At 32.9% G+C, this 72,089-nt stretch overlaps 3 protein-coding genes and 1 long non-coding RNA gene across 5 annotated transcripts; all 4 read left to right on the top strand.

Moving 5' to 3' along the window:
• Nucleotides 1–15,570: 15,570 nt before the first annotated feature.
• On the top strand, nucleotides 15,571–17,105 carry LOC108458467 (NADPH:quinone oxidoreductase-like). Its single transcript, XM_017757882.2, has 3 exons — nucleotides 15,571–15,917; nucleotides 15,998–16,189; nucleotides 16,524–17,105. The coding sequence occupies exons 1-3, from the start codon at nucleotides 15,821–15,823 to the stop codon at nucleotides 16,826–16,828; spliced, it is 594 nt and encodes a 197-aa protein (XP_017613371.1). The 5' UTR covers nucleotides 15,571–15,820; the 3' UTR covers nucleotides 16,829–17,105.
• A 15,985-nt stretch (nucleotides 17,106–33,090) lies between these two features.
• On the top strand, nucleotides 33,091–36,893 carry LOC128291736 (uncharacterized). The gene is made up of 3 exons (XR_008281557.1): nucleotides 33,091–33,204; nucleotides 34,525–34,616; nucleotides 36,656–36,893. It is a non-coding gene; the product is annotated as an uncharacterized LOC128291736 (long non-coding RNA).
• An 8,448-nt stretch (nucleotides 36,894–45,341) lies between these two features.
• LOC108458556 (phosphatidylinositol 4-phosphate 5-kinase 6-like) lies at nucleotides 45,342–50,706 on the top strand. 2 transcript variants are annotated; one of them, XM_053026905.1, is made up of 9 exons: nucleotides 45,342–46,114; nucleotides 46,184–47,421; nucleotides 47,734–47,901; nucleotides 48,161–48,326; nucleotides 48,660–48,776; nucleotides 48,884–49,077; nucleotides 49,345–49,466; nucleotides 49,563–49,641; nucleotides 49,911–50,706. In XM_053026905.1, the coding sequence occupies exons 2-9, from the start codon at nucleotides 46,301–46,303 to the stop codon at nucleotides 50,197–50,199; spliced, it is 2,256 nt and encodes a 751-aa protein (XP_052882865.1). In that variant the 5' UTR covers nucleotides 45,342–46,114; nucleotides 46,184–46,300; the 3' UTR covers nucleotides 50,200–50,706. The 2 variants fall into 2 exon arrangements, with proteins under 2 accessions (XP_052882865.1, XP_052882864.1); XM_053026904.1 differs by having other exon boundaries at nucleotides 45,342–47,421.
• Nucleotides 50,707–51,432: 726 nt separating this feature from the next.
• Nucleotides 51,433–56,297, top strand: LOC108460472 (formate--tetrahydrofolate ligase). Its single transcript, XM_017759974.2, has 5 exons — nucleotides 51,433–51,838; nucleotides 52,334–52,483; nucleotides 53,163–54,338; nucleotides 55,150–55,296; nucleotides 55,791–56,297. The coding sequence occupies exons 1-5, from the start codon at nucleotides 51,677–51,679 to the stop codon at nucleotides 56,064–56,066; spliced, it is 1,911 nt and encodes a 636-aa protein (XP_017615463.1). The 5' UTR covers nucleotides 51,433–51,676; the 3' UTR covers nucleotides 56,067–56,297.
• Nucleotides 56,298–72,089: the final 15,792 nt, after the last annotated feature.

Raw genomic sequence — 72,089 nt, 5'->3', positions numbered from 1 at the left:
TCAATTTTGAATGATGCTATGATAGTAATTAAGTTAAAATTTTGTTAATGATATAAATATTAGTTATATGAATGTGAAATATTGGTATTGGTTGTTTTGGTTTGAATTTGCAGGAGGGTTAAGTAAAAATAAGCGATACTTATTTGCGAAATTTTTCTAAAAATAAAAAAATATATATTTGGAATACGCGAACAAGTTCCGTTCTTCTTTTAATACGTGTTGAACTTCGAGAGTCCAAGATAGTGATTTAATTATTATATTATACTATGAAAGTTATATTAATTGTAAATTATTCGTAAGTTGTCTGATATGTCCGGTAATGCCTCATAACCTCGTTCCGGTGACGGTTTGAGGTTAAGGGGTGTTACAGGTTCGAAAGTATTAACTAAATTTACAACTCATTTTATACTAGAAATAAAAATTTAAATCAGTGATTCCTACGATCGGTTACTAATTTTGGACAGAAGCTCAAAAATACTTGTAAGTGACTTGAACGTTGAGGTAAAGCCTCTACAAGTGCCCCCTTTATACACATGCATAGTTGCCAAGTTCGCCTAGCACTTAGTAGAGTCTAGCTTGGTCCCTTTCGTTTACTAATTCTTTTTAATTAACCTACATTCTAAGAAAAATCTTATAAGTTCAAGGGAACTTAGTGAATTCCACATATAAAATTTTATAAAAGGGGTGAGATGTTCAGTACGAAATTTATCTCTTTGATAACCATATTCGATATTAATGGCGGTTGACACTTGTCAACTGCCCAAGTGATTTCTATATTTGTGGCCTTTCTTAGAGTTCAATGTCCTTACTACCTTGGAGTACTGGGGCTTACTGGAAATGTTGAGACCCTTGCTCTGTCAAAATATCCCCAAATAAGGTTTCTTAACACATGCAGTTCCTACTTTAGAAGCTCAACGAAATCCTTGCCTTTCTGCTTGGCTAGATCTGACCTCCGCTTCCCTTATGTTTTGGTGGACTTTATAAGCCACCCGGCCTTAGACATATACTTCCTCTCAAGAGGACCCGATTTAGCCCATTCAACTCTTCGGCTTACCTTTTTCCATAATCTTAACATATGTTCACGACAATGTACTAGTGCATACTCAACCATGCCTGTTGACTTTGCATGAAACCCGTAGTTTCTTGAGCAGGCTATCATAAGCGTATTGTAAGACCCAAATTTTGCCCGGGACCCAATAAAACCAAACCCGAATTAAACCTAGCCTATTATCCAGTTACAAGCCCAAACCCAATTTTGGCCCAACCTAATCCCAACCCAAACACAAAAAAAAAAATAATAATAAATAAAAACCTTGGCCACCTACTCCACCACCTTTGTTGGCCACCCACCTTGGCCACCAACTCCACCACCCTTGGCCACCTAAACCACCCCAACCACTCCACTTGTAAAATTTGGCTATAAAAGCCATTCAAGTCTTTGTTTTAGGGAGGTGGATTTTTGGTTTTTGGAGGAGGATTGTTCTTTGTTTTGGAGGAGGTTTTTTTTTTTTTTGGAGGTGTTTTTTGTTTTTGGAAAGAAGGTTGTTTTGTTTCTTGGAAAGGCTATTTTGGAGATTAATCAAAGATCAAAGCAAAAGAGGTTTCTTTTGTCTATTCTTATCTTTAGTTCTTTGTTTGTTTATTGTTTTCCTTTCAATTTTATTTTGTTTTTTATACGAAAGTAAAAATAAAAGTAAGAAGCTTACCCATATTTTCATTACGAAAAGGTTTTTTTTAGGTCCCATTGCAGTACTCTGGGTGGCGCCGATGGCGACCGTGGGGTCCATGACTGAAACAAAGCCGGACCAACGGCGGATTTAGAAAAGAGGAGAAAGAGAGTTGAGAGCTTCGTTTTATTATTTTATTATTTTACTATTATTTATATTATTATTATTATTTCTCATGTATATATTATTATTTATATTATTATATTAGATATGCCCTCTCCATATTTATTTATATTATTACTATCATTATTGTTACTTCTATTATTTTTATTTCTAACTACTATTATTATATATATATGTATTATTGTTTGTATTATTATTATTATTATCACCCTATTGTTATTACTTTACTTTTGTATTCTAATATATTATTAATATTACTCATATTTTCATTATTTTTGCTATTACTATTATTATTATATATTAGTGTATATTTTTATGTATATACATATATATATATTTATATATAGTATTGTTTTTATTACTTTAATTTAATATTTTTATTATATTTGCTTTTGTATTTCTATATTTATTATTATTATTATATAGTAGTGTGTATTTCTATTATATACATATATATATATATTTATATATAGTATTATTGTTTACTTTACTTTAATATTATTCTTATTATCATTATATCCAACCCAATAATAATTCTTTCATAAAGTAATATTCCGTATTTGGTAATTCGAGACAATCGTGCCCTAACTTATTGGGTTTCGATTTTTCTCCTTTAACCTAAATAACGGAATACTCTTTTAAATCGCGACATGAATTTTGAAAAATGCTTATTCTCGGAGATACGAGGTGTTGTGCCCTAACTTACTGGGTATGGCATTTTGTTACCTCGAAATAAGATTTTTGCAAGTAAAGGCAATATTCGGTGTTTGGGAATTCGAGGAAACGTGCCCTAACTTACTGGGTTTCGATTTTCCTCGTTCACCTTAACTAACGAATAACCTTTTGAAATACACGGATTTTTATATAAAAGGCAAGCTCGCTCTCGAAAATTCAAGATGTCGTGTCCTAACTTACTGGATGTGACCTTTTATATTGTGAGACGAGAAGGTCCTTAACATTTGAGCATTTTCTTTACAAAGAGGGATCGTATTTTAAATTCTTTCAAGTTTTCAAATTTTCGACACTAAGACACTAATTAATCAACTAGGTACCAATTTTGGGCGTATCGAGGGTGCTAATCCTTCCTCATGCGTAACCGACTCCCGAACTCATTTTCTGATTTTCGTAGACCAAAAATTATCGTTTTAGTAAATCTTAACTTTTATTAAAATGATTAACTTAAGGTGATCCGATCACACCTAAAAAGATTGGTGGCGACTCCTGTTTTCATTTTTTTCTTCTCCGAGTCGATACCCGTTTTTTTCAAAAAAATGGTTACGACAGCTTGGCGACTCCACTGGGGACTTTTATAAGAGAGTCAAGCCACAAGTTGATTAACTTTTGTCTTTTTTCGAAAATTGAGAATTTGGTTTTGATATACGATCACTTCATTGCGTTTCACCCGTTTTTCGTACTGTTTTCATCATTTTATTCCTATTTTCTTTAATCGTTTCAAGTTTTTATGCATATATCTTCTCGCATTGCATTGCATGACCGTTATGGTCACACCATTAAGTGGGAGTGAAAAACTACGCCTTCGTGAGGTTTTCACCTCCGTGCAGGATAGTGGATCACTTTCGGAATACATCCGTACCTATGGTTTCGTGAGATTTTCATCTCCGTGTAGCCATAGGGAAATGTATTCTCCTGAATTGAACTCGATTCAAATGAGCCTATAATGGGTGAGGATCGAGGAATCTGTTGGTTCAGGTACCCTTACTCTAGAACCAAACCACATATAGAGAGACCTAGAGCCCACCCTAGGTAGAGCCACTCCGAACCCCTAGTGGTCACCAATTGCTTTATTTGTTATTTATTTATCCCGCACTAACGTGTTTTATTTTTGTTTTGTTTATAATTGCATTACATTACATCATCTTAGGAAGGAGGTGTTGATTCATATTTGATTGCTAAATAGAACAGTTTGTCATAAGAAAACGAATTTTTTGATAAAGTGGATTATAATACGGTTGTCTAAATATGATCCAAGTGAATACATGAAAGAAGGCTGATAGTCCGTGAAGAAATACAAGAATTTGCTTCATTGCCTGAAGACAGAAACTGACAAAGATTATTCGAGAGCTGTCACGTCTTGACTTTCTTAAAGGAGCTGATAAGTATCATACAAATAAGTGAGCAACGAGTCGCAGCCTGGATCAAGCAAAAAGGAGTTAATATAGACATCTCTTGGAGAATTTGTCAGACTCGACTATAAGATCCAGATATGAAGAGGAAGAAAGGTGTCTTCACTTGGAATATGAGAGAAAGGCCGTATATGTAGTCCGTTTTATGTAAAGGAATTTGTTTTCTAGAAAAGTTGTTCTAATGAAATTAAATTCAGAATCAATGCCTTCCTTTATTTTTGGATTCATGCATTTGCATTACATTACATCAAAGGAAAGAATGTGTTGATTCGAAATTCGATTCCTAAATAGAATAGTTTGTCATAAGAAAACGAATTTCTTGATAAAGTAGATTATAGTGCGGTCGCCTTAATATAGTCCAAGTAAACACGATGAGAGGAAGCTGGTAGTTCATGAAGGAATACATGATGTAATTTCCAGAGATTCAAGCCAACAAAGGCATGACGAGAGAAAGCCGGAAGTCCACGAAGGAATACATGACTTGATTTAATTGCCAACAAAGATTATCCAAGAGTCGGCACTTTTTGATGAGTATCATGGAGATAAGTGAGCAAGAGATCGAGGGTCAGATTAAGCAGTAAGGAGCTAGCAAAGGCATCTTTTGGAGAATTTACAGGGTTCAACCATAAAGAAAAGATCAGCGTTTACTTGGACTATGAAGGGCAATACCACATATGTAATCTATTTTCATGTAAAGAAATCTGTCTTCTAGAAAAATTGTTCTAATAGAATTGAATTTAGAATCAACGCCTTCCTTTCTTTTGCATTCATTTCATCCATTTGCATTACATTGCAACATTTGCATTAAACTTTCACTAAAGAACCCTGATTAAACAAAATTATTTCAGTTAATCTGGAAACCAACGAGAATCAAGCAACCGAACACAGCCACTATATCCGCCGTAAAATCAAAGCAATGGACCAGAGATTAGAAAGTATAGAACAAATGCAAAGGGAGATGCAAGAACAATTACAAGAGCAGATGCAAGAGCAACTGGCTAAGATACAACAAGATATGAGGGACCATATGTTAGAGTCCCAGAAAAGCATGATGGATCAATTAACTCGTCTATTGGCTGGCGGATTAGAAAAGGGGAAAATCCCTTTGATCAATGCGGGAGAAGATAATGAAGATCCTACCTACCCTCCGGGTTTTACCCCACCTCATGTGCCCCTGCAAACCGAGGCACCTCCTAGAAGGCCATCTGTCACAGTGAGGCCTCAACATGGGCCAGTGGATGCTGGAATCCCCATAAATTTCCCATCTGGGTTGGGAAATAATTTGGGTGATAGCTCGGTCAACCCTATTACTCCTGATCTGGATTTAATAGAGAAGGAAAGAATGGCCACTGAATCCTCGAAACAATTGGAAGATCGTTGCAGGTGGTTAGAGGAGAAGTTTAGGTTTTAGAAGCGCCGCAATCATCGGGGATCGATGCCAAAGACTTAAGTTTGGTTCCAGATTTGGTGCTTCCTCATAAATTTAAGATGCCAGAGTTTGAAAAGTACAACGGGACTACTTGCCCAGAGGCGCACATAACAATGTTTTGTAGAAGGATGACTGGCTATGTGAACAACGATCAACTATTGATCCATTGTTTTCAGGACAGCCTAATGGGAGCAGCGGCTAGGTGGTACAATCAGTTGAGCCGTGCAAAGATCGGTTCATGGAGAGATCTTGCACAGGCTTTCATGCAACAGTATAACCATGTGACTGATATGACGCCAGATAGGATCACACTACAAAACATGGAAAAGAAGCCGAGTGAGAGTTTCAGGCAGTATGCACAACGGTGGAGGGAAATAGCGATGCAAGTCCAGCCACCTCTTTTGGAGAAGGAAACGACCATGCTCTTCATTAATACTTTGAAGGCCCCATTCATCACCCATATGATTGGGAATACTACCAAAAGTTTTTCTGATATGGTAATGGCAGGCGAGATGATTGAGAATGCCATAAGAGGTGGCAAGATTGAAGTTGGAGAAACTACCAAGAGGTCAGTTCCAAAGAAAAAGGAGAATGAAGTGAACAGTATGAGCTCATACAATAGAGATCACTCAAGGTCAATAACTGTCAATCAACCAAAGGTGACTACGAGGGGGCAACAAGGTTCGACAAAGCAGGAATCAAGTGTAAGGCAAAATTTTGAAAAGCTCCAATTTACGCCAATCCCAATGTCATATAAGGAGTTATATCAAAGTTTATTTGATTCACACGTGGTGTCCCCATATTATATAAAGCCGTTGCAACCCCCATACCCCAAATGGTATGATTCAAACGCTCAATGTGATTATCATGCGGGAGTATCGGGGCATTCAATAGAAAAGCATCGCCTTCAAGAAGGCGGTTGAAAGACTCCTCGAGATGGGGATTGTGAAGTTTGATGACACCTGGTACAAAGAGTCCGTTACCAAATCACGATGATAAGAGCAAATGATTAACGGACTCACAAAGATGGAAAAATAAGAAGAGGATTAGTAGCATCGGATCCCGAGTAGAGAAACTTGTGAGGCATTCGTCCTTACAAACCCGGAAATGTTTTGAATGATTAGTCGTAGAGGAACCTCTTGTAGTTTTAGAGCTAATCTAGAGTAATATTCAAAACACGCTTGTTGCTTTAAGCACTGGAAGCAATTAAACCCCTTTTGTGAAATAGGCTTGTATCCTAAGTCTTTATTTCAATAAAATGCATCTTTTTGAGCAAATATTCTTTGATTTCATCTCATACGGTACAAATAATTGTTCTTAGATTCTTTTGTTCTTTGGAATTTATTTCAAATATTCATTTATTCTTCATTCATGATCATACCATACAAATAATCATCCTTAAAATCATTTATTTCTTTGGAATCTGCCTTCAGCGGGTCCCCAGATATCAATGATGTGAGTAACGCTGTCATTGACTCCGAGTCTCCTTTTGAGCGAAATATGGGCCTAAAGGGATCTCAACACTCTGAAGATGATAGAGATGTAGACTACTCTCTAATTTGTTAAGGATGGTAGAGTAAGATGAAAACAAATCCTCTCTTACAAAAAGGCAGTAGACAGTAGGCCTATGACAAGAGAAAGATACAAACATCGGAGTCTGCATTACCACAAAGGCAAAGCGAGACGTCATTGAGTCACTTCCTAGAATTTAAAGATTTTTTGCATGATCATATCAAGATACGCCTGGCTACTAAGACAGGAGAATGTTGCAGGGTTTTGAATAACATATGCTAATGGTTTTACGATAGCCAGGCTAATCATGAGTTTGGGTTCTACTGGCCCACCATAGAAAGGGATTGCATCAGTATGCTGTAAATGCCAAATTTATAGAGAGAAAATTCATGTGCCCCTTCATGTGGGGCATGGAGGTTATGGGTCGATCTCTTTGAAAGTTTCTAACCAATACCGATTCGTCTTTGGGGTCATCGTTTACCCCAAGAAAAGGATAAAAGTTGTTTCATATGCCAATGTCACTAGGTCGACAGTCATCAAATTTTAAAAAAAGGGGTGCCAATAAAGAGTGCCAGAAAATCATGACTAATACAGCTGTACAATGTCAAAAGGTCACTGTCTGTTTAAAGATTAGGAGTTATATGGCAATGGCAAAGGCAAAGGCAAAGGCAAAGGCAAAGGTAAAAAAAAAAAAAACAAAAAAACAAAAAAACAAAAACACGAAAACACAAAAAAAAAATTCTAAAAAAAAAAGAAGCGGAAAAAAAGAGAGGCCAGGGCGAAACCCCGCAAATGGAGCCTTGAGACTAAAAGGGATTCAAGTTGAAAACCCGAAAAGGGCAGCTCAAATTTGGATCAAAGTGGGGCATACATTAGTCTTGCTATGCCTGAATTAACAATGAAGAAGTATGCTACGTCTTGGGGCATCGAAAAAGTACTCCGGATCCCCTAAACACATATTAAACTCAGAAAGGTCCTCAAGAAGTTGGTACAGAAAAGCTCAGGCTGCGATATCTGGGGCATCTAGCTTCCATTTTGCCCATTTTGAATTTGTTATCTTTGATTCTTCTCAAGATATGTCCAAATAAATTTTCTTCTTATTGCATTGCTATCTTTGATTAAATCATTCGTTTTGAGTTGATTTCATTTTTATTGCATTTGCAATCTTTGATTAATTTATCCATTTTGAGCTATGCTCATAATCAATTTCCTTCTTATTCATTGTTTTGATCTTTTTCAAGCATTTTGCATTTAAATAATGATTAATGGACTAATAACACTTTCACAAAAGAAGTTTTGCATATTACTCTGGAAGTTTCTAAATAATACAAAAACCTGAAACAGGACTATTGTTTAGAACTCACCAAGCTTAAGGGTTGGAAATATTATCTCTTTGGACTCTTTATTGGTTAAACCAAAAGACAAGACATTTCATCAGTGATACAACCTCGACAAATGACGAGTGATGTCAACCTAAGTGTAAAAGAGGGTCATTCTCGAGAAAAGAAATGATACTTTGCATTCATGTACATCTGGTCATTACACCTGTGGAATAGTGTAACAGATCAAACCGATTGAAGATGATACAAATACTATGCCTTTGAGTTGCAAATGGAATGGATGGAAGAAACCAAATGTTATTCCTCCGAAATTGCGGTAGGAGGCACAAACTTTATGTCCTAAAAGGTGCAGAGAAGGGACTCTAAAATTACAGTGGGGCAAGCTTTCCGAGCAAAATGTGATTGTTTCTTTGACTTTTCATCAAGAATACCAATGAACAAGATGCCAACGTAATCGTCGTGATAATATCCTAATGAACAACGCGATGATACTTTAAGCCTTTTTAAAAGGGCTCATGACATTTCTACATTCATATAATAACACATCTAGTTAGGAGCATTTGATTCATTTCAATCATAGCATCCTAATTATTTGACACATTCATAACACATCTAGTTAGGAGCATTTGATTCATTTCGATCATAGCATCCTAATCATTTGACATAAGCATAGATATATAGAACTGATTCTACGGTGATGTCCCTAGAATCGGTGAATTCACAAGCCTTAAGCCCCTAGCGGTAGGGTAACAGTGAAGATTTACTGATCTTAACCCCTAAGCGGTAGGGAAGCAGATCGAAGACGAAGGGTCTTAAACCCCTAATTGGTAGGGTAACAGACCGAATTGCAGATCTTATCTCCCTAAGCAGCAGGAAAACAGATCGAAGATGAAGATCTTAACCCCCTAAGCAGTAGGGAAACAGATCGAAGATGATGGGCTTTAACCCCTAGCGATGAGGGTAACAAGCCAAATTTACAAGCCTTAACTCCCTAGCGGTTGGGTAACAGTGAAGATTTACTGATCTTAACCCCTAGCGGTAGGGAAACAGATCGAAGACGAAGGGTCTTAAACCCCTAATCGGTAGGGTAACAGATCAATTGCAGATCTTATCTCCTAAGCGGTGGGGAAACAGATCGAAGATGAAGATCTTAACCCCTAGCGGTAGGGAAACAGATCGAAGATGATGGGCTTTAACCCCTAGCGGAGGGTAACAAGCCAAATTTACAAGCCTTAACCCTCTAGCGGTAGGGTAACAGTTTGAAGATTTACTGATCTTAACCCCTAGCGGTGGGAAGCAGATCAAAGATGATAGGCTTTAACCCCCTAAGCAGTAGGGTAACAAGCCGAATTTACAAGCCTTAAGCCCCTAAGCAGTAGGGTAACAGGCTAAAGATTTACAAATCTTAACCCCCTAAGCAGTAGGGAAACAGATAAAAAATGATGGGCTTTAACCCCTAAGCAGTAGGGTAACAAGCCGAATTTACAAACCTTAAACCCCTAAGCAGTAGGGTAACAGGTTGAAGATTTACAAATCTTAACCCCCTAACTAGTAGGGTAACAGGTTGAATTTACAGATCTTAACCCCTTAAGCAGTTGGGAAATATATCGAAGATGATGGGCCTTAAACCCCTAAGTAGTAGGGTAACAGGCTGGAAATTACAAATTTCTTTTTCCCTGAAATGGCATTGGAGCGGCTAAAAGCCACAGCAGATCTCCTTGAAGTTTCAGAGGATCTTTTCTTCCTGAAATGGCGTTGGAGCGGCTAAAAGCCACAACAGATCTCCTTGAAGTTTCAGCAAACCTCTTCTTCCAGAAATGGCATTGGAGAGGCTAAAAGCCACAACAGATCTCCTTGAAGTTTCAGTGAAAGAAGATCAAAACAAGTCTTATCTCCCGAAGTTGCGGTGGAGCGGATCAAGATAGCAAATCGACATTCTGTGCTTACGGTGAAGCGGATCCAAGATTTCAACATGGCATCCACGTGCTTATAGGAACAAGTTGAAAACATCGATTTGGCATCCTGCGCTTACGAGGAACAAATCGAAGATAGCAGATCGACATTCCCGTGCTTACGGTGAAGCGGATCAAAAATTTCAGCATGGCATCCTGCGCTTATAGGGAACAAGTTGAAAACATCGATTTGGCATCCACGTGCTTATAGGAACAAATCGAAGATAGTAGATCGACATTCACATGCTTACAAAGTGAAGCGGATCAAAGATTTCAACATGGCATCCACTGCTTATAGGGAACAAGTTGAAAACATCGATTTGGCATCCACTGCTTATAGGGAACAAGTTGAAAACATCGATTTGGCATCCACTGTGCTTATAGGGAGCGGATCGAAGATAGCGGATCGACATTCCTGTGCTTACGAGTGAAGCGGATCAAAGATTTCAGATGGCATCCACATGCTTATAGGGAACAAGTTGAAAACATCGATTGGCATCCTGTGCTTATAGGGAACAAGTTGAAAACAACAGATTTGGCATCCACGTGCTTATAGGAACGGATCGAAGATAGCGATCCGACATTCACGTGCTTACGGTGAAGTAGATCGAAGATTTCAGCATGACATCCACGTGCTTATAGGAACAAGTTGAAAACAATGATTTGGCATCCACATGCTTATAGGAGCGGATCGAAGATAGCAAATCGACATTCTGTGCTTACGATGAAGCGATCAAAGATAGCGGATATCGCCTTCCCGAGTTGCGATGAAGCGATTGAAGCCGTCAAGAGGCCATTTTAAAGAAGATCAAGAACTCAAGACTCGGCGAGCCTGGAAAAATTGGTCTTTTGTAGTCTTTGCTCCATTCTCGTTACGATAATGAGCAAAGAGGCGATTGTAAGACCCAAATTTTGCCGGGACCCAATAAAACCAAACCCGAATTAAACCTAGCCTATTATCCAGTTACAAGCCCAAACCCAATTTTGGCCCAACCTAATCCCAACCCAAACACAAAAAAAAAAATAATAATAAATAAAAACCTTGGCCACCTACTCCACCACCTTTGTTGGCCACCCACCTTGGCCACCAACTCCACCACCCTTGGCCACCTAAACCACCCCAACCACTCCACTTGTAAAATTTGGCTATAAAAGCCATTCAAGTCTTTGTTTTAGGGAGGGTGGATTTTTTGGTTTTTTGGAGGAGGATTGTTCTTTGTTTTGGAGGAGGTTTTTTTTTTTGTTTTTTTGGAGGTGTTTTTTTGTTTTTTTGGAAAGAAGGTTGTTTTTGTTTCTTGGAAAGGCTAGTTTTGGAGATTAATCAAAGATCAAAGCAAAAGAGGTTTCTTTTGTCTATTCTTATCTTTAGTTCTTTGTTTGTTTATTGTTTTCCTTTCAATTTTATTTTGTTTTTTATACAAAGTAAAATAAAAGTAAGAAGCTTACCCATATTTTCATTACGAAAAAGGTTTTTTTAGGTCCCATTGTGTCACGGTGGCGCTGATGTGACCGTGGGGTCCATGACCGAAACAAAGCCGGACCAACGGCCGGATTTAGAAAAGAGGGAGAAAGAGAGTTGAGAGCTTCGTTTTATTATTTTATTATTTTTACTATTATTTATATTATTATTATTATTTCTCATGTATATATTATTATTTATATTATTATATTAGATATGCCTCTCCATATTTATTTATATTATTACTATCATTATTGTTACTTCTATTATTTTTATTTCTAACTACTATTATTATATATATATGTATTATTGTTTGTATTATTATTATTATTATCACCCTATTGTTATTACTTTACTTTTGTATTCTAATATATTATTAATATTACTCATATTTTCATTATTTTTGCTATTACTATTATTATTATATATTAGTGTATATTTTATGTATATACATATATATATTTATATATAGTATTGTTTTTATTACTTTAATTTAATATTTTATTATATTTGCTTTTTGTATTTCTATATTTATTATTATTATTATATAGTAGTGTGTATTTCTATTATATACATATATATATATATATATTTATATATAGTATTATTGTTTACTTTACTTTAATATTATTCTTATTATCATTATATCCAACCCAATAATAATTCTTTCATAAAGTAATATTCCGTATTTGGTAATTCGAGACAATCGTGCCCTAACTTATTGGGTTTGATTTTCTCCTTTAACCTAAATAACGGAATACTCTTTTAAATCATGACATGAATTTTGAAAATGCTTATTCTCGGAGATACGAGGTGTTGTGCCCTAACTTCTGGGTATGGCATTTTGTTACCTCGAAATAAGATTTTTGCAAGTAAAGGCAATATTCGGTGTTTGGGAATTGAGGAAGCGTGCCTAACTTACTGGGTTTCGATTTTCCTCGTTCACCTTAACTAACGAATAACCTTTTGAAATACACGGATTTTTATATAAAAGGCAAGCTCGCTCTCGAAAATTCAAGATGTCGTGTCCTAACTTCTTGGATGTGACCTTTTATATTGTGAGACGAAGGTCCTTAACATTTGAGCATTTTCTTTACAAAGAGGGATCGTATTTTAAATTCTTTCAAGTTTTCAAATTTTCGACACTAAGACACTAATTAATCAACTAGGTACCAATTTTGGGCGATCGAGGTGCTAATCCTTCCTCATGCGTAACCGACTCTCGAACTCATTTTCGATTTTCGTAGACCAAAAATTATCGTTTTAGTAAATCTTAACTTTTATTAAAATGATTAACTTAAGGTGATCCGATCACACCTAAAAAGATTGGTGGCGACTCCTGTTTTCATTTTTTTTCTTCTCCGAGTCGATACCCGTTTTTTTCAAAAAAATGGTTACGACACGTATATTATGAGTACCTCTTTACTTAAAGAGCCTCTCTCCCTTTTACCTTAACTGGGGTTGATACATAACCTTAGCATTTCTTACTATTTTAGTTGTCCACCTCTCTTAACACGCTGACTCATTTCTTAATGTGACTTATGAATCCAATCACCTGCAAACTCCACTTTCACCCTTGACTTTCTTCATGATTTGCGGACTTTCCAATTACAATCCTCATGTCCTTACACCTTGGCAGACTTCCCATGTTACAGTCTCAATTGACTACCTTGTGTTTGATGTCCTGATGGACTACCCCGTGTTTAGTATCCAAATAGACTACCTTGTGTTTAGTGTCTCGGTGGAATACACAAGGGATGCCATAGCGTCTTTCAGCTATGGTCTTATTCATTTTTATCATGATGCCATAACATCTTTCAACTACGGTCTTACTAATTTCTGGCGTATAACCTCCGATCAGACCTATTTCCCAACCATGGTCTTTCATATTAACTTTTCCCATTGCATTCCTTCAATTCCTCTATTTCACTATTCCTAACCTTGGTGCGCGAACACCACAGTGTCCCCTTCACAAGGCTTAAAGCTTCGCTTATCATGGGTGCACATAAAATCACTGTATGATGATATCTAACATAATCACCTATTTTTCCTTCCTTAATTTGTCTAATCCCGACAATGTTTCCCTTACATGCATTACATGCATTTTATAAATAAAACATCGTGGATCATGCCTACCAAACTAAAATGGCTGATACTTATAGACCCATGTTGACTTTCAACATAATTAGCATTTCAGGGTTGTAGTGTAAAAACTCACATTATTTTCTTGCCTCCTTAGCTTAGCTTCTTTTAATGCTAGAGCCTCCTTTATCCTAGTAGTTAAGCATGGTAACCATGTATCGATTAAACTAAATGTGTTCAACCCTTAAGACCTAGATTCGTTACCCAGAAACCTTGAGTTTTCTTACTCTACTTTTTTTTCTTCAATCTAGAAATTCAGAGGGATAAGGAAACTTACTAGTTCTCAATCGTAAGTGTTGGAGGAGGCTCTGGTGGTGCACGATCACACTATCATCTTCGCCAAGTGGGGGCTTCTTTGATCTTCATTTCATCAATAAGCCCGAGTTTTACTTCAATGCGTTTCAGACTCCGGCAAAGTTCGATAGCGATGGCAACCTTATTGATGGGACATCCAAGGAGAAAATGAAACAAGTTCTTGTTGCCTTGCAAGCATTTACCCTACGACTCCAACTTAAAACCTGATTAAACAAATCACTCTTTCTTTTCTCAATTCTTCTATTGTTACTGTGATGAATTGCAATTTCCTGTAATTTTGGGAGTTTGTTTTTCTTTGAAATACTGCAATTTGAAACTTGTAATCTTATGTACTAATAATAACAAATGCTATTTTGACAGATGAAAAAACTATATATTCCATTTAATGAGGTCTTTGAGTACTTAGAAGATTTTGACGATTTTCTATTTTCCATAAGGCTAAATTTGGCGACCTCGTCGGTGGTTTGATGTGATCGATAGTGGTATAACAACATTTAAATTTCGGCATTTAATTCAAGTAATAACTGAAAGTATTTATATTCGATATTTTGTACTACTTTTTATTATAAACTATTATTTATGCTTGCATTTGATACATATTTGAATATATATATTATTCAATATAATATTTGAATATATTTAAAAGTACATATCCTAAAAATATATTGGTCGCTTATATGTATTGGTTTGTTGGTTAATCAAAATACATAATACACCAATTTCTTTTAAAAATTATGTTAGTAATAAATGCAATGAATTATATTTTATTTAGATTTCTTTTCAGAAAAATATAATCATTTAGTTATATAAAATACTTTATTAAATTGGATAATTTAGTTTGTTCGATTACATAAACTGATAAAAGATCAAATTAACCTATTTTAATCGACTTGGGTAAATAAATTTTCTTTTCATCATTTTTCATCATTTAATTAAATAAAACTATAATTTCATCATTGGATTATTTAAAATTTTCATTTAAGTCATTAGACTTTTAAACTTGATGCTATATGATTTTCTCAACTTACATCAATCTATGAACCAAAATTTAAATTGCAACTTTTTCTTTTCTATATTTGTCATTGACTTTTAGAGTGACTTGGATTGAATGTATGTTCTTCTATTTTTAAACTTGAGCTCGATTAAGCTTGTTTATCAAGTTTGTACTCGAGTTCAACTCAAAAATAAACTTAAGGTTAAGAATATATATATTGAAGGCAATAATGTAATTTAAAAATATGTAAAATTCGATAAAACTCACAAGTTGTTCAAGTCAAGTATTACTAAATTTAAATTTGGCTCGATCGATAGCTTGAGTTGCTCGAATTCAACTTGATAGTTACCAAATAGAATTCAAATTTTTTAAATTAAACTCGAGTAGTTGTGAACACTTATATCTGGTGTACAAATTAATGCCCATTGCGGTTGGCAGGCTGAAAGCTACTTGACTTCCTCACTTCTAGAACAAAAACCACTTTATTGATTATTCTAATCCAGCAGTCCAAATCTGACCATTCTTGTTCAAATATTGAAATCACACGTTTCACTAACCCTATCCTAGTGAATGCATCGCATCCCAAACCATTTCATCAATTTCCTCACCTAAGTCTCACTCTTCCACTCTCATAATTACTTTACCCAGAGGGAGACGAGAGGACTGTAAGATATTAAAGAGCAATGGAAGCTGTTGTAGCATCCAAACCAATGACTAAAGTTGCTGCCATTTGTGGGTCTTTAAGGAAAGCCTCTAACAACAGAGGCTTAATTCGAACTGGTATATATTTTGTCAGTTTGGGTTTTGGATTTTGATTTTCTGGGAAATATTGATTTGTTTAATTTGTTTTTTTTTTCCAGCTTTGGAGCTTACCAAAGAGTCCATAGATGGCATTGAGATGGAATACGTAGACATTTCACCACTTCCAATGCTCAACACAGATTTGGTAGTTGATGGCAAGTTACCCCCTGCGGTTGAGGCTTTCAGGCAGAAGATTTTACTGTCTGATAGCATCCTTTTTGCTTCCCCTGAATACAACTATTCCCTTACTGGTATCGTCATTCCCTTCCCCCAATGCTTTTCTCCTTTTAATTTTACTCTATTTCTATGGAACACTTTCTTTGATGTTCACGTGATTATGAATTTGGAGAAAGGATATTTTTACAATAGTTTAATCCATCAACATTTACATATTGAATTTCAACATTTTCATCCTGTAGCATTGAACTATTAGAAAGAGATAATATCTCTGTTTCATACAATCTTTTCCTGTGAATTTTGTACTTTGGAAACTGTAGACAGTTTATTAGGATGTCTCATTTTTGGATTCCTTTTAAATATCAAAACAGTGCATTTCATGTTACCTCATTATATGCACCATTCCAGGACCTCTGAAGAATGCACTTGACTGGGGTTCACTATCACCCAATGTATGGGCAGATAAAGCGGCTGCCATCGTAAGCGCCGGAGGTGGCTTTGGTGGTGCACGATCACACTATCATCTTCGTCAAGTGGGGGTTTTCCTTGATCTTCATTTCATCAATAAGCCCGAGTTTCACTTGAACGCGTTTGAGCCTCCTGCAAAGTTCGATAGCGATGGCAACCTTATTGATGAGGCATCCAAGGAGAAAATGAAACAAGTTCTTGTTGCCTTGCAAGCATTTACCCTGCGACTCCAACCAAAAAACTGAGTAAACAAATCACTCTTTCTTTTCTCAATTCTTCCATTGCTGCTGTGATGAATTACAATTTGCGGTAATTTGGGGATTTTTTTTTTTTTTTTGCTTTGTTTGAAATGCTGCAATTTGAAACTTGTAATTTTATGTACTAATAATAACAAATGCTACTTCGACAGAGGAAAAAAAAACTATACGCATTTCACTGTCAACTGCCTTGTAAGCGGGCATACCCTAAATTTATGATACTTCAATTTTTTTTTTCAAATATTAGTGTTTGATATATGAGAAATTATTTTATGGATCTTTTTCCACTACATTATCCATAGTCTCTTTTCAATTATTTAATAATATTTCAGCTTTTTTTTATATAATTGTTACATAATTTTGATAATTTTTTTACCTTGAACTTTTAACCTAGTACCCTGAACCCCGTACCTTGAACCCCGAATTTGAATTCGATTCGAGTTTAGGGTTCAAGGATCATTATTCGAGTTTAGGTTTAGGGTTCAATATTTAAGGATTGAGGTTTATGTTTAGGGTTTAGGGTTTGAGTTTGATGCTTAAAATTTAAGGTTTTGAGTTTAAGGTTTGGTGTTTGGGTTCGAGTCCAAGTTTGGGGTGTAAGTTTTATGATTTGGGTTTGAGTTTAGGGTTTGAGATTTTTGGTTTTGGGTTCTGGCGTGTTCATAAGGAACCTTTCCAATTATTTAATGACATTTCAATAATTCTTTCCATGTTATTGATACATAATATTTTGTTTAATATTTATTTCAATTGAGAAAGAGATTATGAGTAACATGAGTAGCTAAAGGAGGGAGATTAAGAAGTGGATGGGGACGTGATTAACAAAGGATTAAGGGTTTCCCGATAAGATTAGTTCGTTTAAATTACGCGTTTTTAAACCTTAGGCTTTACAACCTTAAGAAGTAATCATAGGTTAAACAAGGTTGGGAGATGAGTTTTTTCGAGTAAATCGTAATTTATCTTGGTTGAGAAAGTGAGATCGGGAGATAAATCGGTATCAACAAAATAATTAATTAGTTAGAGGTCGGGAGGTAATAATTGGTTAGTTAATAGCTAATTCACCCTAAAGCTTTAATTCGAAGTTAATTAACACCCCTGAAACGAGTTAATCTTCCTAATTGGTTTTATTAGTTTAGTCGTTTGTTTATTTTATTGCTTATTTATTTTAGTTATTTAATTTGTAATATTCAACTATTTTATGATTTATCGTAATATAAAATTCAATTACTTTTAGACTTATTATTGTAAAGAGATTTTCTATAGATTTTAATTTATCCTCCCTTGGATACAATCTTAAAAATAATTCCATGTGTTCCATTGTAATACAAATAATATATTACAATTTGATCCGTACACTTGCGGGTACCGTTGCTTAATTTCATATATATTTGGTGTAGTAATTTCTAGTCAAACGTTCACACGTTTGGTGGCGGTCAAAGGGTTAATTGCTCTTCTAGGTCTTCCATTGTATATTCATACTCAGTTGTAGCTACAAATGCAACTTGTGGTTCTTTGTTCTTCTCTATTGTTCCTTTGCTCTTCCTTGTCTCTTAAAGATTCATCTTAAATGTTTGCAACGAACCAATGAATTCATCAATTCCCATTGAATCTATGTCTTTTTCCTCCTCTATAGAAGTTACTTTGATTTATGAATCATTCAAGTAGATACTTAAGAACTATTTTGATTAGTTTAGCATTTGGATATTTTTCACTAAGGGCAAATGCTTGATTTGTCATATCACATGATTCTACATAGAACCTAGATAAAGATTCATCCTCCAAGATTCAAGGTCTGAAACTTTTTTGTCAACATCTAAAGCTTGGACCACTTGATAGTATTGGTTCCTTTATAAGCAGTTTTAAAGATTATCCAATATATTTTGGTAATAGCACACTTTAAGATATGTTTGAACTCTCAGGATCAACACCATTGAAGATCACATTGAGGGCCTTAGAGTTTGAATTGGCCAGCTTGTCATTATCACAAATCCTAGTGAGTTTAGGCTTTGAAGTCTTCCCACCACTCATATTAGTTATTAATGACTCCCAACTAGTCAAATAAATCACCGAGCTTTCTCATCAATGAACTAAATGAAAGCCCTTATCTTTTCCTACCAATAGGCATAATTTGTGCCATCCAACATAAAGGGTCTCGAGATTGATGTACCTTTCATGACTCCAGCAAATCAATAACAAGATCTTCAGTTAGTTCATTGAATTTGCCTTCCAGTTGTACGTCCAATTGCAACTAGCCTTATTAGCTAATAGAGCAAAAATATAAGATTGACATAAGAATTGGTTATGTAATTTGAAAACTTCTTATATCTGTAAGGCCTAACTCTGAGAGTAATCTACTAGACCACTATCAACTTGCAATGTATGAGGTGATTTAAGTTCAACTCACTCACCAAGTTGCAAGCTCACTCCTATACATTAATTAAATCATTCTTAGCTCTAAAACTTTCCTCTTGAAAGCTTAGTATAAACTGAACAAAGAGAACATTTTGCTTACAACAATTGTGCACTAAAATACGTTCCTAACAATGAACAAAATAAATTCTCTCAATCTTTTAAAATAAGTTCCAAACAATGAACAAGATAAATCACTCCTACGTGGATTGCCGCTTGTACACTACACCAACAAGTAATTAATTTTTTAAATTTAAAAAAAAAATGTTAATGGGACATACACGTTAGCAAAGTTAACAAGCATTTTTCATCCATCCATTTTGAGATAATTTTACAAAAATACAAGTTTAAAGATTAAAAGAGACGAAAAAATAAATAAAAACTAAAATAATCTTTTATAAAATTAAAAGACTAAATATATCATTATTCCATTTCAAAAATAATTTAACTAAGCCTCCACTTCTAAAAATCTACTATTCTCCTTTATAATATTTTTTCCTTTTATTTTTCTCTTTCTTGCATAAATCAAGCAACAATATAAAGAGAAAAAAAAGAATTAATAAAGTACAGTTTCTATTATTAACATATTTTGTTGACCTAACTACTTATCACTTGTAAGCTACTCAAATCTAAATAGGGATTATTCCACGAAGAAGTGGCATAGCATTTATTCAATTTTTCTAGCAAAGTCTAACCCTACATGATTGACAATATCAACTAAAAAGACATGCTTTGGATGCACATTTACACCATCTTAATAGGTAATATATATATATATATATATATATATCAAATCTTGAAGAATTGATGCCTTGGACAAATTTGTCAAAGAGTGCTGCCATTGAATTTGTAAATTTAATGCCCTCAAACTCTTAGCAACCAGTGAAGCATATGCTTCCTCCAACATCTTAGTGGGTATAAATTTATAAACCATAGCCTATCTAATCAAATATAAAGCATAGGCTAATTAAAAACCTAGACTTAAAATCATTTTTTAAAAAAAATTAAGGGCAGGGATGTTGTGTTTTAAAATTTCTATTAATACAAATATCAATTTTATTTAAGTTAGATTTATTTAAAAGGTTAATATATAAAAAGTATCTAAATTTGGTAATTTATATCTACTTAGTAATTAATTTTTTATCTAACTTGTACCTAAATTTGAAAACTATAAGCTAAGTAGGTACTTTTTATTGACGCTTAACTAACATTGATAGAATCGGAATGATAACCAATCGAATATAGACAAGCGTCATAAAAATAATAAAAAAGAAAATTTATTTTTATTTTGCATGCCTAATCAACTTGGATTTTATATTTTTAATTAAAATAATAATTTATCCAGGTTCATTTTATTTTTTTCATTTTATTTTTTAGTAATTTTATATTTTTTATAATTTAAAAAGAACAATAGTTTTTTCAAAAATAAAATCTTGTATTTAATATTTTTTCTATTTTTATATTTTTCCTAAATTTTAGGATTTTATTTTTTATTTCAAGTGCACAATGAATATGGATAACTATTTGTCTAGATACAAACGAATCCGGTAGTCATTTTCTGGCTAGGTTCATTCTGAACTTGTATTTTTCTAGTAATTATATATATTATAAATTTAAAAAATAATATCAAAATATTTAAAAAAATTAAATTTCATGTTATAAAATAAATTCTAATTTATTACTTAAATTATTTATAAAAATTTAAAATCTAAAATTTATTTAAAATTTTTTACTTAAATAATAAAATTGTATTTTAAAATGATTTATAATAATTATTTTATTTAGAATTTGGAATACAAAATATATTTTAAAATGATTTATTACTTAAGTAATAAAATTAAATTTATTTTAAATATGAAATTTATTTTAAAAATATTTCATATTATTATTTTTAAAATTATTAAAAATATAAAATTACTAGAGAAATACACATTCAGAATGAACATAGACAAATGATTGTTCGAATCATTTAAATTTGGATAACTATTTGTCCAGTTCATTTTGTACGTAAAATCAATAAAAATAAAAATCATAAAATTCAATAAAAATTATGAAAACTTAAAATTAAAAAAACTAAAATTTTTATAAAATACAAGAGTTTATTTTTAAATAATTATTTCTATTTTTGAAATTATAAAAATATAAAATTTCTTAAAAAATTCATAATGAACCTAGACAATATGTTTTCCGGTTCAAATGAAATTGGGCAATCGTTTGTCCAGGTTTATCTTGTATGCAAAATAAATTTTTTAAATTTTTTATTTTCCAGAAAATATTATTTTTATGACATGTGCCAACATTCTATTGACTGTCAACTCAAAATCTAAAATGTTAGTTAAGTACCAAGAAAAAGTATCAACTTGGCTTACTATTTTCAAGTTTAGATACCAATTATGTAACCTCTCCAACTTGGCCTAGATGTTAGGCCCGAATCTGGTTGATTACATTGGCCATCAGAATGACCTAGTAGCAATCGAGATTTATAAAACAAATAATTTAAAACATTTATTTATTTTGAAATAAAATTTAGTCTATTCTAGAAAAACTCACAAGTTATCAAAAACGATTTAATTTAACTTTCCTAAGTAATGTTAACTACTTTTAAGAAAACTTAGTTAAATTTTCATTTATATGTTAATCAAAATTTATCTACAATCTAGCATCGAAAAGTGATATTCATTTTAGGTTTAATCGATTATATGCATAAATAATTAAAAACCATATTTTAGTATCCTAAAATTAAATCAAAAGTCATGCATGATTTTTAAACCCAATTCCTAAGTTCCATGCCACAAATTGAAATTAAAACATTATAGTCTCTGAATAACAAAAGTCTCAAATGATAAATCTAAAATACTTAATAAAAACAAAATCAAGTCGAATCCTTTCGAGTTTCGTGTCCGCGTCTTAACCTAGTGGGTTATCTGTAGATATAGATGTAGACACTCAATTTTGCCCGGCCCATTTCAGTATTTAAAATAATAAACTCAAAAAAAAAAACGAAGTCCAAGTTCAATCTAGAATTACAAATATAATTTGGCCCGATCGAAATGGCCCATTACTTGAAAAGATTTAAGGTCCATCTAGAAGCTTGACTCATATGGAAATATAATCTTCAATGATATGCAATCTTAGATATGATACAATCTTAGATATGATTGCAATCTTAGATATGATACAATCTTAGATATGATTGCAATCTTAGATATGATATACAATCTTAGAAGATATGATTTTGTAATCTTGGAGATTTAATTTGTAGATATCCTTTAATCTTAACCGTTGATGTAATTGATCTGTACCGTTGGATTTGGGGAGGCTCAACTATAAATAGAGGCCTCTCCCTTCATTGTAAAGGACTTGAGCTTTGGGAAGCAATAAGAATTCTTGAAGAGCATTCACTCAAATTTCTTTCCCTCTTACGTTCTTACTCTCTGTGGTTTGTTTTTATTTTATTCTTCGTCTATCTTAGTTTTTCAACTCTTTTTATTTTAATTTCTTCATTTTTCAAATATGTATATTTTTCCTATCTTTTATACATTTGATTATGTATTTTATATATCATAATATTTAACCTTTTATATAGTTTATTTTCAAATATATATTTTCTATGCATGTATATATTATATAATCATTTCATTATAAATATAAATTATTTTACATATTTGATATTTTATACATTATTTTTCTAAACCAATATATTTTATATTTTTATATAATTATTATTCTTATAAATATATTTTATTATATATTATATTTTAAATTTATTATTAAATATCACATTTTTTTATATGCTCATTCTATTTATCAATTGCTTATATTATACATATATTTTTAAAACTTATGTTTTATTATTATTATACAATATTTGTTTTACTTTAGCATTAATGTATTATTGTTATGTTATGTATTTCATATGTTATGTAATATCTTAGACTTTTATAATTTACTTTCAAATGCATATTTTTATATATGTACATTGATATATTGTATTATATGCATCATTTTATTTATTAATCCATTCATGTGTACATTAAATTATTGGATTTTATATTTTATGTAGATTCTATTTATCCATTTGCTATGCATGTCATCTATTTTTACTCATACATATTTTACACATTAATATTTACCATGTTTTTATATTATTTAATGTTTTATTTATGATATATTGTATATAATTAGTGCATTTATTATGCTTTCTTTTGGTATATTCCTATTTGCTTAGCATGATTATTTTATTATTCTATTTTACCTCTATATAGTGATTGCATTTATATAAAGTGTTATAATACTTTATCATATCGCTATTTGAATATCTATGTTTCGTAATATAGAATTGTCACTCTAAAAGGTCATTTAAAACAATATTTAAAAGTTTTATAAAAATAAAAAAGGCAATGCTTAGTATTTGAAAGCTTCGAGAAAAGTAGTGCGTAAGACTTATGTTTCGCCAGTTCGCCCTCTAAAATATCAAGCGAGATACGCTTAGCAACGAGAATTTATCCAGTTTTGAAAGCAACAAAAAGGCAGACCGAAAAAAGGGTTCCTATTAAAAAATAAGAAGCGCAAAAGTTGGTTTCCATGATAATAAAGAAAGCTTTCTTGTAGTTCTGCTTCTTGCTCTAAAAATGAAGAAAGACTTGTCGGAAATCTCCGGTTGGGTTGGTCCAACCAAAAAAGGCATGGGAGTCTTTGGGCATTGCTTGGACCGAGTTAAGTAAAGAACTGGTTACCTACTATACGATACGATATTTTTTTTTGATGAAAAGAACGCAGGCTCAAGCCAAAGTTAACCATTGCATTGAGACCAGTTCGCTAAGTATAAGTAGAGTTGACCCTTCGCCCGCCCGAATTCGTAGAGATGGGAAGTAGCTAGAGCAGGGGTTTCGACCGCTTCTACCTACTATTGGATTCAATCTATTGACTCTTGCCACTCAGAATGGTAAGGAGGCTGTCCAAGTCCGAGCAAGATTTGATCCCTTCCGAAGTCTCAGTTACCAGCTTTGATGGTGGCGTGTCTCAAACAAAAGGGCTCATTTCGGTGGATCTGACAATGGGTAAGACCACTAAAGTCAGCGCCTTCCTTGTGGTAGATGGAACAGCGGGGCCTGTCTTTTGACCAAATGCAGTGGTGGTCCTTATGAGCACTTCCCTCCCGTACTAACACGAGAGGAATGGAAGTTTTTTGTAAGCGAGAGAGAGCAGCTTACGGGAGATGATGTCTCAAATAAGGGTTCGCTAGCACTGGACTTTCTTCGGGGTCAAGTTGTTAGCGTACAAGTGCCGCGCTAAAGAAGTTGCCATCAGGAGCGGCGTGGGGTTAAAATACCTCGCATCGGAAATGGCGGCAGCAGAGAAGCTGATATACTTGAAGAAGAAAGACTCCGCCAAGTACAAGGCTAACAAGAATGCCCAAGGAAAAGGGGGGCGAGAGAAGGAAAAGTAAGACAGTGGTGACAAGGATGGCTCAGGTCAGTCTTCCACCCATAAGCACCATCAGGAAAAAAAGAAAGGAAGGTAGGGACAAAAGCCACGTGAGCTTCATTCTTTCCTATGCAATGGACCTCACTGGGAAAGGGAATAAAAAAGGCCATCCACTCTCTCACAGAAAAGCTAAGTGAGGAGGAGCCAGATGAGATTAACTTCGTTAACTACCTTTCTTATGAGGAGTCACATTGGGAGATCTAGACAGTTGATCAATGCCATGGCCAAACAAATCTAAACCCAAGTCGGTGAGAAAGGGGCTCATCCACGTTAAAGTGGGAATCAATGGGAAGAAGACTCGGCCATCGTAAACAGGGGTCCTACCCACAACTTTCTCTCAGTAGAGGAGGCAAAGACACTATAGCACCCCAATAATCACAAAGCGAAGTGGGAGCCGCGAGGTGAGAAGTGAACGACATCATTGACCAAGAACCCCGGAGCCATCATCGCTTAGGCCTGGGGGGCCATTCGTAAACTGATAAACAGAGGCTGAGAGTACTCTGCTCAAGGGGATCCAAGGTTTCTGGTCGAAGAAGATTCCTGTTAGCCCTCCGTCCACGCACACCATCGCGTAAGCAGGACTGGGTTCCCTGTGCCAGAACAGAAATTCGTGTCTTCTTCTTATTTGTGACCTTTGCTGACCTCGCCCGCAGCTTCTAACTGCTTTAGTGTGGAGCTTGCTATTTGACTTTCCGAAGTAACCCAACGATCCGAAGAAAGACATCTTATGAATACTCAAAAACCAAGTTATAAGCAAAAGGTCCTGACCTCAGAGACTGAACAAAGTAAGTGTCAGCTACATCGGGGGATATGGAGGCATGGTAATTCGAATCCGCCGAATCAAAGGCTTCATCATTTGCCGAAACAAGGATTTTTCTGAATCCTAGGCACGAATAATAAGAGTCGTCCCTTTAATCAGACTCGACTCAAAGGCCATCCCGAAATCACCTACCTTTGGCTTTTGGTCAGCTACCTAAGCAGTGATCCTTTCTTACAAGTGGGCATAGACCGACATTACCATTAGATTCATTCCTAAGCTTTCTTGCAGCAAGATGATCATGATCAGTCATATATCACTACCCCGCTCTATCTCCTCGGAATAAGAAGGGATGAGGCGAATAAAGGGGTCGAGAGGTTCCATCTCTTCGAAAGCCAGGAAGTGAAGAAAAAGCAAAAGAATTGTTATAGTTTAATTTATTAGTCTTGAGCCTTAGAACGGAAACTAAAAAATAGATTCTTCTCGGCCTTACGAAACGTAGCCTTACTACTTAGAGCTTATAGCCTTTTATAAGTATAAGGAAAGACTACATCTTTATTCTCGGCATCAACTGACTTCGGTTCCAAAGACTTTCTCTTTAGCCCTAACAAATCATTATCTCCTCAAACGAAATGGAGGGTCTTTCTTCATCGAGATTGGTAAGCCATAATTATACCCTTTATCTGGGCACATAAAGAAATCGAACCTAGTTCTCGGGGCTTTGCTCTAGGAGCACCAAAAGGAGGATAAAACTCTTACTCTTACTAATAACTACGACGGAGATACCTGATCTTCGCTTCGAATTTTTTTTTGAACAATTGTCGCTAACAACCTTGGCTAGCTTTCTACAAAATAGGATAGGAGTAGACTTATTAAGGAGTTGATATTTCATTCCCAATTCTTCTTAAGCCTGCGCCTTCAGCCAGTGAACGAGGTTAGGAAAATGTTAATCCGGGATCGTACTATCAAAACAGTATAGGGGTCAGGGCATGCACAAGTACTGGAAGAATAAAAGATAGATTACTTTCTTGGAATTGGTGTGCTCCCTGCCCTTCGTCGATAGCTTCTTTGCGCTTAAGCTACTACCTATACTATAAATAAGATAAGCTTCAACCTGCTCTTACTTAGATGGAAAAGATAGTAAGCAAGAAAAGGGAATCAAAACCTTTCCCTTATATACGATAGCACCAGACGCGCCCCTGACGCCTTTCTTTCTCCTATTGCAACTGCTATTGATACTTCTACAGCTTCCTTTTCTGTCACAAGCCATTCTAACACTTGCTTCTTGCTTTGAAAGCTGTCCTCTTAGTTTTGAACTAGTCTGAGAAGGGCGATTTGAAATAAATCCATTAGAGGAAAACAACTTCTTTTTGAAAACAGACTGACTTAGTTCAACAAAAGGTCTTTACCAACGCAACGAAAAGAGCTTTTTCCACCAGTCTTTTAGGCCGGGCATCCTCTTTCTATCCATTTCATTTCAGGAAGAGGAAGAAAGGCGAAGTTCTTCCATCCAGCAAGGAAGACTAGCCAAGTCGTACACCCCATTCTTCAACCCCCCCCTTTTTTTGCCATTGTCACTACTGGTACCTGACCCCGTCGGCTCAACATTTTTGCAAACACCGACCCTTACTCAATAGGGCAATGAAAAGAGGAGAACGAGGACAGCTGACTACCACTAAAAGTCAGACTACGAGTACACATTGTATGATTGAAAACTGCCGCTGCGTACTATCCGGTGCTTGCAGGTCTGACTGGAGCCTTCTCTCCAACAGTTGCTTCAATCAATGTTAAGTTAAGTATGACTAAAAGGCTTCTTATCCCGCAGCTGACTACTTTTTGAAAGACCGAACAGGAAATGAAAAGTCGTACTACAACAACTGTAAACATTCCCCCCCCCCGCTCTGACTCTGATCGACTTGCCCACACAGCGCCTTCTTTGAGAGAAGAGGTCAAGGGGCTATGAGACTCGTACATCCAAAGACGATTCGAGAGAAGACGATTCAATCTGTTGACTTCACTCCGTGAAGAGGAGGATCACCTCCAAAGGAGAACGAAATTTTTGATAACAAGCATGAGTTAGAATAGTCAAGTACCCTTCTAAGTTTTTAAGATTTTCAAAATACGAGCAACTGTCTTGGAATTTCAAAGCGTTGTGTCCTAACTTATTGGATGTGGTGATTTGTCGTTTCGAGATAGGGATTTCCAAAAGGTTAACTTAGTGTCAATGTTTTGATACGAGTGAACCCAAATTTTCAAAATCAAAGTATTTTAAAGAGGATTATATCTTAAAATTTTTTAAATTTCCGACATTAAAGACATTTGATAATCAATTAGGTAGCAATTTTTGGGCGTTACGAGGGTGCTAATCCTTCCTCGTGATGCGTGTCGACTCGAACCCATTCTTTTATTTCGTGGACCAAAACTAATGATTTTAAAACAAAATGTTTTAAAGGTGATCCAATCACACCTAAAAAGATTGGTGGCGACTCCCGTTTTCGTTTTTTAAAATCGATTCCCATTTTCCAAAACTCGATTTGAAAATGGTTTCGACAATAGAAATAAAAAAAGGATGATGATAAAGCTTAGTGTGAGTTCGATCATAAGAAAATCGGAACAAAACATAAGACAAAACACATGAATTAACAATTCTGAGAATAATCACCATCGTAAAGCACTTTAGATTAACAGTTTTTCATATCACTTCACTGCACTATTTTAGAAATCACAGTTTTATATGCACATGCTTATGAATGGTAATGCATTTCGATATAATAAAATAAGGTCCTACCCAGCTCTGCTACACGCCTCACTTATGAGTTTTCCAAAACTCATCTACCATATCACTCTGGGTTGTGGATAAACCACTGCTGATTTGCAGTTATAGCCACTTGTTGTCGGTGCACAACATATTTGCAGATTAAACAAACTGCCACTTGGTTCGTGATTGAACCACATTGTTTGCAGTTACTGCCACTTTTTGTGAGTGCACAACATATTTGCAGATTAAACAAACTACCACTTGGTTCGTGATACCACATATTTGCAGTTACTGCCACTTGTTGTGAGTGCACAACATATTTACAGATTAAACAAACTACCACTTGGTTTGTGATTGAACCACACTGTTTGCAAATTAAACTGCCACTCTTCCTCCGTACATATCATTTCACCCCCATGCAATCCAATATGACAAGCTCAAAATGGATCAATACGATAACATTTAATTATGCTTTTAATAAAACAATACGGTAGCATTCAATATGATTATAGCAATTCAATTTAGTAGAAAATAATATGCTTATAATAAATCAACTCAGTAGCAAAAGTCATGCTTAATAAGTGTCCGGTTTAATGGTAGCATAAGGCACACTGTACATACAATGAATGACAAATATAGATACAATAGACATATTATTATTCACAATTCATGCAACTATATATAATATTAATTTAGTCAAATAGATCATGAATTCTAGCATTAATCATATTATCAGGGGCTTAATTGAATAAAATAAAACACTAAAAATAATTCGAGAATCATTCAAGGGCCAAATTGAACAAATCATAAAATTTTAGGTAAAATTGTAAAATTTGTAATGTAGGGGACACACAGCCGTGTGGAAAGGTTACACAGTCGTGTGACAGGCTGTGGCCATGTGAAATTTGCAAAATCAACTTACAGGGGAGATATGGCCGTGTGGTAGGCCGTGTGGAAGGGTCCAAGTCGTGTGGTTCATGAACTACACTAGGGTTTCTAGGGCATATGGATTTGTGGTCCACACGCTTGTGTGGCTGGCTGTGTGGCCCTATTTCGAGGCACGATTTGCCCCAATTTGCTTGTAAAATAACACACACCTATCACTGAGATCTCGAACGACGTTCCTCGCGCTCAGATCTGGTCCGATGTACCTAAAGCGAGTCTTTCAAACGATAATTTCACTCGTGTTAACGTTTGTTTTCTAAGATTTATCAAGATTTTTCAAAAGATTCGACAGTAATCATAAAAGACTGATTAGATTGAATGAAGAATTAGCTTCGGATATGAGTATCACGTAAATTCAATATCTATTCTTTGAAACAAAATGTACTTACCATTTCTTTGCAAGGATTAAGGATGCTATTTGATGATAATTACAAAATCGATAGAGAGAACGATTGTATGAAGGCGTATTTGATTCGAGAAAGTAAAATAATTATCAACAATTAGGATGAAATATGGTGTAAAGAAAAGAGAAAGAAAATAAAAAGAGAATAAATAGAAGAATGAAGGGCAAATTTTATTAAGATTTGAAAATGGACAAATTGAAATTCTAATTAGGAAAAGAAGATAAAAAGATAGTAGAATTCAAATTCTATTGAAATTTTGAGGGAAGACAAGATATGAATTCTAGTTAGGAAAGAATTGAGTCAATTCCTAGGGCTTATGAAGCCTAGGGGCTAAGCTTGGAATTTTCCCAATATTTTACCGAAATTTGAAATTAAAATTAAAGGGAGGAAGAAACTCAAACCTTGGTCACTTAAGAGAGCTAATGCCTTGGGCTATTGCCCATTTCTTGTTTATGTTAGACATTCAATTATATATATTTATTTTGAGCTCAACTTATATATTTTTATTAACTTACACATTTACTCAATTTTTTTCTTATTAACTTATTTAAGTTTATAGTTTTAACACATTCTTATTTTAGCTTATATATAATAATTAATACTCATAGTGAAGTCTCATTATTAATATTTTATTCATTTTACCCTTTTTCCAATTAGATCTTAACCAATTAAAACACATTATTTTTAAATTAAATCTAGTAATCAAGTTTCTTTTAAATTAATTAATATAATAATACATGATTATATTATTTTAATACTTTAATTAATTATTTATAATACTAATTTCGGTATTCATTTCAAACTCTCGATTTATAAATGCTCAAAGATAACCTTATCAATCGGGTTGTGACCACTTTCGGTTTTCACAAACCCGATTATTCTAACTCGATTTTTTGGATATGACAAATTAAGTCCAAAAAAAGTTTAGGTATCAACTTTTTGATCTAATATTACATGATAACACCAATGTCAAAATCAAGAAGAATAGGTAGAATGACTTATTTGATCCTCTAACTTTATAAAAAAGCCATTTTTGCCTTTAATTTAAATTTTCGCCTTTTTTAGCCCTTGAAATTACATTATTTGTCAAATCACCCAAAAATGGATGAAAAAAGTTAATGTTTATTAACTGTGCCGATGTGTCATCCACATGGCAGTCCATGTGTATGCCACGTTAGCAATTAATTAATTTTTAAAAAATAAAAAATTATAATTATAATTTTTAAATCATTTTTTATTTTTAAAATAATCTTCATAATTTTTAAAATTTTAAATTTTAAAAAATTAATTAATTGCTAACGTGACAATCTACATGTATGCCACGTTATCAAAGTTAACAAACATTAAATTTTTTTCATTCATTTTGGGGTGATTTGATAAATATCGTAAGTTTAAAGGCTAAAAATGAAAAATTAAATGATTAGCTAAAATATTTCTTAATAAAGTTGAAGGGTGAAATAAGTGATTATTTGTAAAAAAAAAAAAACAACAATAACAAAGAATTGATGATGAAATTCAAGATTTGTGTTAAACTATCTAATATTTGTAAGTTTGGTAAACCAAAGAACTTTTAAGTTCATGCTTACCGTATCGTGTTTAGACTACATATACTCAAAGCTAAAAAGAGACTTTTTTTTTTTATGTCAAATATTTTATTAAAGAACCAAAAGAGACCACAAATTCTATTAGAGTTGGAGATGAACCACCCAAAAGGGAGACCAAGAAATCACAGTGCACCATCAAACATGTTCTCATAGCATAAAAAATGGATGCAAAGGTGGAGATACCATGCTCTTTTGCATTTGCAATTGCCTAAGCTTATGTTGACAACACATATTTCCTATCAAAATCCTTTTGTCTCCCCCTTTCCATTTGGGTATATGTGACATACAAACAATAATATTCGTGTCAATTTTTTATCTTAATTATATATTTGATTAAATGATTATAACATATATTTTCTTTTCAAAATGAGCAGATTCAAACTTTTTTTTCAAATCTATGTATTTAGTGAAATTAATCAACATGATATTTAAATATATTAACATAAGGAAAAAGTTTAATTAGTACATAAGTATCATAACAGTTTGTCATACTATAAAGAATAATTAGTATAAATTAAAAAATTAATAAAACTCTAGTGAAAAAATGACCAATCAAAATTTAAAGAAAGTTTTCCTTCTCTTTATTGAAAACAAGTAATGTAAGTGACTACAAATTACCAAGTAAAATTATGTGTTCAGAAGTGAAAAAATACTAGTCCTACCAAATGAAGTATTAATGCATTACTTTTTTTTCTTAAATTGAATTAAAATAAAGTATTACGTGGAAATCCTTTCGGGAAAAAATCAAGGGTAGAAGAGAAGAAAATTCCCTATGCCAAATTCGAATCATACAAGAGGAGAGATGATTACGTTTATTTATAAGTTTAAAAACCTTATTCTAATCAAAGTCAAATATAAGTAACGTAGAAAGATTAAAACACTTTATTCTAATCAACATCAAATAGATGAAGTAAACTTCTATACAGATTTTACTTCTATAGCCTGTGTCGTACCACAAGGGCTCGGCCCCAGTCCAATATTTATTTTAACAAGAATTTGGGTATTACCAATAAGGGAAAACAATTGATTAGTTCAGTTAAAATTCTTTTAAATAGTCAACTTAACCAATTGGCCTCCAAATTTGGAAAAAGATTCAGTTTGCAATCGTTTAAAATAATTTCGCTCAACCTTTTGTTGGAAAAGAAGTTGGGACAAAAAATATTTTTAACAAGGTAGAATAAGAAGCAAAGTAACGAGAGAAATAACATACAATATTTATTAACGCAGTTCAGATCAACAAACTTATGTTTGCAAAGTCTGTCTTAAAGAATGATTTTATTCAACAATTCGTCTGGTACAACTATTAACTAAAGCCCAAAATACATTTCAGACACACGGATATTTGCAACCTCAATATTGATCCCAAATCATTACAAATCACTCTCGCAAACACCTCACTTACAATCAATGTTGACTCTTCAAAGAGTACCTAAAAAGAGTGTTGAACTACACAACCAAGAATATTCAACAAAGCAACTGAAAAAGACATTCCAAAACTAAACACTAATTGTGACACCCCTAATTTGACCCTAGTCGGAAAGTGGTTTCGGGACCACAAAATCGAGTCACAAAAATAATTAATTGTTATATTCTATGCTTATTATTTGTGAATAAGTATGTGTAAAAATTTCATGTTTTAATTTTGTCATTTGGATGTGAAATTAGCTAAAAAGGACATATTTGAGAAACTTTAAAAATATGATAGGCAAATGTCCAAGTGATTAAAATGTTAAATTACTAAAGTTGTGGACTTGCATGTCAAATGGCCCACTTTTAACATTAGTGGATGATAATGATGTTATGATTTTGGCATTATGTGTATATTATATTTAGTAAATAATATTTAATAGTTTATAATTTGAAAACATGAATTAAATAAAAAAAGAATGGTGATAAAAACAAAGTAACTTTTCTCTTTGTTTTCTCTTATTGCCGTAACTAAGCAAGAAAGAAAGGAAAGAACACCAAAGGCACTCGGTCACTTGGTGTTGGGAATTAAGGTGAGATTTCATATATTTTATTTTTAATTTTTGTGAAATGTTGTTAGTTTTGAAGCTCACAACATGACCCATATGTTAATTTTTGTGAATTTATTTCATAAAGCATTCGGTCATGGCTTTAAGGATTAGATTGTGGATGTTTTGATAATAAGTGTTTATGGATGAGGATAGACTAATTAAATTTACTATGAGGGGCAAGTTTAAGTAAAATTTCATTCGGTTATTAAAGTGCAAAGTAAGGTTGTGCCAAGTTCTTGGAAATTATATTTTAAATGTTAGATTGTAATTATACGGATGCCGAATGAGGAATTGAATGGGGAGTTGAACTAAATTATTGTTTATTAAAATATTGATGCATTTGGCCGTGAATTTGCAATATGTTATAAATTGAGTGTTAATTGCCTTGATGAATAAAAATGTGGTTAAATGAGTGCATGTGGTTTTAGGAATTTTGTTAAGTGAGGTTATAGGTGATTAAAATGAGCAAATTGTATGCAGCAATTAAAGTGAAGTATGAAACTTGTGCTTAATTGTGGAATGCTATAATTAAATTGCTAATATATGTTTATATACTTGCCGAATTTGAATTAAGGTGAAAGACGAGGTAAAGAATGAGTTTAAGTTGAAAATTTATAATTGTAATTAAATTGATAGCATATATTTATATATTAGCCGAATATGTGCCAAAATGAGAAATGAAATGAATGGTTGTTTAAATAATATTCGGTTTATTAGTATATGTATAATTAGTTAAAGTGTAAACTTTGCATGTGTATTAAAGGTTTTTATGTGATATTCGGCCTTCGGAAATCTAAGCTTAAAAAGGTTTGAATGTTAATTGGGTTGTCTCTTTAATGGCCGAATGTGCTAAAAGCTAATGCATGATTTAGTTTAATCGATGTAATGATACAAATTATTATATTTACTTGTGGTTTTGAAGTATAGCAAATTTGTTAAGTTGATTAAGTGGTTGCCGAATGTGAAATTTAGGTAGGGAAATGTGTACAAATAATATTTGTATGGATAATTGGTTTAAAGGGGTCGGCATTATACATTGTTGATATGGTGTTATTAATGTAAAGCACTTTAGTATAGACGTATATACATATGGTCACTTAGAACGTATTGAGATGGCCGAATAAGACTAACGATGAGTATGCTTTGATTTTCTATAATACTTAGTAATTTGTTTAAGGTGATTAAAGATGTGTACGATTATTTTATATTGAGCTAAAAGTAGTTATATGGCCTATTAAATTTCTTGTGGTATTCGGCCATAAGCAAGCACAATGGGATTTTAATAAGTTAAATTTGTTTTAGATTAAGCTCAAGAGCTTAAGAAGCCTAATTCGGATAGGGGAAAAGCTAAACTAACCAAATAGCCGATCCGTAGTCGTTCGACGACATTCGAGGTAAGTCTCTAAGTAATTAAACCTATTTTGAGTTTTGATTTATGGATACTATTATAGAAATGGTTAAATTGAAAAATATGATGTGGCCATGATATGTTCTAAGGCCGAATGGAAAATTTTACGTATTTGAATCAATTTACTAATGTGATTTTGTACCTAAGACGAAATAAAATAACAAGGCGTAATATCTAGCTTAAGATCGAATGGCCAATGTGATGAATGTGAAAGTGTGTATATGTGATAAGGCTGAATGGCCAATGTGATGAATGTGAAAGTGTGTATATGTGATAAGGCCGAATGGCCAATGTGATGAATGTGAAAGTGCATACATGAGATAAGGCCGAATGGTTAATGTGATATATGTGTAAGTGAATATGTGATAAGGCCGAATGACCAATTGTGAAAAGTGTGCAATATTAGATATTTAATGAGGTCAAAGTTAGTAAAATATAAATATATATTAAATGAATTGTCTGAGATTGTATCCGGTTTAGAGACCATTGGCTTCATCTTTGGGATTGTATCCGGGTTTAAAGTCCCGAGCTTAATCTTTGGTGAATTAAGTAAGATTATGATCTTGAATGTTCGCGATGAGCTACCATCAAGTAAGTACTATACATTTAAGATGTTCAGATACATATTACCTCCTCATTTGTAAGTTTACCTCAAAGTGAATCACTAGCATTCAAGAAAAACATATATGTGATTGATTATTATATTGCGAAAATGAGGATGACCTAATCAGTCTTGGTATGCTTGTATAATGTAGTATATACTAAGCTTTCATGTATGCACTCGTGTACATTCGGCCAACGATTCGGTGAATTATTAGTATTAAAGAACGATACATATGTGGGAATGATTATTATATCTTTGAATAAGGGAATAATCTATTCGGTCAATGGTTGTTAGTATGAAAAAGTATTTGATTTAAATTTATCGTATGAGCTTTAAGTAAAGAAAAGTATGTCTTGAGATTTATATATGTAATTGTGCATATTCGCCAAAAGGCCTTATAAATTGAGAATAAATTGTATTCGACTAGATGTACAAATGCAAGGAAGGATTGTATTTTGTCAACCTCGTATATGTGATAAGGTTTATCTTTGGTTCTTTGCATACCCATCACGTAATTCAATACATGCCACGTTGAAATACTCGAAAGTTTTGATGCGATTATGAAATAAGGAATTAAGTTTTATATATATATATATATTCATGTATGTGCATGAAACGAGTACGTTTGAGCAAGTGATTATGATTATTGAAAGAGTATATGTTATGCTAAATGAGTAGTGACTCTATGAATCTATTCATGATAGATTATGATATTACTATGTGCTTCTAAATATGGAAACTAAACGTGGTAAAAGTATTATGTTTTAGTTTGATTGATTGAATTAGAAGTAGATATGAGGTTTCTAGATGTGAAAGACTATGTGAATCAAATTTGGAAGAAATAGATAAACTATATATACGTGCATGAGGTTTGAACTATGTGACGGCATGGTGAGATCTCTTGATATTGTTAAACGGGGTTTCTGCAAGGTCTAAGACAATGAGGCTTAGTAATGAAACGACAGTTAAAGATGTTCAGTTCATTAAGTTGGCTAGGTATGTATCAGGTACTTGTATGTGATTTTCAATTCGGATTAGATCAAAAGTATACAAAGCGATGCATATGTGAATAAGTGTATGAATGCAAATGTGACCACAGTCCATGTGTTATGCCATAAGAATGTATTCGATTAAACTATAATAGAGGCATTTAGATTAGAGTGTAATTATGAGCTAAGTGTGCCTTGTGAGCATACGAATGTTTGACCATTTTGGTCATTATCATGAAATAATTTGTGGTAACTAAATGATGTGGTTATTGAAATTATAGTTCGTTATGGAGCTCTAGAGTGACTTCATTGATTAGAAAAAATCGAGTGATAAATGATAATTGAATTTGATTCTGCAAAATTATCGTTTTACTTAAGACTTACTAAGCTTATGTAAGCTTACTCCGTTTGTCTTTTGTCTTTGTTTTATAGATTGTGGACTCTGATTACCAGCTCGGGGATCGTCAGTACTTCATCACACTATCTACTATTATGGAAACCTTGTGATTTGGATTTAGCTTATGGCATGTATAGGATAGATTATACTAGAATGATATCATAACTATTGTTTATAAGCCATGCGAATATGGCATCCTTTGGAAGTCTACTTTTATAAGTTATAAGTTTGATCTTTGTTTGTGTTTAGAAATTTAATTAAATGAATAATCTTTATTCACGAAAAAAAATTGTTCAAAATTTTACTGTTTTGATCTACTTCCAAATTTTCTGGTAACGCCTCGTCCTATTCCGGCGACGGTTACGGGATAGGGGTGTTACACTAATATGCGGCATCCAAGCCTGTTTATAGGCTAATACAAACAACCATTTTAGAAGTGTTTTTTGATCAACTTTAAACACACATTTAAAAGCTGATTTTATCTATTAAATTATCTCCAATAATTATCCCATAAAATCCTTTATAATAAGGATAAAGATAACACTATTCAATAATTCAAACTTTTTTCCTCTCTCCTCTAAGCTAATCAAATGGAAAATCTTGGACTCCTTATTTTATACGAAATTCTCCTCTTGTAATCAAGGCCTATGTAATAGTCAAATATGCCAAGCAAATAATTTTGACTACACAAAAACTGTTGTTCTATCTATTGTTGAAACATAAAGTGGAACAAACAGTCAAAGTTTCCAACAATCTCACCCTTTGGCATTTTGACAAAACCAACTAGCAAATGAACACTTGAATATTCCCCCTTTTTGGCAAATATGTCAAAGGATCTCCTCTTCACTCTATTCATCCCCAATTATATTACTTCAAGTTGATTATAAGGGATGAGATGAAATGCTACATCATTTACAATAAGGGTTGTAGCTTGTGGAACAACAATCCTTTTTTTTTTCCATGAAATTTAGTGAAGTTTGTCTAATATTCAATAATTCTTCAAAATGAGTTTTATCAGTTGCAATTCCATGCTTTACACAAGCACTAATAAATTGTCGATCTTTAAAACTTATATGTTCTCGATCCTTTCTCACCCAAACCTGCTTATGTTGCGGTCTCTTTATTCCATTCATTATTCTAACATGTTTTACACCTGAGCTAAACTTTTTCCAATCCAGCATTATTTTAAAACAATAGGGTCTAATATATTCAGCTTTCCTACAATAATGACATACGATCTTTCTGAAGATCTTTTTTTTTTTTGCCTCATAAGGAGAAGAACCCACATCTTTATTTTTAACAAAAATTGTAAGATTGATAGGTTTCTTACCTTTATTAATGTAACCAAGTCCTTTATGGCCTGGTTCAAATGTCTTTGAAGCCAAAATTTCATCAAGATTCTCATTTTGGCTTCCAAACTTCTATAAAACAACTTTAGCATCATCTAGCTCTTTCTTGGTTGCTTTCTAAGCATCATCCTTTTCTTGGTCCTTGATTTCAAGATTTTCTTTCTTCTTTGAAGATAATAATTTCTTCTTTCAAGGAATAATTAAATTGGCACAATATTTCCATTTTCTTTAACATATGGTTGTAAGCATCATTATCTGAATCTTTTTCTTTATCTATTGTAGAATATGTTAGAACATGGTTTGGAATAGAAGCAGTAAAGGCACATTGTTGCTTAAATCTTCATCTATATATGAATTGTTGGATCTAGTGCCCTAAGTGTTGAAAAAAATCAGGTTTAAATAATAATTAGCTTAACGAATGCTTTTGAATCACATTTTGTATCTACTACGTATCTATATAGTTTATGTAGATTGGTAACATGATCGAGTATTTATTCATTTAAATTGCGTCTAGGTTTATTAGTTCTTTAACTTAGTGAAATAAGTATATTTGCTTTAAGAGTACTTAAATGAGCTCAACATCAATCTTTAGTTGCATGTGAGATATGTCTTGTATAAATTCAATATTTGATTGTCATGCTTCTTATTGTTCAACATATTTCAAGGGACATCTTATGTATATATTGTGTGTTTGCTTGAAGAAAAATAAAGATTTAAGTGTAGGAGAGTTTGATCTATTGTAATTTGATACATCAAATTAGGCTCTCTAATACACTTTAGGAACTTATTCTCAATCAATTTAAGCGTGTTTTATATGTTTTTATCAATTTTTAGTTTCAAGCCTTAATAAATATTTTTGCTGAGTTTTGCACCTTTTGAGACCCAAATTGGCCAAACGATGCCATGGGGAACCTAACAATGTGATTAAGTTGGTGTAAGGGGACGATAATGGCCCAACCTCAAGGAAAATATCATTTAGAGTGGGTGTTGCGACACTGATGCCATGGAAGTTGCAACACCTAGACCTTTTACCTTGAGAATGCAAAACTTCAATGAAAAATCAACATGAAGCTCACTATCGTGGGAGTTGCGATACCAAGGGTTGGATGTTGGAACATCGAGCCAATGTCAAGCCTTCAGAGTCGTGATACCCTTGAAAGCATTGAAGTAAAGAAATTGAGGCCAACTCTAGTGATGTCGTGAGACCGAGATTGAGTGTTACAACATCGAGATCCCCAAGACCCCGAAGTTCGCCACTATTTTGGGTGTCGCAACACCGCTGCCTAACGAGTGAAAAACTACAAGGGCAATTATGTGCCTAAACAAGCTTAAGTCTATTGTTTTCATTTAAAGGCATAATAGTCAATATTAGTTTAAATGTTAGTAGATTTAAAATAATACCTTATAAACTTTTGAAGATAGATTTTGTTGGCTGAACATTTGTTCTTTACTCTTCATATTTCTTAGTTTAGGTTTTCATTTTTTTTCTTTCCAATTATTTATTCCTTTTTCCTTTCCTTTTTTTTTTTTGCTTCTTCATTTTTTTTGGAACATTGTGGATGGAGATGTATTAAATGTTTGCTCTTCACTGGATGTTTATTTATTAATGAGCATTTTTTCAACCCGTATCTTTTATATTTTATGCCTACCATGTGTTTATTAAAATGTTTGTGTGGAATTTAAGTTTAATCATGTGCTGAATTGTTTTATTGGTTGACTGATGAGTGTGTTGCTTAGCTAAGTTATTTTTTATGCCTTGTTTGGTTTTTTGTTTGTTTAAGTGTATTAAATTGCATATTACACTAGAATTGACACCTCTAGTGGAAGATTTAGATAGATGAGACCGAGAAGAGACTCTATTGTGTAGGAATTTGATACACTTGTATCAAATAGTGACAACAAAAAAAGATCTATATACCCAAATGAAACCAAGAGGAGAGCTTAGGTGGTATATTTTAGTTTAGGATGAGACCAGAGGAGATTCCTAGCTAGGAGCAGCAAACAATATAATCATCATAGGTTTATTAGCATAGTTAGTTATCCATGACTCATTCAACCACCATTTTAATCCATTTGCATTGTTTCTAGTAAAAAGGAAGAAAGTTAGTTTGATATTTTTATTTGTTAATTTAGATATAGCTCAAATTTTATTTTATTTGAACTTACACTAATAATTTCCAACTTGATTAGATTAATAATTGCTTAACTTGTAATAACTTGATAAACACATTTAAAAATTTGGCAATCCCTTAGGTTTGATCCTTAAAATACCAGTGTGTTCCATTTTAACATTACAAATATTACAACTTGACCTGCCACACTTATAGTACACCGTTAGATTATAATTGTTTTTCTGTTGATTTATAGCCTCGGGCATGCACGTTGGGACGCATTCATGTGTGTGCTAGATATCAGGCCAATCTGAGAGAATCTCATGTCAAAGTAGTAAAATGAATCATTAGGTAATTTTATGATACATTTGATCTTGGCATTTGGTTTACTAAAGACAATTCAATGTGTTTAGTGTGATTTAATGATATTGACTAGAATGAGAATATGGATGATCATGAAAGCACATATGAAAAGAAGTGTGTGCCTACTCAAAGCCAATTAGTTGAATTATTTACAAAAGCCTTGGATTCTAACAGGTTTGAGAGCTTTAGAAGCTCAGTTGGTGTCTATCGAGCATAAAGTATGTTGATTGATTATGGAAGGTATTCACACGATTATGTTTCATGCTTTTTTGATGTATTTGGGGTAATTATGCTACTAGTTGATTTGATTAGATTTTTGGAGGTTATGAAATAATTTCTGGCACCAATTTATTTTTGGTGGGAATTAATTTTTAGAGATATTTCGTTATTCATATCTTGACGAGAACATGGTTTACTTGTGAAGTGACAATTTTTCTCACTTTAAATGTCCAACCAAATCTCTGTTCTTTGACAATGGCTTGTGTAAAGATCGCATTTGTTGTACAATATGATAAGAAACATAGTTGGAGAGGTGATATCCAATCCCCTTATTGAGAAAACTGATAAGGTAACCAAGGAAGTGTCTATTTCCCCCAAGCACATGACACCAAGAGGTAAATCAAACTACTCCTACACCTCTTATTTCTTACCTCTCCTTTGAAGTGTCCATTTCAATCCCACCAAGAGGTCAAGAAAGTGTCTTATCTTTTATGGTGACACAAATTTTTGGGTCATCTCAAGCTATCCAACAATTTGTAAAGAAGATTGATGCCTTATTGAACAATCCACTAATACCTGAGCATATTGTTGTTTCTTATTAGAGAATAGATATCTTAACCTAGGTGGTTACGACTCAAGGTGAACCACTCTCTGCCATCAGCAATACTTTAGTCTATGTGGTTGGTATTATTATCGAACCATCTTCTTTAAAAATCCTTATAAAGATGATATTTTTACCAAAAACATTCAAGAATTGGTGATAGAGAAATATAAGACTGAAGAAACTAGTGAGAGATTCTGTTCCTATCAGTACAAAAAAGGCCAAGACCGGTGATTCAAATATTGATGTGAAGATCATTGGGGAAATTCCTACTTTATTAGGCCCTGCCCACACTCGCAAGATGATGACATACTCCATTATGGCAAGTGAGATTATCAACTAATAAAGAAAAGGAAAGAGTGTTAAAGATGAAGAACAAAGTCTTCCTTAATTCTTCTTCTACTAAGAGTTATTGTTAGTATCTCAAGGCTGTAGCTATTTTTAAAATAATAAGACTAAGTCTTAGGGGGATTTGTTAGCTTGTTAGTAGGAGGAGGAGTTGTTAGCTTGTTAGTAGCAATTTGAATTTATTTCTTGTTGAGGTTGTTACTTGGGACTTGTATATAAGGGCTGCTTTGTTAATCAATTAAATCATCCCTTCATTCATATTTTGTTCTATACTTCAATTAGTTTTTTGCTAAACCAACAATGGTATCGAGAGCCATTTTTCTTGAGGGACTTGTGAGAAAAGTTTTGTGAGAGTTCGAAGAGAAAATTTGAGAGATACACTTGAGAGGTTTTGCAAGGAATCGAGAAATCAGCAGCAGGGTGAAGTACATGTTGTAGTTGAAGAAGAAGAGGATCATTTGTTTGTCGTCTCTTACTTCTCATCAAGCATTTTATGTGACAGTTGGTTAGTTGATAGTGGTTGTACCAATCACATGACTTATGATGATAAGCTGTTTAAAGACCTTAATAGGTCATTGAAGTCAAAAGTAAGGATGGAAAATAAAGAATACCTAGAAGTGAAGGGAAAAGGTACAGTAGCAATAAAGAGCTGTGCTGGAACTAAGTTGATTTCAGATGTTTTGTTTGTACCTGAGATTGATCAAAACTTGTTGAGTGTGGGGCAATTGGTAAAGAAGAGATTCAAGGTGATGTTCGAAGAGGGAATGTGTCTGATCCTTGACTCTAGTGGCAATAAATTATTTAGGATTAAGATGTAGAAGAATAGGTTCTCATTGAATCCATTTGAGGAGGAGCAAGTGGCATCCAAGTGTCAGGAAGGAATGACATCACAATGTAGTGAAAAGAGTTTTGAGCTTGAAATAAAATCGACAGATAATCATATCATGCAAGAACAACTGCAAATCAAGTGTTTTGAGAATGAGGAGTTGCATGTAAAGGTAACTCTCTTGGAGCAGCAAGTGACATCTCTCTCTGATAAACTATCATATTTTGCACATGAAATATCTGAAGAACATGCTGAGGAGCCACGGAAAAAGAATCTATCTCAGGAGATCAAGAGTAATGAGCAACTTTTAGAAGAGAATAGTGGGTTATGTTTCCAAAATCAAAAGCCGACTGAAGAAGCTTCATATGCTAAAGAATTGACATCTGTAGATGTTGTTGAGCTTAAGAATTTAGTTGGTAAGGTGATTAAGCTTTCAATGCAAAATACAAAATTGAAAAAGGAATTATTAGTTACGAGAAGATTGGTTAATCAAACTATAAATCGTATTAATCGCAAGTATAGTGACAACACAAGATCTTGGAAGAAGGAAAAGCACTCTGGTCACTCTCATGACTTTTCTAGAGCAACTTGTGATGATTTTGAATTATGGAATTTTGATTTAGATGGCATTGCATGTTAGGAAACAATTAGAGGAAACTCTTGAAGCTACACTAGTCGAGAAGGAATTCATTGAAGGCGAATATTGAAGAAACTGGTTTTCAAAGATCAGATGACGTATATTTTACTACATTTTTCATGTTAGTCGTTTTGAGTTTCTGAAGAATAAATTTGGTGTCTACAGCACTTGAGTTAGGAGGAGAATGTTAGTATCTCAAGGCTGTAGCTATTTTTAAAATAATAAGGCTAAGTCTTAGGGGGATTTGTTAGCTTGTTAGTAGGAGGAGGAGTTGTTAGCTTGTTAGTAGCAATTTGAATTTATTTCTTGTTGAGGTTGTTACTTGGGACTTGTATATAAGGACTGCTTTGTTAATCAATTAAATCATCCCTTCATTCATATTTTGTTTTATACTTCAATTAGTTCTTTGCTAAACCAACAGTTATATTACTATGCTTAAAAAGAGTTTTATAGAAAAGTAGAATATAGAGGAGAATAGTTTTGTTGGTCATAGCATAGATGAACTTCTTGGAAATAGTTGTTTGTTAGAGTTGGTGACTTATGTCAAGTTGTGTATCCGTAATGTTGTTATGGAATTTTATGCTAATTTGCTGCAAAGTGTTAAGTGACAAAGATAGTAAACTACATTGGAAGGTATTTGTATGTGGAGAATGATAAGAATATGGTGGGTTCTATTGAGGGGAAGAGGTGATGTTGCTGCTGAGGAGGAGTAATTTTGATATGATGATGTTGAGTAGAAAGAAGAACCTTAAACCCATAAAGTGCCAACTTCTTCAATCTCTAAGGTCATTCTTTCTGGTATTCATAAAAAGGATAATTGGTGATTTTACTACCTATATGGAGGCAAAAGATTGACACATTGCTATATTTCATACTAAAGCCAATATTGTGAAGAAGATTAGAGATAGGCAAAAGGCTCTTTGTGTTGATCTAATATCTCTTTTTGGTGAAGAGTAAGTTAGCAATCTTGTTGATCAAAAAGGAGGAGAATGAGAGGAGTTGTTGGTGATAAGGGAGATTCAACTATGCTACTTCTAGTTTTTAAAAGATTGTTTTTTATTTTACTATTTCTAATGGTTAGATTTCATTTGTGAAGAATAGTTGTTGTTTACTTTGGTTGTATATATTTTTCGTGATTCCATTATTGTTGGACTAAAAGGAAATATGCTAAGGGGGAGCAAGTTATTAATTATTGTTTAAGCTTATTGCTTTGTTTGTGTTTTGTTCAACAAATCGCAAAAGAGGGAGATTGTTGAAAAATATGGAAATATTAAAGAAGTGGTTGAGGGAATGCCCACTCCTTTGACCAGCAGCGACAAGTTGGACTGTTTCAATATTTGAGTTGTTGGCAATTTGGATCATATCTAGCCCATCATTGAAGATCATATAATTAGAGGAAACGTATATAAACAACCGAGTCAAATCATACTTATCTAATCATTTCAATTGAAGAAGTTGGATTAGTTTGTAACATTGAAGACCTAGCTACCAACAATCCTTGTTTACCTTGTTTGTTGTTAATATATTGTATTTAGTTTATATAATGGTTGTTTTTATAGGAATTGTGATAGATATTCTTTATCTTAGCAAGTCTCGAACAACTCTATATAATTGAGAGACTTGTATAGGTTTATGTACTTAGAATTGAGAACACTTAATTTGTTCAAGTATGAGAGCACATTTGATTGCAATACTTTTGTGTTGTGGTTTTACATGCTAAGTTTATAAGGGTGAATTTAGTGATGAGGGTTCTAGTCTTCACGGGTAAAAAAGTGTGAAAATTATCACTGGGGTGTGATAGACTTAGAGTCACTGGTTATAAGTGTTTGAAGATGGTGAATATTTCTCAGTGAGCTAGGCTTCGTAAACGTAGAAAAACCAAATTATGTAAACTAACTTTGATGTCCTTTGTTTTAAATTGCCGTGCTTGAAGGAGTCCCTACTCTCTTACTCACTCATTCTAACCAGATAGCTTGTATCTCAACAACTGTTCGAACTAATATAATACAAGCGAAAAGTATATAATTTAAATATAATAAGAAAATCAATGAAAAAATAATACAAACACAATGCATATATTGCTTTTAAATAAAATTTAAGATGGATTCGATGGTGATAAATCTGACACTACTCCCCTAAAGCTAGTGTTTTCAATTAAAGCAATGAACTTTAAAGTAATGAAGATCAAAATATATTCTTAAATATCCAAAGCTAGAGGAAAGAGAAACAAAAATAAAAACGAAAAGGAAAAGGAAAAACCCAAAGAAAAAGAGAGGTCAAATGTTAAGTGGTGCTATACTTTGAAAGTGGAATATATGTATATAACATTAAATAGGCATAGGCATAGGTTTGAAGGTTTTTCTCTTAAAAAAATAAATATTATTTTTATTTGTCTAATGTTTGAGCTTTGTGCTATTGTTTTAAAAAATAAAATGAAATAGGAATTTTTTTATTTTCTAAATTAGGTTCTACACATGTTATTCGGAGGAATAGATCCATATTTATGTGATTTATGGGTGTTAAAGATTAATATAGTTTACCATTGTCACTATTTTATTTTTTATTGTACTAAAATTACAAAATCTAGAATTTAGACAAGGAAAAGAGTAATGTACTAAAATTAGTGGTAAATTTGGGAGATTTTCAGACACTAAAAATGGCGATAACATCATTTCCACCCTTTCTAATCTCCCTCCAACTGTTTGGTTTGCTAGACATTTTAGGAGCCAAATTCGGGAATCTGAGGAAATTTGGTTTTTGTTCCAAACAAACCAAAAATTACCCAGAAACAAAGAACAAACGAAAAAAAAAAAAAGCCCATTCATTTTTCCAGACTTCATCATTCCTACAGCTCCCATTTTCTTTGAATTTTTTTTCTTCAAAATCTGAAAATACCCATTTCTTGAAACTAACCAATCAACACAAAAAGGTCGAAACTTTAAAAAAAAAAAAAAGATTGTTTTTTCTTTCTTTTTTCTTTTTGTGTTGGTTTTCGTTTATGTAGGTTATTACGTTTCCCTCCAAGATTTCCATCTTCAATGTGAGTTTCATAAATGCTTTTCTTTTTCTTTGTTATGTTGGCCTTCCTGAAAACCCTACATTGATGCAGGAGAAAGAGAGAGAAGATATGGATAGAGACATTTTTTGATCTTTGGGTTATTTGGTTGACAGAGAAAGGAATGCAGAGTTTGAACAAAGGCATTGTTTTTATTTGTTTATACATAGAATGAGCAAAAAGCTTGGCTTTAGAAAGGCTCTGGAAACCAAAGTAAAGAAATCACAAGTAGCTGCAAAGAAAAAAGCAATAAGCATATTTACAGCAATGTCTGTTGCTCATGTTGATGAGGAAGAGGCTGGTTCTGGTGAAGTTCGCCATGTTGAAAAAGTCCTTCCAAGAGGCGACTTTTATATAGGGGAATGGTGTGATGGTTTGCCTCATGGCAATGGGAAATATTTATGGACTGATGGTTGTATGTATGTCGGTGGGTGGTTTAAAGGAAAGATCATGGGGAAGGGAAAATTTTGTTGGCCTTCAGGTGCTACCTATGAAGGTGAATTCAAGAGCGGGTTTATGGACGGTCAAGGGACTTTTACAGGTTTTTCAGGAGATTCTTATAAAGGTTCTTGGGTTATGAACCTTAAACATGGACAAGGGATTAAGAATTACTTCAATGGGGATTACTATGAAGGCGAATGGCGCACTGGATTCCAGGAGGGAGAAGGGAGGTACCAGTGGACCAATGGGATTCATTATGATGGCCAATGGAAGAACGGGTTAATGAATGGGAATGGAAGAATGGAGTGGAGTGATGGGAATAGTTATGAGGGTTGTTGGGAGGATGGTTTCCCTAAAGGAAATGGGACTTTTAGATGGCCAGATGGGAGTTCCTATGTTGGTGTTTGGAGTAAGGATGTTAAGGAAATGAATGGAACATATAATCCTTCGGATTCTTCAACTGAGAAACCAGATTGGGATCCTCAAGTGGTGTTTTCGGAGTACTTGAAAGAGTGTAAGATATGTCCTGGTGAGAAGATGTCAATTTTGCCATCAAAAAAGATGCCACATTGGCCTGGAATGGGCAAAGGGAATGATCAAGGGAGGCCAAGGAGAATGTCTGATGGGAAGTTAAATTGTCATAGTTTTAGTTCTGATATGCATGATGTTTCAGCTATTAGTGAAGGGGACTCCAAGGATGATGATGATGGTATTGAGAGTCTTTGTCTTGAAGATTCTACTTCAAGAGGGAGTCTTCCTCATTTTAAGACACCCACGAAGAGGCAAGGGCAGACAATATCCAAAGGCCACAAGAATTATGAGCTTATGCTCAATTTGCAACTTGGTATTAGGTAATGCATTCTCCTCTGATATTGAAAGTTGTTTGAATGTCAACATCATGTGTTTTTGGTATTTGCATTGCCTTCTAGATTATGCTTATCGAGTTCAAGAATGAATGCAAGGAATGAGAGTTTTTGTATGAATCTGATATAGTATTTATTCTCCTTTATGCTTTTGTCATTTTATTTGCTTTAGAGGGTCGGGGTCATCACCTGCAGTTCTGTTTGAATTGAAGATTTCTCAATGTCTAACAAATTTCAGTATGGAGATATAGTGGTTTGTGTTGTAATCATGCATGTATTGATTCTTTGGTTACATTGTAGACACTCAGTTGGAAGGCCTGGTCCAGTTATATCCCTTGATCTCAAGTCCTCGGCTTTTGATCCCAAGGAAAAAGTATGGACCAAATTTCCGCCAGAAGGATCCAAGCACACTCCGCCTCATCAATCTAGTGATTTCAGGTGGAAGGATTATTGTCCACTTGTGTTCAGGTTAGAGTCTGAATCATCTTCTTGCTCACAACAGATAATTTCTTCTTTGCTGAACTATTCGGTCTTACTCATGCTACAATGGTATAACAACTTTAGGCAATAATGAAAATAATTTTTATGCAAATGGAAACATACTAAACAATTAACTTTGTTGAATTCAGTACATAATAATAAAACTAGAACTATATGATACGATGTTGGAACCAATATTATGCGGTTATGTGTAGTTCCTGACTGCTAATTTCTTTTACATTTTCAGAACCCTTAGGAAGTTGTTCGATGTGGATGCAGCTGATTACATGATTTCAATATGCGGGGATGATGCCCTTCGGGAACTATCATCCCCTGGAAAAAGTGGAAGTTTCTTTTACTTGACCAACGATGACAAATACATGATAAAGACGATAAAGAAGGCAGAAGTAAAAGTAAGAGTTAATGTCGTTTCTATTACACTTTTGCAGTTGAATTCAGAAATTATAAGATAGCTTTGCATTAAGCTGCAATTCCTCACTGGTTTTGTATTACAATCAAAACTTCTATGTAACATACGGTTATTCATCGTACGTCTTCAAAAGTCTTCCTAGATGACAATACTCGGTCCCTCAAAATTCAGTACTTCATAAATTTTCAAGTTTTCAGACAATGTTCATATTTACTTGGTGCACAAATCACTTTTGATGGCTGAATAATCCCAAAATTTGTGCATTGCTTTACCGGGCTTTAAATGTTTACTAATCCGAGTGAGGACACCGTCACAGGTGCTCCTAAGGATGCTTCCGGCCTACTATAATCATGTTCGGTCCTTTGAGAACACCCTAGTCACCAAATTTTATGGTCTTCATTGTGTGAAATTAACTGGGACAGCGCAGAAGAAGGTAATGTCAACGTTACAAAACTTTAACGTCAAACATAAATAATTAATCTCAGTCATGAAGTTTCAGGAACCAATCTCATACATTCTTCATTTTGAATCATGAGTCAGGTACGATTTGTTATAATGGGGAATCTGTTATGTACTCACTATACCATTCATAGGCGCTTTGACTTGAAGGGTTCTTCCCATGGTCGCACAACTTCTAAACCTGAATCGGAAATTGATCCGTCTACAACCCTCAAAGACCTTGATCTCAATTATCTGTTTCGGTTAGAGAAAACGTGGTTCGAAGAGTTTTGCAGGTGATCATATTTTCTAATATCCTCTTTCTTTTTAAGGTATCTTCATTTCTTGCAACCTATATTACTTGGACTCAGGTGTGAATGTCACATATGGGTTTGTTTCTGAGTTTTATAGAAAATTATATCATATTAAGCTGCATTTGGCAAAGACCAAACCATTGTAGGATATTGCATAGATTTGAGATCGATAAGGCCTTCACAACTTTTGGGATTATAAGTATGGAACTTTTGATTTTTCTTTTCTGATCCAAGTTTCTCTTCGTGCAGGCAAGTTGATCGAGATTGCGACTTCCTTGAACAAGAGAGAATTATGGACTACAGTCTGTTGGTTGGTTTTCACTTTCGAGAAGTTCCCACACCTCTTGCTTCTGGAGCTGTTACACCTACTGGTTATTTCTAGTGATCTCTGGTATTAAAATGTTTTGTGACTTTGATATCAACGGCTGCTTAAATGAGTAAAGATATGTTCTTGGATTTACTTGCAGGAAATGCAGACCATGAAAATGAAGAAGTTCCTCGGCTATCTCAAACAGGACAGGATCAGCTTGATAGTGAGCCCTCAGGGTACGATGAATTTTCTTGTTTTTGGATGCTCATTTATGTTTTCAAGAGTACTTCATACCTTGGCATATGTCTAAGTAGGCATCATCGCTGTTTCCCCACTTTATGAACACTGAAATTTATGTTATTTCCAACTATTCATTTTTCTTGAAGTACTTGTGTCCAACACATTTCTGAATTGTTTCACATGGCCATGAGAAGTATTCGAACTAAGAAAAGTTAATATGATGTTTATATGAAGTGATAACAATTTAATTTACTTAACAATGCAGGGGGTCTTCCATTCGATTAGGTATTAGCATGCCTGCTCGGATCGAAAAGACTGTGAGGAAACCTGAATGTGAAACCCAGCTTGTCGGAGAACCAACTGGTGTATTCTATGATGTTATCCTCTTTTTTGGTATAATCGATATCCTACAAGACTACGATATTACCAAGAAGCTTGAGCATGCATATAAATCAATGCAATATGATCCAACTTCAATTTCAGCTGTTGATCCAAAGCAATACTCAAAACGCTTTCGGGATTTCATTTTCAAAATTTTCGTAGAGGACACATGAAAACATATATTTGACAAAGATCTTCAACTTAGGACCAATGCCCCTCCGTGTACATTTGATCATAATCCGGAGATGCGAGCGCCTAGAAGCTTAAAAAGTTATCGTTCTGATCAACCGTGGAGGATGATTTAAGACCACACTGGACACACCTTTGTAACTCAGGATTAGGTTATCACCCTCTCTTCATCTCCATTATTTTTTACAGTTGCAGATAATATATATACATATATATATGATATGTTATAGTGAAAGGTTTAGGTTAACATTGTTAAAACCACAGTTACTAAAGCTTGATTGAAATGTAAATGAATTGGCCAAAATTGGCGAAAGCATACATTGAGATTGCATTCTTATTTGAACTGAAAATTGTCTACTTCAATGGCTGAAGAGTCTCTGGGTTCAGCTTCAAAGAATAATGTACAGAAAGAGATTGAAAAAAGAAAAGGAGAAGAAAAAAGGCTTTTAGTTTGCTTATATGGAAAATGAAAATATTTTGTTTCTATTCAATATTTTTTATATCTGTTCATGTTGATATAAGCATTATTCTTTTGTACTTAAAAAAAAAAGGTCATTTGACAAGGATTGTAGTTGAAAATAATCCTTTTAGAGAGTTATCAAGTTAATGATTAGTGTCACTGTCATATAAATCTTGATACTTCTGTATTCATATATATATATATAGATATATATGTAATATTTGTGTTATATAAATTAATTAAAAAAGTGATAAATATTTGCTCTTAAAAATCAAATTTATTCCGTAACATATTAAAAAATATAAATATGTCAAAATAAAAATGAATGTAAGGTTGAGAGATATACAAGTTAGGTTTGGGTTATGAAATTTTTTTACGAGATTGTATGAAATTATAATTTCACATCATCTTTATTCTTTTTAAATAAGAGAATGATAAATTAAATTTTTATTGTAAAATTATAGTTTTATACAATTTTCTCTTAAATCAATCATTAAATAATATTATATTTATTTTTTGGTGAATAAGATATCAAGTAGTTAAGAGTTTTTTCTTAATTAGATTAGAACTAAAATTTAAAAATTAATATTTAATTAACATCGAACTAAGTATCAAACCTTAAAATTCAAGTAAAACTTCAAACTTTTCACTATATAGATTTGATTCGATTCACTTACACCCTAACTTAATAACTTTGATCCGCAAGCTAGGTTAAATTGATGCTGTGTAAGGTCGGACCCATCGGTTGTACTAATCACAGCAATTACATTGCATGGTAACATTAGCATCTCTCCCCACTCCCTTCTTATTTGCCACCTCAGATTAGATAAGAAAAAACGCACGCACGCACGCACTCCCATATGTTTTTAGACTTTTGTTGCTTTGTGATTATTTTTTTGTGGCCATTTTATTTTATTTTATTTTAATGTTTTAGAAGGTAAATTGTTGAATTTTAAAGAAACAGATCCACCAAAAATCAGCTAAAATTTAGACCAAAAAGAATGAGTTCGTCAAGGAGTGTAAGGAAGTTGGAAGTGGTATCACCAGTGCCGGCAGACATAGATATTGCAAACTCAGTTGAACCATTTCATATTTCTGAGATTGCTAAGGACCTTAACCTCAGTCCCAACCATTATGATCTTTATGGCAAATACAAAGCCAAGGTTTTTTTTCCTTTTCACTTCCTTTCTTTTTTTATTTTTGGTTATTGGATTTTGATTTATTTGTTTTCTTTAATGATCGATTTAATCGTTTGATGTTTGGATTTCGATACTGAAAAAAAGCTGTTAAAAAAGTAGAAAATTGAATAGTAAGATCAGCAAAAATTGAATAGTAAGATCAGCAAAATCTGTCTTTTTCTATGTTTTCTTCTGGGCATTGCCTCTTCTGCCAAAAGGGAAACTTTTCTCTTCCATTGTTGAATTCCTTGAAATCCCAGATTTGAGATATGCTGTTTTGTTTCAAAGATTTTTTTTTTCTGGCGTTAAATTCTTAGCTTCTTGGTTTTTGACTTAGTAGAGATGGAAGTGTGTTGAATGGATATTCAAGCGGTGAAAAAGTACTAGAGAAAGCCATTTTTCTGATATGCTTTTTCCTTGTTTATATTGGCCGCTCAGTTCAGATTTGAATTTGAATTACTTGGTTGATTTGGTCTATAGGTGTTGTTATCTGTACTCGACGAGCTTGAATCCTCCGACAATGGATACTATGTCGTGGTTGGAGGGATCACTCCAACTCCTCTTGGAGAAGGCAAGTCCACTACTACAGTTGGTTTGTGTCAAGCTTTGGGTGCTTATCTTGATAGAAAGGTATTCATTTTCATTTTTAGATATACTGAAATTATTCTACATAGGCAAATACTAAATAATATCGTGTTGCTTTGGCGCTTGCCGTGATACAGGGTATTTCATTTTACTTATGGAGGGTTTTCTATTTTGTTCTTGACTTCTTTTTTTTTTGAATTTTAGAATTTCTTATTTTGTTAAACGTAGCTCTGAATACTGGCAGGAATGTTTTGATAAAAGAAATATACTTTAGGGTCGCTTGATACTGGCAGACCAATGGAGTTTCATGATTCCTGATGCTTTGAATTGCTTATTTATAAATTAGTCTGTTAAGCAATTTCAATGATTGAAGCTACGAGCTGTCCGTATGATTGGAAATGTCTTTTTCAATCTCCTCATATATAAATTTAATGTTAAAAGATTTCAAATCCAAGAATTATTGCATTATTTCGACTTTTTAACTATTCCTGATCTACGATGATAGTTGAGCTATGTAGTGAAATATTCATTTACAAGTCTACATAGTCAACTTACTAGATGAAAGTTTGGTTTTTTATGGTTTCCTATTCTCCTTTTGCAAGTTATTGTCAAGGGATTACAACTCTTCACTAGTTTGACATGGATATGGAAGTTTCAGATTTGACAATCTAATGTTTTAACTACTTTAACTGTCTTGATACTATATGTCGCTCTCTAATGTTAGGTCGTTACGTGTCTTCGCCAACCATCACAAGGACCAACTTTTGGAATAAAAGGGGGTGCAGCTGGTGGAGGCTACAGTCAGGTAATCCCGATGGATGAGTTCAATCTTCATCTAACAGGCGATATTCATGCAATAACGGCTGCAAACAATCTACTTGCTGCTGCCATTGATACTAGGATCTTTCATGAGTCTACCCAATCAGACAAGGCTCTTTTTAATCGTTTATGTCCACCAAATAAAGAAGGAAAAAGGAAATTCAGTGATATCATGTTTAGACGATTAAAGAAACTTGGTATCACCGAAACTCAACCTGAGGACCTTACACCTGAAGAAGTTAAGAAATTTGCTAGGCTTGATATTGACCCGAATTCTATTACATGGAGAAGAGTGATGGATGTTAATGATCGGTTCTTGAGGAAAATCACCGTTGGCCAGGGCCCGGAAGAGAAAGGGATGGTGAGGGAAACTGGATTTGATATTTCAGTTGCTAGTGAAATAATGGCAGTTTTAGCCCTGACTACGTCTCTTGCTGATATGAGAGAGAGGCTAGGAAAAATGGTGATTGGAAATAGCAAGGCTGGTGAACCTATAACTGCTGATGATCTTGGTGTTGGAGGTGCTTTAACAGTTCTCATGAAGGATGCCATTAACCCTACTCTGATGCAGACCCTCGAGGGAACCCCTGTTCTTGTTCATGCTGGTCCATTTGCAAACATTGCTCATGGTAATTCATCTATTGTGGCTGATAAGATTGCACTGAAGCTGGTTGGACCACAAGGGTTTGTGGTCACGGAAGCAGGTTTTGGTGCTGATATTGGAACAGAAAAGTTCATGAATATCAAGTGTAGATACAGTGATCTAAGACCTCAGTGTGCTGTTATTGTGGCAACAATAAGGGCCTTGAAAATGCATGGTGGTGGCCCGGAAGTTGTTGCAGGGAAGCCTCTCGACCATGCCTACCTAAATGAGAATGTTCCGTTGGTTGAAGCTGGTTGTGTGAATTTGGCTAGGCATATTATAAACACAAAGGCCTATGGTGTGAATGTTGTTGTTGCTGTGAACAAATTCTCAACCGACACTGAAGCAGAAATGAATGCTGTTATGAATGCAGCTATGGCTGCCGGGGCATTTAATGCTGTAATTTGTACTCACCATGCTCATGGTGGTAAAGGAGCGGTTAGTTCCTTTTTCTTATCTGTTAATTTCCATAAAAGTATAGTGCTGCACTCAAAGGTGCATTGTTTAGAATAGCCACTTTGTCTTACACATGACACCTCATATATGTTACTCGGACTCAGTGTATCTGACATGGATATTTTCAGTTTTATTACTTTTCATGTATTTGGAGGGTCCTTGAAGGGTTGTATTCCCATACCAATGACCAAAAATATGTTGGACATTGGTTTCAGACATGAGTACTTCAAGAAAAAATTAAGAGTCCAAGCAACTTAAATCTCATTTACTATTTGAGTAGCTAGTTGCATCTAATTTACGGATTTGGCGTTCAACCTGTTTTCTATATTGCACTCGTGCTATGTCAAACATTATAAAGAACACAGTAACTTGTTTTGTCGAAGAACTAATGCTCTGTGGTTTCTATCATTTAAAGCTGCAATTTCTTACTGTGCTACTGCTATCCACTCGTAGACATTTCTTCTGAATCTGACTTCATTGTTTGCCTCCGAGTCCTTAGATTTCTTTTGAAATTCCTCTGCATCTTTTCCAGTAATTGTTTTACTAAATCAAGAAGAACCTTGGGTCATTTACTTATGTGCTTGTAAACAAATGAGTTAAAATTGTTTCGAGTTTTCTCATTTTGAGTTACAATTGAAGTTTGAACATATCTGTATGTTTATAACATATTGCCCTTTCCACCTGTAATCTTATTCTGTGTTGTTATTTTTGAGTTTGTATCTTTTGCTGTAAAAAACTGTCTTATATAGTTGAGTTGAAGCTTTCAGTAACAGATTAGTGTTGTTTTTGTCAGGTTGACCTTGGAGTTGCAGTCCAAAGGGCTTGTGCGAGTGGGAATCAGCAACTCAAATACCTGTATCCTTTGGATATTAGCATTAAAGAGAAAATTGAGGCAATTGCTAAGTCATACGGTGCCAGTGGTGTTGAATACACCGAACAGGTAAACTCTTTATAGATCTTTAATCAATATATTCCGTTTCAAAATGTCTTTGATCCTGTGCACATCATCGTTTGAATTTAGATTACTTTGTTTTGGAGTTCTTGCATTTCTACTTGTCTCTTTTTGATGACACATTTTGTATACTGGGAATTCTTAAAATGAAAATATTGTGGAAATACCATCTTCTTTGCGTTTCGGGTAGGAAACCAAATAGGCATCGGAAACCCTTTAAAAGCTTGGTCTTTAAGAAAAAGATACAGTGAAGGAGCTTCTAGGGTTGAGCAAAAGGAAAAACTGATTCGAAGCTGTAGCGTCAGGTTTGATTCGGATAAGGTCTTTTACTTGTTCAGTTCAGGGTTAAGATCTGTTTGTGGATCATGAAGTCAAAAACCAAAAATATTCGAACCAAATTCAGATATTAGTAACAATAAATATAAAGAAACCTGTCCAGACTTTTCTCTTTGTCATGAATAATTCTTTTGCTCTCAAACCAGGCTGAGAAACAGATCGAGATGTACACCAAACAAGGGTTTTCGGGTCTACCAATCTGCATGGCGAAAACTCAGTACTCATTTTCGCACAATGCTGCTGAGAAGGGAGCACCAGGTGGATTTATCTTACCGATAAGGGATGTGCGAGCCAGCATAGGAGCCGGGTTCATTTATCCTTTAGTGGGTACAATGAGCACAATGCCAGGGCTACCAACAAGGCCATGCTTTTATGAAATCGATCTCGACACTGCCACCGGAAAGGTCATTGGTCTTTCATGAAGGCATAGCAGGTTTGGTTTGGTGAGAGCTTCTGGAGTGGGTGCATGAAGCAATTAACAGTTGTTGGTACTTGTGTTCCTTAACCTTTCCCAGTTCTTAATTGTGTTATTTTAATGGTGAAGTTGAATACTTGTGAAGAATAAAATCCTTTTTTAATTTCTCTAATCATCCTTGGATTATTGTAATAATTTACTGAAGTTCATGAGTAGTTTGTGAAGTAATTATGGGTAACACACGTTTAATCTGCCTTGCAATATCAACTTCCCACCCAAATTTACTTGCCTAAACACTCACTAAAAAACCTCAAAATTATACATATATTTATTGTAGGAAAACATTATATTGAAAACAGTAATGAATATATTAAGAAATTCCCTGGTGAGGCCAATGGTCTTGGTTATTTTTTAAGTGTAAATAACACATAACGTCATTAAAATATCAGTAAGTTTACGTTTTGAGTATTTTAAAAAGTTATAAAATAATCATTGAACTATTCTAAAGTTTCATTTAAGTCACTAGGCTATTAAAGTTGTTGCTATATGGCTTTCTTTGTTCACATTGTTTGCACCAACCGATTTCATTTCCCTTCTCTTTTACAATTTTTTTTCTATGAAATAATTTTGAATATCACAAATCTACGAACCAAAATCCAAATAGTTTTCTTCTTCAATCTCTGACACTGACCGTTAGGTCAATTTAGATTTAAGGTATGTTCTTCTACTCGTTGATGAGTGCTAATCCACCGTACCGATCATCACATCATTAGTTGGAGCTTGCTAATCGAACTTAAAAAAAAAAAAAAAGAAACTTAACATCCTAGTGACTTAAATAAAGATTTTCGAATAGTTCAGGATTTAAATCAAAACTTTCAAATAGTTCAGAGATCATTTCGTAACTTTTAAGGTTTTTCATTTTATTTTAAAATTTGATACTATTTTGGCAAGGGTCTTTCTTACCTTAATTGGTGGTGGAGAGTTTGATCCTCGCCCTGGGTATGGAGCAGTTTTAAAACTCTGTGACCAGCATCTATTCCCTTAATGGACCTACAAAATTCGAAAAATTAATTATTGAGCCCGCTTCGGAAGATATCTTAAGAAAAAAAAATGATACTATTTTAAAATATAATAGTTTTCTATGTTAAATGCATTGCACGTGAATTTAGGTGTTTACTTTTAATTTATTAAATAATATTTTAACTATCTTCAAAAATTATATTTTACTAATTAAATAAGGATAGGTCTAAATAAAAGTTTATTAATTTTGAAAAATAATTGAGATGATAAGATAATACTTTAAAAGTAAAGAAAATAAAAGCGAGAAACAACCGAAAGTGATATATTATATGATAATTGCAAAATTCATTTAATACAGTGCACATAAGATGAATAACTAGACAAAATCCACACAAAGTATATGCACAAGATAGGAATAGGACCTACATAGGGACTCAAACTTGGGCCTACAAGATTTGGGAGCCTCAGCCTTTATCTACAGTACGCGAGCCTCATTGGCTACTAAATTTTAGTTTAAACTAATATATAATTATAACACTAATTGAATAATAATTAATTTAAAATAGAGATAAAAAATATAATTAAGTCATAATCATGGTAGAACTAATAATGAAAATATTATTAATAAAATAATTATAATTATAATTATTCTATTATTAACAATTTTTATCGAAAATAAAGGTAAAATATGTATATTAGTTTCACATTCATGATTGTAATAAAACATTATTAGTAAAATAATTATAATTATTTTATATTATATTGCATGATTTTATAGATTTAAAAATATGTCAAATATAATTAACATAAAATATTAATTTTATTTGATTAATTTTTTTTACTTTAATTTCTCAAATAGAAATGAATTATACTTGATTCAAGATTTATATTAGATTGAGTCAATTTAATTTAATGCAATTCGTATCTATTAAAAATTTCAATTTAATTATTTTTATAAATAATTTATATTTATTTAATTAAAAATTTTAATGTATTAAAATTATCAAATTAACTATTAGTTTTAAATTTAATGTTAAAACATTAAATACAATATTTTTTAGTTTTAATATTAAAAACTATTTTAATATTTTATATTTATTTTTCTAATTTAGAACCAAATAGAAATGTTATTAATTAAAAAAATAAATTCAAATTGTATCAAATATAATAAAATTAAACTTTATGAATTTTGCTCAAAATCAACTTATTTTATTAGAAGATATTATCGCAATATGTTATCTAATTTTATGATAGTTTATTTTCATAAGCAAAACAACTATTGAGATTATTAAAACATGCAATTGTACTATACAAAAATGAAATAAATTAAAGCTCTGATACTATGTTAAGATAGAAAAAAGAAACGGGAAGAGTTGTTTGACTGCTGAGAAAGTGGAACAAGAAAATATAAAAGCAACAGATCAATAATTGATGATTGATAAAAAAACGATAGTTTACAAGTGTGACTAATACACCTTTATATATTGCTATGATAATTGCTGATAATAGCATTTAACTAACTATAATTTTAATACATGTTAACTACCATTGTTAACGACCACTCTCAACAATACAAATGACTTATAATTAGCATCAGCTCAGTGACTAGGTTGTAGATACTAACAAACACTTTAACTCGATAAGTAATTTAAATATAGAGTAATAATCTTTCAAGCGAAAATTGTTGTTTGATTTCCAAGAAAATTTTTAACAATGGATATCTTTGTAGAAATTTATTAAATTACTTAGAATTTGGACCCAATTGATAAAATGTGTAAGTGTTGAGGACTAATATGTTATAAATACTGGTTAAAAAAGGTTATGTCATCATTTTCATGAATGATTTAATGAAGGGTAACCAAAACATAATTGAATGAAAACATTAGTGATGAAATTAATAGTTTTATAGTTTGGTAACCAAAATTAAAATACCCTAATAGTTTAATTACTAATGATGTAATTTACCCTAAATTAAATCGCTTAATTCTCATTAATGAAATCACATAACATGCTAATATAATTATATAATTTGGACTCATAAATAGTCAACATTTAAGTCTCGAGTTTATCCTGATATTACTTAAATTGATCCAAAGCCTTGGTCTTGGACTTGCATGAAATTTCTATCCGACATGCTTCAGTTAATTATTTATAACTATAAAAATTTAAATGAAAGCACAAGTTCAAAACTTAAGAAACAATTTCTAGTCTAATTTCTGTCACTCTATTTCATTTATCCACTATTCAAGACTTAAGAAACACAAGTTGATCCACCATGAACCTTCATTGAATGGCAACAATTTGGTCCATTGATCTCTTGTTGAATAAAACCTTAAAATTAAGCTTTAAATTTGTTGGATATTGACCTTGTAACCGGCCCAATTGAAAAACTCAAATCACCTCATTCTGCCCCGTGCACGCATCAGTTGCAACCATGGTGCCTTCCTGCTTACCTAGTGAACGATAGAAAGAACAATAGCAAGTAGTGCACAAAACCTAACAACTAATTGGTTTAATGATGTTTGACATCATGTTCACGGTTCGAAACAAAGCCGTCTCATCGGTAGAGTAAAATTTGTAGTTTTTCCCCATAAATTGACTAACAATATGACCTGCAAAAGCAAGAGTAGGTGGTATGACAATAAGAAAGATACATATCTCAACTAACTGTCGGTAAAGAATAAGGATCATTTGACTTGCAATCTTTAAGAGTGAAAGTGGAGTCAGCAAGAGAGTGACATATTTAGCTGGAGAAAGGGCCATTTTAGAACCGTAAGAAAAGATTCCAAATCCCAAAAAATAAGATGACCCAAGTCTTTCATCATAAACTATTTCACTGCTTAAATTGCAAAATACATTGAATATCACTTTCATACCAACATTACAACATCCTCCTCATGCAAGTGGCTTTTATTTCATGTTCTACAATCAAATTTTGGACCATCAACTATTGTTGACTTTTTTTTTTCATCAAAACAATTTTTTGAATTTGAAAAAGAAAACCCAAAATTCCAAATGATTTCTATTTCAGAAAAAAAGTAATAAATTTAATACATATATATACACACATCCAAAACATACTATATTCTAATACTTGAATTAACCTCTATCAACAAAGTGAGGTTGCAAAGCACTGATCCGGTGGGTCGTCTGAGTCTAGAGACAGTGGATACTGACAAATGTACTGAAATGCTTCAATAATATTCAATGAAATGACTACATTAACTAAAGCTGAACTCCCTTTAAGCTGCAGCATTCACCTTCTTACTACAATGTCTTAGTAGGTCAATACAAATTATTTTCTTTTTCCTTATAATAGGTGTTGGACTTAAATATATTCAATTCTTATATATATTATATCATGTTTGAGTATATATTAGATATAACTATTAAACACTCTCACTTATAGTCGTGGACGTAATAAAATATTATCACCATTAATTCTATTAAATATCACTCTTAAATATGAATCATAGAAAGAGCAAATCCTCAAAACTACTTGTGGTAATATCACGTTCAATTTATAGAAAGGATTTCAATACATAGAATGATGAAATTTTTTTATTATATTTTTGACAAATTATGTCTAATTGTGGAGATATTTAATATAGGCAATACTGCTCTCTGTGTCATCCAATATGTCAAAATCTTTGTCTAATTTAGGGTCTATTAATGGCCAAAAAGCATTGGTCCTTAGCTTCTCAAAAGGACATGCAACATCTTCATCAAAGCTTAAAGCAGACAGACATTCAAGTGTATCTATGTTATATTTTATAAAATTTGACCTGCTAATAGGATGTATATTTAATACCATTTGTCAGGGTTTGGTGCAATTATCTAAGATGAGAAAGAGAGATGATTGGTCGTTGAATGAACAGTAAATGATGAGATGATTCAGAGGTGTAAACTATTTATGCAGCTTAAAGATGGGAAAGTTGGATGGATTTAAGCAAACCAAATTTCAAAAGCTTCGACAAACCAATCCTAGCCCATATCTTTTTTAAGTTTTGAAGATGCATAAAGTTCCACGTCAGTGTGAAATGATGCCAATTTTGTCAATCTGATTCCATCGCTTGTGGTTTGGTTTTAAATAGTTAGGGAGAATGGAGTTGGCAAAACATGAGTGGGAAAGGGCAAATCATCAATGTTTGGACAACTTGGGAAGGATGTTATTATCATAAAACTCTACTTATTTTTACTTATTTTGTTTCATAATCCATTCGGGAACCTTGAGAATGGATTCATGGAGTTCGAAATGTTGGATTTGAGCCTCTCCTTAACCAATGTATCCATTCATGACAATAATTTATTATTATCATAAATAATTTCATCCACTATTTGTTCGATACAATTCTAAAAAGTAATGGTTTTAAAATAAAAATATCAAAAATAAGAGTATTAATAGTTTGTGGTTATCCCTTTTAATAATATATATTCAAAACTTGAACATAATTTTTTTTATTGTAAAATTATATATCTTATCATTGCACTCAATATTTATAGGTACTTAATCATCAAAGATATTCATAATTCCGAACCTACAGTTTCTAGTCCTTTCAATCACAGTGCTAGCATAGTATAACATGGAAATCTGGCAGACCACACGAGGGAAATGCAGAAAAATATATATCAATTTATAACATGATTTTTGACCTCTATAGAGTGGAGCAATGGACCCTTTTCAAAGCTCTTTTCTCTGACTGATTCTAGAGCCTGGAATATATATATATATATATATATATATATATAGAGGATTTGAAGCTATCTTTTAGCAATGTTAATGTATATCTAGTGATGATTTTGGGTGGGGAAAGCCTGCAGAAATATGGTTAGTGGTGGTTACACAGATTTTCTATTCATATTGTCATCCCTTCTACTCTTTGTGGGGATGTTATTATAGGGTTTTTGCATTTCTCACATGCATGGTTTCTAATATGAGAATTTCATCATTACTTTTTCAGTTTTAGTGCATATACTTATCACTTTCTCTTTTCCAATATCGGAAATTTTTATTTTACAAAATAATAATTTAATAAAAATTAAGTTTTCAATACGCTTCCTACATATAAAATTGATTAAAAAAAAAAAACAAAAAGAGTAAAAATGTACATCCAATAACTACAAGACACTATCTTGGGATAAGGAAGATTAAAGGAAAGAAGATATATCTAATTAGATGGCGACTTATATTAGACATTTAAGTTGAAAAAGAAGGATATATCTAGGTACAACATATTTTATTATTAAAAGTGGGTTGAGATGGGCAAAAATAAAGGGTAGAAATGATGCGGTGAAACCCTTCCACTGATCATAGGAAGCCTAAATATGCATTAATACGATGTATCAAGAATTCGTCCAAATTTGTTGGTGGGTTTCAACTTGGAAGCCATAAAAGCACCTTTAGAAAGAGAACCCAAGTCAAAGGGAATGGTGATGAATTTAAAATGTAGGGTTATATCTTGCATATGAATTTGCCAAGTAATTTTTAAATTTTATTAATCAACAGTTAGTTGAAAAGCACTAAAAGCACTTTTGCAACAACAAATTTGGGAAATCTTATGTGATGGGATCACCAAATGATGTGCTTAAAGTGTTTTTATTTCTTAAATATATGATGTAAAAGGAGATAAAGAGTAAAAGGTAAGACACTTTTCATGTTCATGGAAATTGAAATGTACTCCAACAAAGAAATTAAATTTGTAAAAGTATTTATATTAAAAATAAAATAAAACTTATATAATTGAGTTTTAATTTAATTGATATTAGTACTATTGTCGATGTAGGAGGATGTGGGTTCGAACATTTAAAGTGTGTTTATTCTCTTTTAAGGATTAAGGAGGATTATAAGTAGTTTTAAACTTTTAATTATATTAAAAATATTATTTAATTCTATTAAATATTAATTTATATAGAAATAATTAATCTAAAAATTATTAAATATCAATTATGATTTCTTTACTTTTGTTACCCTTTTAATTAAAAATTACTTAAAAATTTATATATTTTAATATTTTAAACCACCAAATAAATTTTATTCCTTTTCCTAATATATATTTTTAAAATATTTTTACTTTTTATTTTTCATATTTATTTATTTATTTTCACTTAGATAGTAAGTGTACAAATTTCTTATTGATAATGTTATTGATTAAGTTGGTGTCACAAGCCAACTAGATAATAACTTAAGATTGAAGACAACACTATTATAAACAATTGTAGTACATTTAATATTCTTAATATGATATATTTACATGTTTAAATTTCCTTTGACTCACTATTTAATTTATTTTTCATTTTAATATCGTATATATTGCATATCTTATTAGTAATTAGTTTCAAACCACACGTTTCATTGTTTAATGTATGTTATTTTTAAACACGCTCCTAAGTTTTACACAATTTTCACAAGTTATATGCATGTCATAAAATTTCTAGTTTATATGTAAAAACTTTTATTACAATTCTGTTGGGACGAAATCGAATAAGACAAATACCGTGGAAGCACAATCTTTATTATTTCACTCTACAAAAAATCAATTCAGTAATTACGAAGAACCATTAACACAATATATTAACAACCAATGCAAATAAACCACAATATCACAAGCAAAAGTAATAAATCAAGACACTTAACTTTTATATGTGGAAAACCCCTTTAAAGCAAAGGGTAAAAACTACGAGACTTTGAAAGTTCACAAAAAATTCCACTATAATCAAAGTCTTACTACAAGATTACAACCAACCACAATAAAAAAGTATACATCTCAAACAAGGTTATCACCAAATAATCTCAAGCAAACTTTAAGAGAAAATTTGAGAATATCACCAAAAATAGACCGACTTTCAAAGCTAAAAACCCAAAGCTACAATACCTGAAATGAAAATCGGAATGTACACTTTAAAAATTTTCGAGCCTACTAGCTTCCGTAAAAATATTAGCTCCATCGGACACCGAATGGACCTCTGATCCAAGAAAATACGAAAGATGGTTTGTGTAAAAAGAACTGTTTTGCTCTCCCACTTTTCTCTATTTTTTTCTGACTCTAGGCACACACTTTTCACCATAAAAAGAAGTTGTTGCCTCCATTCTTGTATATATATGTAGGGCACATATAGAAGTGGGCACCCACATAGTGGGACCATTCATGGCCCAACAAAGTTTCCCTTCCCCTTATGTGAGAATGTTCGCCATACCGACGATAGAGTAACAAGCTTCAAACTTCCCTTTTGATAAGACCTTGGTCAACATATCTGCACCATTATCATTGGTGTGAATTTTCTTAAGCTATAACAACTTAACCTTAAGAACTTCTTATATCCAATGATACCTCAGATCAATATGTTTAGACCGAGAATGAAAAGTAGAATTCTTACTAAGATGAATAGCGTTTTGGCTATCACAAAACCTGACATACCTCTCTTGAACAAAATCGAGTTCTTGCACAAACTTCCTTATCCAAAGCAACTCCATGCATGTTTTGGTAGCTGCAATAAACTCAAACTCGATATGGATAAAGTAACACATTTCTGTAATTGAAATTGTCAAGCCACAATCAAGTAACTCGAAGTAGATCTTCTTGATTCAATGTATTCAGCTAAATCTGAATTTGTATGACTAATTAGAACGAGATTCTCATTGCCAAAAATATATATATATATTTATATATATATATATATATATATCAAGTTGGAAGTGCTAAGAAGACATCTCATAATCCACTTTACCACATTTCAATGCTCTTTGCCTAAATTAGAAAGAAGCTGACTAATAGTTCCCACTGAATAAGCTAAGTCTGGCCTCATTTATACCATTGCATACATCAAACTACCCACGGTTGAAGAGTAAGAAACTTTTTGCATGTCTTCCTTCTCTTTCTCTATTGAATGAATTTGCTTGACACTCTGTTGGAACTACATAACAAAGGGAGAGCTCACCACTTTAGCTCTATTTGTATTAAATCTTTCAAGTACTTTCTCAATGTACCTCTCATGTGATAACCATAACTTCTTGGCATGTCAATCACATGTTAACCGAATGCCAATAATTTTCTTTGCTGGCCCCGAATCCTTCATATCAAAGGACTTACTCAACTCTTACTTCAATATAGAAATTCTAGAAGCATTATGACCAACAATAAATATATCATCAACATAAAGCAATATAATAAAATCATCACCAGAGAATCTCTGAACAAAAAGACAATAACCAGAATTAGTCTCCTTACAGCTATGCTCCCCTATAACAAACTCAAACTTTTTGTACCATGGCCTTAGAGCTTGCTTCAAAGCATACAAACTCTTCCTCAATCTACACACATAACTCTTTTTCTCTTGTGCAAAAAAACCCTCTAGTTGCTCAACGTAAAACTCTTCCTCTAAATCACTGTAAAGGAAAATAGTTTTTACATTTGTCTATTCAATCTTTAAGTCATAATAAGCTACCAAATTCAATATAGTTCTGCTAGAGGACATCTTCACAACCAAAGAAAATATTTCTTCAAAGTCAAGCCCCTTTTTTTTCTGACTGTAATCCTTGATGACCAATCTAGCTTTGTATTGTGGAGTTGAATTATCTTCTTGCTTCAACCTATAAACCCACTGATTTTTCAAAACTCTTTTACCCTTTGGCAATTTCACCAACTCAAAGGTATGGTTTTCATGCAAGGATTGAAGTTCATCTTTCATAGATTCAACCTACTTATATTTGCATTCACTTTCCATAGTCTCTTCATAACATTCTAGTTCTCCCATGTTAGTTAAAAAAATATACTCACTAGTAGAATAACTCATAGAAGATCGTCGATCTCTAGTTGATCTTTGAAGTGGAACTGTTGGTGGAGCTATAGATTCTTGGTGTTGATTATTCTCAACCTCATCTATGAGAGCATCAAAATCAACTATAACCTGCTAGTTATCAATATTATTGTTGCGTGTAAATAGCTAATGCAATTGTGCAAGTGTACACGTCATTCAAGTAATAAAGTGATAAGTAAGTATCGTCTCCTCAGGGATCAGAAATTGGTAAGAAATTGATTAAGTTATTATAATCCTATTAGCTATACTAAATAATAGGAAATACTTTTAAATTGAATAAGAAGTTGGTATAATGAATTAATGTAATTTAATACTAAAAACATAAAATTGATATGACAAATACAATGTAGTGGCAAATTACAGAGAAAAGCAAGAGTAATTTCTGTTGTTGAATGAATAGGGTTGGAATTATTCAGGTGAAATGCTCATATCAAAATAATTTCATGTCAAAATATTGTCTAATCAGCTGCTCAGAGCATTACTACTATAACCTACCTCTTTCAATAGTTAGATTTAAGCTAAAAATCTAAGTTACTATATGTCTACAGAACTTTGGATTAACAACTGCGATGAACGATCTTCTTCGCACAATTCATAACATCTAAGTCTAGAGTGCTACGAGTATTTTGTCGAATATTCGCTTGCATCAAACTATTCTAGATCCAATATATTTAACCTTTTCAGAATTAAAAATACATCTATGAACACATCATACAATCAACTATGTCTAGAGCTTGCATGCATGTATTTAAAATAGGCACAAATAGAATAAAACAATGATAAAGGCAATCTCAAACATGAACATTAGAAATGGTAATCATCCACCCAAATAACTCTAACCCAAAAAAGATTTAGTTCATAGGTGGAAAAGTAAACATCGAATTTAAATCATTCATCAACATTTAAAGAAGTTTGAGTCACAGAAATCAGGAAAACTAAAGTTAGAACTGTAAGATTTCTCGCTACACTCCAGCTTCTATTTTATCTTTCGGTCATTCGTGAATCTAGGATAGATGTCTCTTCCCCTTCTTCACGTTTGTATTCTACTTTCTGTAGCTGTTACCCTTTCTTTCTCTGAAATTCTCCAATGGAATTTTTCTCTGTGCAGAGAGAGGATTGTTATCTTCAGTCTATTTCTCACACAAATTCTCCTTCCTTTTTCTTCTTCCCTCCTCTTCTTTTATTGGGTAGATCCATCCCACCTCAGCATACATTTTTCATTTCTCTTTTCAGTTTGGTTTTTCTAGTACACATCTAGTTGGTTGAGAGTGACGTGGATAGAGTGTTGAGTCATTTTCCCGGAATTCCCATTGCAATTCTGTTGGCAATTGATCTTGCCAATTACCACGGTAATGTTTCACTTGCTTTATTTTACCTCTTCATCTTTTTGTTCTTCCTACACCTATATTCACACAAAATCACACATTTCCTCCCCAAGTGATAAAAGTAAAAAATAATGGCTAATGTAGCGCAGTCCAAGCTTTGTTATACAATGTTCCAAAATTATCCTAAAAATATAGATATATTTACTTAATTTCTAACAATTAATTCCATCTAGAGGCCTAAAATATAACTCTTTTCAAGAGTTATAAGTTATCTTCTTATATATTATCCTGAATAGGATTCAAGGAAGAAGCTAAATGAACCGAATTTGTGTCAATTAAGTCACCACTACTTTGTGGATCTATCTTGTCCGTCTTATCAATGTCTTTGATGGCCTGATCCTCAAAGAAAACCATGTCTCTACTTCTCATAAGATTTTTTTTAATCGAATCATACAGTTTGTACCCAAACTCATCACGACAATAACCAATGAATATGCATTTTTGAGTCTTGGCATCCAACATAGATCTTTCATCTTTTGGAACATACACAAATGCCTTGAAACTAAACACATGTAGGTGATCATACGACACATCTTTATCAAGCTAAACCTTATCTCATACATCACCTTGCAAAGGAACACTGGCAAAAAAATAATCGCATGTGCAACTGTATGCAAAGTTTCAACCTAAAAAGATCTAGGAAACTTTGCATTTGAAAGTAAATATCTGACTTTCTCAATCAATGTTTGATTCATTCTCTCAGCAAACTTATTCAATTGTGGAGTCTTTGGTGGTGTCTTCTGATGTCTGATTCCCTGTAATTGATAATAAACATCCAATGATCCTTTGTACTCGCCATCATTATCAGTATGGATACACTTCATCTTCTTCCCAGTCTCTCTCTCAACTGAAGCTTGAAATTGTTTAAACACATCTAATACATGTCCTTTTTTTTTCAATACATAAACCTAAAACTTCATCGAACAGTCATATATGAAAGTCACGAAGTAAAGTGCACCACCATGTGACCTAACCTTCAACATACCACAAACAAAAAAATGAACCAAGTCTAACAAATATGACTCTCTCGAATGAGGATGACGTTTAAATAAAACTCTTTTTTATTTTTCAGCTAGACAATAAATACAATTTTTTAGTGTAGCATTCTTCAAACATGAAATTTAGTTCTTCTTGACCAAACAATAAAGCTCTTTCTTTCTCATGTGACTAAGTCGCCTATGCCACAACTCTGTTAACTCATCATTCATTGACACATTCACCATCTATGCCTCGAAAAGTCAAAGCTTGCATCAAATATGAGTTTGAACTCTTCTTTCTTCGAGCCACAACCAATGAGCCTTTAGTCAATTTCTACTGACCCTCACTGAAAGTGTTACAAAAACCATCATCATTAACCTTTCTTGTAGAAATCAAATTCAAATGAATATTCGGTGCATGCCTAACATCTATAAATGTCAACTTGGTTCCATTAGTAGTGACCAAGCTAACATTTTCCATGCAACAACCTATACCAAGTTGTATTACCTATCTTCAATACCCCCAAATCACCAAAAGTATAAGATATGAAGAACTCTTTTCGTGACATAACATGAAATGAAGCACCAATGTCTATCATCCAACTAGCTTCATCGCATGCTAGGTTGATCAAATTCTCATTACAAAGGACTAATAGATCATCAGTAATAGCAACAGTAACATGTTCAAATTTCTCATTTTTTTCCTTCTTTCTTATTTATCGCCATTGCCTCTTTTCTCTTTTTTCCATTTGTAGCAATATTTCTTAATACGACCTTTTTTGCTGCAGTGATGACACTCAAGATTCTTGCATCTTGATTTCGGATTACTTCAGCTTTTATCTCTACCCTTTTCACCTTTGTCTTTGCTTTTCCCCTACTTCCGATAAGTAGAACCTCAGATTATGATGAAAAACCTTGAGCAGCATTAATGAGTGAGAATCGAAACGTTTCCCAAGAGTTTCGTAAAGTAGCAAGCAATCAAAGCCTCATAATCATATTATCAAATTTAATTTCCATACCAAGTAGTTGATTCAACAAAACTTGAAACTCATTCAAGTGATCGGCTATAGAAGTTTCTTCCTTATAACTTAACGTCGTCATTCTCTTAAGCATGAATAACTTGTTGTTGCCAGACTTCGAAGCATACAAGTTTTCAAGCTTGTTCCACAATGTTCGTACAAGCGTCTCTTAATCAATGTGGTTATAGACATTCTCTTCAACAAATTTCTGAATAAAATTGCACATCTGCTAATGCTCAAACACCCACTCTTTATTAGTTTTCGACGTTGGTTTTTGAGTAGCAAGAACAAGAAGGTGCAAAGCCTTCACAAATAGAAGATCTTTCATCTTATTCCACCAAATCTGATAATTTATGCCATTCAACATAATCATCTTACTAGTGCTAATTTCAATGATTATTGAACCTAAGAACCAAGCTCTTGATACCAGTTTGTTGGATAAAACTAAACCCGATGAAATACTGCAGAAGCATAATCGATATTCTTTCACTCCTGAAAAATCAATTTGGTAATTGTGACAAACCCAATAACACAATAGATCAACAATCAATGCAAATGAACAATAATATCGCAAGCAAAAATAATAAATTGAGACACATAATTTTTACATGGAAAACCTCTTTAAAGTAAAGGGTGAAAACCACATGACTTTAAAAGTCCACAAAATATTTCATTATAATTAAAGTCTTGCTACAAGATCACAACCAAGCCATAATAAAGAGTATACAACTCAAACAAGACTATCAACAAATAATCTCAAAAAAACTTTAAGAGAACAGTTGAGAATATCACCAAAAATAGGCTGACTTTCAAAGTCAAAAACCCCAAGCTATAATACCAGAAATGAAAATCGAACCATACACCTTAAAGATCATCAATTCTACTAGCTACTAGAAAGAAACAGCTCCATTGGACACCGAATAGACCACCAATGAAGAAAATACGAAAGTTGATTTGTGTAAAAAAATTGTGGGACCACCCACTATCAAACCCCCCAAAGAAAACATTAATTTCACTTAAAATAAAAAATTACTTAATTAGAATTAAATAAAAAATGTTAAACAAATATAAAAATATCTAAATAAATGGTAAAGTTAAAAATATTTTTTCTTCAACTTAATTAATTGGAAAAAAAAAGTCATGTATTTCTCGTTGCATTGCTACATTAAAACACCTATTATATGGTGAAACATATTTTCCTTTTAGGTCATGACTCCTTAAAAAGGAGTAAAGAGAAAATGGCTGAAATGGTAAGTGACTAAGCCATCATCAAAAGAAAGAAATTTTTTTAAAAAATAGCGTGAAACGTATTTTACTTTTTAGGTCTTTGCTTCGACTTATTGGACGTTGTTTTTTTATCATTATACCTATAGGTTCGACTCCAATCAAGTCAATTTCAAGATAAGATTTTTCTTACATATTATTATTTAAATAATAAAATTTAAGCTATTTTTATGATCTAAAAAAGTAAAAAAATTATAAATATTAGATTTATGAGAGATTGTGGGTGAAAATTTTTATATAATAAATATATTTATTAAAATTTTATATAAAAATAAAAATTATTTTTATTTAAATGGTAAAAAATAATTTATATGCATAATATTTTCATTATGAATAATTTTATTAATTTATAAAATATTAAATAAAAAGCATTCTCAATTAACTTTACAAATAAAATAAACTTTTAGTAATTCCTTCTAAGTTGGGATCTAATTAATAGATGAAACTAACTTAATAAGGAATTTATAAATAGTATAGTATAAATATTTACATATTAAAATGTGGATTCATATTCAACCGAACCAAAATTAAATTCGGATAAAAACTAAATCTAATTCGATTAAAATGAAGTCAAGAATTTTTGTGATAATTTTATAATATTTTAAAATTAAAGTGAAATCTTTTGTATTAAAGAAATTAAATTGAATTATTTATTCCAAAATATTTGCCTACCTTCGTAATTGAATTGGACCTAACATGATCTATAAGTATCTCAAATTATCATGGAGGATGATGAATTTGGAAATAGAGAAAGACCAAGAATCCCAACTTCAGTAGGGGGAAACGAGGTGAAGATTGAAGAGAGAAATTGTGGGTTGAAACGTAATGAAAACGTAAGGGGAAAAATAGTTGATATAAGAAATGGCGGCAATTCCCTTTCAAGATTTGACAAATTAAATATAATTGTAGCCATTCATGTTAATTTTCAACCTCCCACATTTGACTTTAAAACAAAATTATTAAGTATGGATCGAGTTTTAATTTGATTAATATAAGTATTATTATCAATATAGGAGGATATAAATTCGAGTGTACTGAAACGAATTATCCTTTTAATTATAGTTTGGAAAATAGTTATGAGTAATTTTAGACATTATATAAAAAAATAGATATTACCAAAATTTATAACGAAATTGTTCAAAAACAAAATGAATATACATTACATCTATAAGTGTTTTTAGGATTTTAATTTCTATTGATGGTTGATGAAATAATTATTTTAAGTTTTATTTATTAACTGATTTTTTTTTCCCGAATGCCCATACCTAAAAATTTATTTGAGAAAATAGCTCAGTTTTGCTGATTGAAAGTTAACAAAGGCAAAACCCTATAGGACAAAAAAATTTGAGGGAACTGTAGACGATGGTGCATAAAATGGTGTCGGGGACGATAAAGGTGCAAAAAATGATGGCGGGTTCGATGATAATAAGATGAGGAGAATATTATGGGGTTACCACTAAATGCACCAAATTACAGAAACAATTCACAAGTAAAAGGCGAAGCATATTGACTCGAGATGCGATGGTAGGTT

Source organism: Gossypium arboreum, chromosome 4 (assembly GCF_025698485.1).
Source record: "Gossypium arboreum isolate Shixiya-1 chromosome 4, ASM2569848v2, whole genome shotgun sequence".
NCBI lineage: Eukaryota > Viridiplantae > Streptophyta > Magnoliopsida > Malvales > Malvaceae > Gossypium > Gossypium arboreum.
Note: the sequence above shows the minus strand (reverse complement) of the source record. Positions and strands in the feature narration are given on the sequence as shown.

Bases quoted from the DNA above. Each gene is read 5' to 3' on its own strand.
- LOC108458467 (XM_017757882.2), top strand. From the start codon at position 15,821: ATGGAAGCTGTTGTAGCATCCAAACCAATGACTAAAGTTGCTGCCATT. The intron at 15,918-15,997 runs GTATATATTTTG...TTTTTTTTCCAG, and splicing joins CAGAGGCTTAATTCGAACTG to CTTTGGAGCTTACCAAAGAG. The intron at 16,190-16,523 runs GTATCGTCATTC...GCACCATTCCAG, and splicing joins ATACAACTATTCCCTTACTG to GACCTCTGAAGAATGCACTT.
- LOC108458556 (XM_053026905.1), top strand. From the start codon at position 46,301: ATGAGCAAAAAGCTTGGCTTTAGAAAGGCTCTGGAAACCAAAGTAAAG. The intron at 48,327-48,659 runs GTAAGAGTTAAT...ACACCGTCACAG, and splicing joins TAAAGAAGGCAGAAGTAAAA to GTGCTCCTAAGGATGCTTCC. The intron at 49,642-49,910 runs GTACGATGAATT...TTAACAATGCAG, and splicing joins CTTGATAGTGAGCCCTCAGG to GGGGTCTTCCATTCGATTAG.
- LOC108460472 (XM_017759974.2), top strand. From the start codon at position 51,677: ATGAGTTCGTCAAGGAGTGTAAGGAAGTTGGAAGTGGTATCACCAGTG. The intron at 52,484-53,162 runs GTATTCATTTTC...CTCTAATGTTAG, and splicing joins GTGCTTATCTTGATAGAAAG to GTCGTTACGTGTCTTCGCCA. The intron at 55,297-55,790 runs GTAAACTCTTTA...CTCTCAAACCAG, and splicing joins GTGTTGAATACACCGAACAG to GCTGAGAAACAGATCGAGAT.